At 40.2% G+C, this 70,848-nt stretch overlaps 1 protein-coding gene across 1 annotated transcript; it reads left to right on the top strand.

Moving 5' to 3' along the window:
* Positions 1-30,506: 30,506 nt before the first annotated feature.
* On the top strand, positions 30,507-58,658 carry FLVCR1 (FLVCR heme transporter 1). Its single transcript, XM_036757972.1, has 10 exons — positions 30,507-31,247; positions 38,166-38,310; positions 44,383-44,520; positions 46,229-46,296; positions 46,959-47,062; positions 48,816-48,926; positions 49,875-49,980; positions 50,331-50,442; positions 55,261-55,328; positions 55,496-58,658. Exons 1-10 carry the CDS (start codon positions 30,507-30,509, stop codon positions 55,520-55,522), a joined length of 1,620 nt encoding a protein of 539 aa, XP_036613867.1. The 3' UTR covers positions 55,523-58,658.
* Positions 58,659-70,848: the final 12,190 nt, after the last annotated feature.

Genomic DNA, 70,848 nt, shown 5'->3' on the forward strand with positions numbered 1-70,848 from the left:
TTTTTATGGTGTGGCCAATAGCTTGGGATGACTAGGAGGTAACAAAAGGGATCTAAATGAAATTAAGGAGAAGCGGTCTATGGTGGGGCCATTTTCAGACAACGAGGGTCACAACGAAAGGGAAGTTAAAAGGATTATTCCCTGATGCCTCAGGTGAACACCTGGGTTCTGAGTTCAGGGGCTGGGTTCCTGAAATTCATGGGAAAGTTCTGAGGGGGAGGGGTCCAAACCCCATACCCCATCAAATTCAGGTCTTTCTGACTCTAAGACCATGCTCTCCACATGAGCATACTGCCTTTCTTTGTTGCCATTCTCACTTTCAACCCTAGATACAGAACAAGGTAAAAGGAAAAGTGTTTGAATAGGTATATGCGCTTCTGAATGTGTGCCTTTAGCTACATTTTTTTCATTTTTAATATTACTTTCTTTCTATTATTGATTAATCATATGCATATTGTATTTAATTAAAGTCAGACAATCGGCTTATTGGTATCTTATCAAAAGCAAGACCATTGATTTTGGATTGGGGGCAGGGGCTAGGGAAAAGCATAACAGAAAACAGTAGGTAGTGTTTACAGAATGGGGTCTTTTTTTTTTAATTACATGGGCTTGTGGGCTGAAAAAAAGCCTAGAGGACTCAGAACTAGTTTACTGTGAGCAGACTGGATTTAAACTCTCTCTCCAGAAAGAAATTCAGCCTAGAAATGAGACTATGTGGGGAGAGCAGAGATCAGAGAGAGAGACAGATTTAGAACTAGAAAGTATCTTAGAGATCATCTCATCCAAGTCCTTCATTTCACCAATGAGAGCACAGAGTCTAAGCAATTTGTTCAAGATTACATCAGTTACTGAGGTCAGAATTCGAACCCAGGTGCTTTAACTCCAAATCCAATGCTTTTTCCACCATGTAATATTGAATGTAATGAAGAAAAAAAAAATCACACTGAATCAAAAAAACTTAGCAGTGAAAGGAGCACTAATGGACATCTAGTTCAACTGTCTTATTTTACATTTTATACGTCTAGTTGGTTTCCCTTCACCTCATCCCCAACCAAGGATACAATCATGTAAATTAAGGGGAAGATAATGAAGTGTTAAAACAAGTATGAAAGATGTGCCTGTTGCCATGTATCTGTTTTAACAAAGTGAAGTAACTTGATCAGGAATTGTTAAGGTCACAAAGCATGAAGTCACTTGTTTGAACTGGAAGAGTCAACTGCCATGGCTAGCTGATCATACCCATTGTGACCTGCAAAAAGTTTGTTTGCTAGCACTACAATCAGTCAGGTCAGGAACCAACAGCTTTAAGAAGCCCCCAGACCTTGAGAGGGTGAGTCCACTTTTTCCATGGATGCTGTTTTTGTGGAAGAGAATGCCACACGGGCAAGGATCAGTTTATGTCTAACACTATTAACTATATCATCTTAATAAAATGCCTTTGTTTCAAGTTCATTGTGTTTACTAGCTGGCTATTAAAGGTGAACTCAAAATTGAGAACTCGTGAGCTGTAGTTTTAGGAGTGTGGACCCACAGACTCCCATTCTTGAGCCTGAAGGTAGTAGCTGTAGGTTAGGGATGCAACCTGGAGGGGTGCCACATACATGATTGCTGCCTTTAATATTTATAGAGTTGTCTTAGAGTCTAAGAGACTCGGACCTTTCATTTAAACTCTGCCTCTGATGCTTGCTTACTACCTGTTGGAGGACATGGTCACTTCACCTTTTGGTGGCCTCAGTATCTTCATCTCTACAACTGAACAGGTTGGATGAAATCATCTCTGGATTAATTTCCAGCTCTATGCTCCTATGTCCCTAGGTGGTAGAATGAAGATTAAGTAGGTACTCAATAGAAGGAACCTAAAAAATTGGCCCCAAATGGAATGGATTGCCTAGGCAGGGAGTGAACTTCCTGCCATTGGAGTATCTCAAAGTGGAAACTGTACAATCATTTTTCAGAAGCATTATCAATGCCTCAGACAGAGACCAGAGGAAAATCTCTCATGTCCGTGCCAGTTTCACAATTCTACTATTCTGCAATAATTATCTACTGCCTTAGAAATTTTAAGATAGGGAAATGACACCATATTATTTAGTTTCCCAATCTAATGTCCATCTCCTTCATATTTTGATGTTCTCTCCATTTATATTTTGTTACCCAATTATCTCTGATATATATATGTATATATCTTTCAACTGTCTTTGAGAATCCAGTTCCAGTTACTTACTTCTCTCTGGGAAATGTCTCTTCTGAATGTGAACAGGGCGGGATAGATCTGCCCAGGAGCTCCTGCCAGTGTCAGAGTTAGCAGTCTGCTTGATTTCTTCAGTGGCCATGTGTTGAGTCTGTAAAAAATGTCTCTTCTGAGGTCTCAGCCAGGTCACATCATTCCTACCTTCCACCATGCACCACGTATCCCGTCGTTCATTCATCTCCAGGACACGCCGGTTCACTTTAGGTGCTTTAGACATTGTAGTTAATGTTGTGGGTTCTCCAAAGGCTCAACTGTGCTTTAAGTAAACCAATCTAGGTGTGACACCTGTGGAGAGAGAATGATATTCTTATGACAGGGCTATCCCAACCTTAGTTTTTTATTGAAACAATAGACAATATATTTTGATTTGCCGTTTGAGTGAGAGTTCTGTGGCTTCCTTTACTAAAGCATTTATGTAAATTTCTCTGCTTATAGGCAGGGCACACTGGGGGCCCACATTTTGGACTGTGCTATCTATGAGGTTACTATAAAATGTCCCTTTCATAGCAAACAATGGAAAGAAAAGCAAATCACAAGGAAGCAGGAGCTCCTGTTGCCACTCTTCCCTTTTAAAATACAAGCAGAAGCACATTTATAGAATCGAGATCCAGCAACTAGATGACACCATAGTGCCCCAGAATCAGGAAGACTCATCTTCCCGAGTTCAAATCTGGCCTCAGACACTTACTAGGTGTCCCAGAGCAAGTCACTTAGCCATATCTGCCTCAGTTTCCTCATCTGTAAAATGAGCTGGAGAAGGAAATGGCAAATTGCTCTAGTAGCTTTACCAAGAAAGCCCCAAATGGGGTCACTAAGATAGTATACTACTGAACAAAAACCACAGTGTCAGTCTCAATAGTTTTTTTTGGGGGGGGGGGTGAAGATGTTCTTCAAAAAGCTAGGACTTTGGGTGGGGGCACCCAGTTGAAGTCCTCTGGACATATTGTCCTCCCCTGGAGTCCCCCCAATTCTACTGCCATTGTTGGGGGCGGGAACGGGAGATGTTGGGGGCGGGAACGGGAGATGTTGGGGGCAGGAACACTTAGAGCTAGCTTGCTGTAATTGCCATATTAGGATATAAAGTAGGACTCAGCCTGTGATTGGACGATAGAGCTCGCATAGGGAGGGGTAAAGCTATAAGAGCACTCGCTTCGGGGAAGTGCGGCGTTCCGGGATGTAGTCGCAACGGAATAAAGAGCTCCCTGATTACCTCAGGTGTTCTGTCTGGTTCTTCCTCCACGAGGGTCATGGAGGCCGGTGGCGCCCCGAAGACTCATCATGCTGCAACTTGGTGAGTGAGAGGACGGGCTAGCAGTGGTGGGGACAGTAGTGCGAGTCCTGTAGATAGAGCACTCCGCAGGTGGCGCCCAACGTGGGGCCAGGCCTTCTGCTAGGGACCGTCTGAGTCCGCTGGTCGGACTCTCCAGACAGCTCCAACTTTGAAAGGTTGGAAAGATGGGAGAGAAGAGTAGTATTCCCGCATTTTTGCCTGAGGAGAAGGGAGTCGTGGCCGCGCAGTTATACAAGCTCTGCACTGACTCCGATAGCCAGGAGGAGGGGGCCGAACCACCCCCAGTGTATCCGTGGGAGGACCTTAGACGGGCAAGGCAATTTCAGGAGGGATCTGATGGGGAAGAGACCAGAGCCCGTACCACCTTGTCATTGAAGACAAAGACCAGGAAGGGAGGTGGCTATGGCGCAGTAGAAAACTCACGGGAGGAAGCGATAGGCCCTGCAGGGGGCGGGGGTCGAGACACCTCCGCAAACAGTACGGAAGAAGCCGGAACTGGGTGGTCGATAGAGGAAGTAAGAGAGGCAGGAAGGGAGGGGCGGAGTGTGGCCAGCCCCACGCCTCCACAAACTTGGCTGGCTTATCAGGAGCCGAGAGCAGAAAAACCCGTTTGTAGCCTGGCGGCTTTTCAAAGGGGTCCAAAGAAACCTTGCACATCTGGGTTACTTGCCGCCAGTGCATCCCATGCTATGGAAAAGGGAGAGGAGATTGATTGGGGCGAATGGGGGCTTTATCCCTTATTTACTGACCCCCTTACAGGTACCCAGCGATATGGCCCCATTCCCTTTAAAATGCTAAAAGAGTTGAAGGAAGCTATAGCTAAATATGGTCCGGCTTCCCCATATGTGAAAAGATTGATGCAAAACCTGTTTGTCACTCACCCCTGGACACCGGCGGATTTTGATGAAGTTGCGGCTGCTTGCCTTGACCCATCTACTTACATGGCATTCAAGGCTCAGGCCCGTAGAGAGGCTACGAAATTGGCCAAAGCTAGAGGGTACCACCCCCTGGATCAGGTAATTAACCTGTATGTGGCACAGGGGATCATGCAGATGTCACTATTCAAGCTCAATATGGACAACTAGAACTGGAGGCAGTGAAAGAAATTCATGTAAGTGCTTGGGATAAAGTAGGAGCTATGAAAGGGGGAAAGGTCACGCAGAAGCTAGTGGGGTTACGGCAGCGTGTTGACCAATCGCCGCTGTCCTTTATAAATGAGGTTAAAGAGACGGTCACACGTATTATGGGAGAGACCCCGGGTACGGATCTTTTAATGCGACAGCTAGTGAGGGAAGGGCTCCGCCCTCGAGCGGCTTCTGCTATCAGCAGCCTCCCCTCTGATGCCTCCATGGAAGAGATGGTTGACAAATTGATGGATTTACCCCGGGAGGACTCTGTCCAGGCACTGGTCACAGCCATGGAGGATAGGGAGGATAAACTCATAGCCGCCCTCCAGAGAATGCAGGTTTCCTCCAAAGGAAAATCAGTCTGCTTTAACTGCGGTAAGCCTGGCCACTTTAAAGCTCAGTGTAGAGTCGGAGCCAGTCCCTCAGTCCCCACGTGTTTTTGTTGTGGTAAACCCGGCCACGTAGCTAAATTTTGCAGGAGCAAAGCGAAGCAGGGAAAAGGGAAGGGGGGGAGCCCGGTCGCAGGACTCCCCCAAGGCCAGTGAGCGGCAAGGACCATTACCTGACAACCCCTGTAACAGCATGGGCAGTCAGCGAGGAAGCAGCTTTCAGAGTGGGTCCCTGGGAAACTATGGCCATTCCTTCCCACATAACTAACTTCCCTGCATTGATTACTGGCCCAGAAGGTTATACAGACTTTATAACTCATACCCAGGTGGTTGAGGATCCTGAAGAGGACCCAGCCTCCATCATAATAACTAACCCGCACCCCTATCCCATATCCATCAGGAAGAATCAGGAAATCGGGAAGGCCTTTTCTTTAAAAACTGTCTCCCCTACCCTCCCCGGGATATCCCACCATGTAAATTGGGTGAGCCCTGTGACCCTAGATAGCAATCACGGTCGAGGGCCACCCGATAGAAGGACACTGGCGCAGACTGCTCAGTTGTTAATAGGGCTCAATGGAAGCCCGACTGGCCTCTTTTAAAAGGGGAGCAGACGGTTATGGGGGTAGGAGGTAAGAAGGCCGCTCCTAAGGCCGCGAGGGCTTTTCGATGGGCTGCTATGGGAGAAGCAGGCCTTTTTACACCCTTGTGCCTTGCTGATCTCCCATACGCCCTTTGGGGGAGAGATGTCCTAAGTCAATTACATCTGTCCCTTGCAACACCTGACAGCCTGCGGGGAAATTTGTAGGGGCCACTCTGGAGATGAGCTATTCCCCCCAGATAACTTGGATGCATGATAAACCGATATGGGTGGAGCAGTGGCCCCTAACTAAAGAAAAGCTCATCGCTCTTACAGACATAGTGCATCCAGATGCTCCATAGAATCAGAGATCTTGACTAAGAACCCAACCCAGTTCTCCGGGAGGAGAAGTATTTCCTTTTGTTTTTCAGGAATTTTGATCATCGTGGGGATCGTCGGAGCTGCTCCAATCGAGCCAGGTCCCACTTGGGGAATACTACGGGTTGTCCCATCACCCCTCCCCGTTACCTTGGGGGCCTCGGCTTATCCTCGACTGTTGGTGACTAATGCTTCCTTAGGCCTCCCTTCAGCATTTGTGGACCCTGCAGAATCCCCGATCCAGGACTCGTTCCAATGGGACTTAAACAACACCCTCTGCTTTGTCCTGGGACGGGTGAACAAGACCTGGACATTCAATGCTACAGGGACAGATTAGGGGCTTGCTTGCCTGGCGACCCCTAGTCAATCAGACTGGGTGGGACCCTGACGTGCCCCGTTGGGCCCCCCTGTGTGACGCCCGAGTGGACATTGATGACACCATACCTTGGCGTGAGTGTCAAATGCCAGGAGGGTACCCCCTTAAGGGGGAGCAAGGACAATCCTTTCGATTCACAGGACTGGACTGGGGAAATGGCACGCGATGGGTCGAAGACCCTTACAAATATTGGTTATTGTGTGGGAGAGGGGGAAGCTGTATGGGTCTCAACGCCCTTGCCTTTTTGAGAGGGGGATTGGTCTCAGTGGCCCGGGTGAATTACATAGAGGGACGAGGGAGCAATCCAAAGCCATCTCCCCGGCCTCTGTGTAACGTCAGCCCCCTATTTGAGGCACACTCAGGCAGCCAATCTTTCTAGGGAACTTTCCATGTACCTTAATGGGACTTGGAGTTCCGAGTTTGACGATACACTGGCAAAATTAAGACTCTCGATAGGTCAGCTAAACACCACCCAAGTTAACTTAGAAATACAGAAAAGCGTGGTACAATGGTTTCAGAGGGTGAAGAATTGGTTTGCAACCTGGGGAGGCCTAGGGGCCTCTACGGCCCTTTTAATTCTGATCATAATCCTTTTAATAGTTTGCCTGTGCCGACTGACTCGGCGCCAGGACGGCTATATGCTCTTGACCCAAAAGGCTATTATGGCCATGGAAGCTGGGGGAGACCCACAGGTTTGGCTCGCCGCCATGGAAGACATGTAACACCTTGGGGTAAGACGAGGCGTGCCCAGAGACGGGCAACTTCCCCGTGCCCGGCCACCTAAGACAGGCCCCGAAGGTGTTGGGTGCCTAGGACGGGTAAGGCTTAGGGTATTAGGGGATGACCTAAGACAGGGCACCTCGCACCCGGCGATGCCTGGGTCTCATTTATCCTGCTAAAGCTATCTGCAAGGCTGTACCAGGTTGTTTCACCTTGTAAAAACAAAAAGGGGGAGATGTTGGGGGCGGGAACGGGAGATGTTGGGGGCGGGAACGGGAGATGTTGGGGGCGGGAACACTTAGAGCTAGCTTGCTGTAATTGCCATATTAGGATATAAAGTAGGACTCAGCCTGTGATTGGACGATAGAGCTTGCATAGGGAGGGGTAAAGCTATAAGAGCACTCGCTTGGGGAAGTGCGGGCGTTCCGGGATGTAGTCGCAACGGAATAAAGAGCTCCCTGATTACCTCAGGTGTTCTGTCTGGTTCTTCCTCCACGAGGCCGGTGGAGGCCGGTGGCGCCCCGAAGACTCATCATGCTGCGACTTGGTGAGTGAGAGGACGGGCTAGCAGTGGTGGGAGCACTCCGCATGCCATGGCCTTTTTCTCTATCCTGTGACTGGACTGAGGGGAAGTATTAAAAACCAAACCAAAGAATGGGGGCTTTGAGAATTTGCTACAACAGAATTTCTCTCTACAAAATCAGGAGGCAATGAAAAGGAAAAAAGAAGTCTAAAACACAACAGGCACCACAAAGGACTGAAAGCGTTGAGGCGCTTGATTATTTGACCTTCAACGTCATAACTACCAACATTTACACCTTCTTAGACTTTAACCTGGATCTTTCGAAAAGTAGGTTGCCTCAGCCATTCTCAGGATGAGTCACATAGACACTGAGAGTGTCTAAAGTTAAAAGAAAAATTTCAAGTTTATTTGTGATTCAACTTGTGAGTCATTTTTGCTGCATTTTCTCCTCCATAAATAAAGTCAATTCAACAGTTGATGAGGGTTTGGGGTGAGAGGTGCTCGACACCCCAAAGTACCGACACGCCGGGTCCTGCCGAAAGAATTCGACTCAAGCTTTCTCAGCCAAGGGAAAAGACAAAGTTTATTAAGAGTTAGTCAAATAAGCCTGCCCCTTGCAACGCCTGTGAGGAAAGAGGGCCAGATCAGTCTGAGCTAGATTGGATCTGACCACCTTCGTGGAGGCAAGATGGAGATTATATACACAAAGGTTGTGGGAGGGATTGAGGGGTGGTCTGGGGTGACCAGAAGAGGGGTCCAGGGAGGGACTTAAGGAGGAGTCTAAGGAGGAGCTTGAAGGGACTGGGATGAGGTCAGACTCCCGGGTGGGGGAAATAGCTGAAGGCTATATGGAAATGACAGACCATAAAGGGCTAGGGTAACAGAGCTAGGGTGTAGATATTTTGATCAGGATTAAGGGTGGGAAACAGCTGGACAATAGAGGACTGGGCAAGGTAGGCATTTGGGCTTAATGGTTATAGCCTCAGGCCAAGGCTAGATCAAGTGGGAAGATTCAAGGAGAGTTCAAGGGTTCAAGGGGTTCCCAGAGACTGTGCCCTCATCTCAGTTAACTTGTATAAATATTTTATTTGCCCTACTTTACCTTTAAAATTAACAGAACACTTTTTCCTGTGATTGTTAACAGTTTACAATTCTTTTGAAAATATGCATACAGCTATCCCTTCCACATCACAGGGTGATAAGAACTTGGTACCCCGAAATCTGGAAAATCCACATAAAATGTTTTAGCCCCTCCCTTCGTACCAGAGAAAAAGTCTGATTTTTTTTCTTTTTCTTTAATGGGGTGGTGTTTACAGTACCTTATTGTAAAATTTGGGTTAGGTGTTTAGGCCATAAGCTCTGTGTTGTTTATTGGCCTTCACATTGCTTCCACAAAACTCCCCCAAAATTCATATTTAATTTCTTATGCCAACCTGAGAAACATAGAAACTGCCATTGGGAAAGTCTTGATGTGGAAGGTATAACTGTGGTGGCATGGAGGAAAAGAAAAAGAAATTTACATGATCACTTTATTATATATTTTAAAAGGAATAGCAAGTTGGACATAATAGATTTACAGTTTCATGTGCAATCACCTTTTTTATTACATTGTGTTACGGAAATGCTTATTTTATTCTATAAACTAAAAATAAAATAAAAAAACTTTTTAAATTCTTCATGAAAATTCTTTGACCACATTCATTGGGAAGAATGGCTCCTTATTCATATGTGTTTGTATTAAATTCCTTATATATCTTTTATTGATTTCCCATATCAGAGATATTGGATGAAAAGATTTTTTCTTCAGTTTCCTTTCTTATCTATAGGCACTATTGATTTTATTCATGGAAAAGTTTTTCAATTTCACATAATCTTTTGTTATTTACTCTATCCATTGGTTAAAATTCTCCCAGCCTACTTATAAAATGATCTGATCCTTTATTTTTTAAGTCAAGTATCTACTTGGAACTCATTATGACATATGAGAAAGGGCTATTGTCTTTTGAATTTCTTTGGTTTATCTCAAAGCTTTTCCTACACTTATTTTCATATTTATTTATTTGGAGGTGCTTTAATCTGTATAATAGAAATTGAGGAGCTGGGTTCATTCACTTTCCTATCTTGATGGAACTCTATGTTCTACTGTTAGGGGAGTTGTTATAACATAAAAATAGTATTCCTGCATGGTTAGAAAGTACTAAGTGGTAGCATTTAGCCATTAGATAAGAGAGTACAGACCCATAAAGACCATAATTAGTGGAGGCCCTCGGTAGAGTAACTTTGTGATAAGGGTTAGCCCTAGGCAAAAATTGCTAAATAGATAAAGGTTGCCTTTGGCCTGGTAAACTACATTCTTCACTCTCACCTTTGTACTTTTCCTTAAGTCACTAATACCCTTATTTTTTTTCCTCTTAATCCATAGCATAAAGTACCGTGCCTTCTAGAGACATTTGCCTTTTGATAGGTCTTACAAAAAAAAAAAACGCTCTGATTGGATATAAGGCACTAACCAGATGCTGAAGTTAGCAAGGCCTTCCTAGAGCTCCAGAAATCACAACTTACAGTCAGTGAACTTTGCCTACATTTAAATCCAGTTTTGTTTCTTAAAGTTGGAATTATTTTTAATTAAAGAATTACTGTATTACAAAGATGCAGACACACCTTGGCCTATAGTCGTATATTAGTAGGATATAGGAATTCAGTTTTTGACATATTGAGTTTGAGATGTCTTTAGGACAGTCACTTTGGAGCACTCAATAAATAATTGAGGGTACAAGACTAAAGCTCAGTGGAGGGACTGTGACTAAATATTTACAATTTAATCAGATTCATCAGCATATAGATGATATATATAAAGAAGAGGACTTTGGGGAACACTGGGAGTTAGAGGGTATGATGTGGATGGATAAGGAATGGTCAGATAGGTAAGAGGAGAAGCTGGAGATAAATCATGAAAACTAAAAGAATAGAGAGAAAATCGGAGGAGAAGGTGGTCAGTGATATCAAATGCAATAGGCAGAAGATGTGGGCTAAAAAGACTATCAGATTGGGGGATTAAGAGATTGTTGGTAACTTTGAAGAGAGCAGATTTAGTTAAGTGATAAGGTTGGAAGCTAGATTGCAAAAGGTTTTAAGAAAAGGAGAACTTTGGGGACAATAACTCACTATTTGACAAAAACTGCTGGGAAAACTGGAAAACAATATGGCGGAAATTAGGTATAGACCAACATCTCATAGCAAGTATCTCTGATAAAGGCCTTGTTTCTCAAATATATAGAGAACTGAGTCAAATTTATAAAAATACAAGTTACTCCCCAAGTGATAAATGATTAAAGGATATGAACAAGAGAAGTTTTCAGATAAATAAATCAAAGCTATCTGTGTCGTATGAAAAAGTGCATATCACTATTGATTAGAGAAATGCAAATTAAAGCAACTCTGAGGTACCACCTCACACCTATTGGATTGGCTAATATGACAGAAAAGGAAAATTATAAATGTTAAGAGGGCATGTGGGACATTAATGTACTATTAGTCAAGTTGTGAACTGATCCAACTGTTCTGGAGAGAAATTTGGAACTATGCCCAAAGGGCTATAAAAGTATGCATATCCTTTGATCCATCAATACCATTTATCCATCAATCAAACAGATTTTTTTTAAAAGGGGGGGGGTAAGGGCTTATTTGTACTAAAATATTTATAGCAGCTCTTTTTGTGGTGGCAAAGAATTGGAAATTGAGAGGATGCCCATCAGTTGGGAAATGGCTGAACAAGTTGTGGTATGTAAATGTAGCAGAATATTATTGTGCTATAACAAATGTTGAGCAGGCGGATTTCAGAAAAACATGGAAAGGCTTACCTGAACTGATGCAAAGTGAAGTGAGAAGAACCATGAGTACACTGCACACAGTAACATCAATATTTTATGATGAACAACTAACTGTGAATGACTTCACTATTCTCAGCAATACAATTATCCAAGACAATCCCAAAGTCATGATGAAAAATGCTGTCCACCTCCAGAGGAAGAACTGATGGAACTGAATGCAGACTGAAGCATACTATTTTCACTTAATTTTTTTTTTGGGGGGGGGGGTGATAAGGATGTTCACTTTTCTTCCACAAAATGATATGGAAGTCATATGGAAAATAATGTGGACAATCAATATAGAAAATAATATGGAAATATGTTTTACATGATTACACACATATAACCTATATCAGATTACTTACCATCTCAGGAAGGGTGAAAAGGAGAGGAGGGAGAATTTGGAACTAGAAATTTTTTTAAATGAATGTTAAAAATTGTTTTTACATGCAACTGGGGAAAAATAAAATATTATTTTAAAAAAGAGGAAGTTTAAAGAACACATATATTCTTTTATTACAGTCTTCATGTTTCACCAAATATTTAAAATCCTGGTCATGATCACTTTGGCATCATTTTGTGTTTCTATTTTGTTTCCCCAATTGATATGTAAAAAGTCCCTAAAGGCAACGGACCTTACCATCTGTTTCTTTCTACTTTCAGATTCCCATAAGATACTTAGGTCATTACTGAACATGCAACAGGAAGTCAACACAAGCTGGTTGACTGACTTACACACAGTACATACTTATGCAATATCAATATTAAGTTCCCACTTCAATTTATTTTTCCCCAATAAAAGCAAAGACTACAAGATCCTAGTTTTGAACACTTGGTTCTTGAGGGAAGTAAGTGGAGAATGCCATCTACCATTAGAGAGAGAATCTCTTCAAAATCAGGTTTGGCAAGTTTCCTCTCAAGGGTAGAATTTAGAAGAAAATTCTGAGCAAATGAAACCTGGGAATCATTTTAAAGTTGCCAAGCAGCTGTAACTGCCTCATAAGCTATTTCCCAGTGTTTGAAGGGAACACAGATCTCTTTTGGGGAAAGTAGCATTTCATAAAAGAGTTCAGGGAAATCCTCATTTTTTGTTTGTTTTTTATATAATCCATAGAGTTTCCATGAAAAAAGAAAACTGCAATTCAAAACAAACACAACACCTTTTTCCTCCCTGATTTGGCCATACACAATGTGTTCATTAAGCTGATGTAGAAAACCAACAGAATCCATTGACAGGGATTATGTGCCCAAAATTTGTTTTTTAATTCTTCTAGAATCAATCACTAAATGTCAGGCTTTGTGGCAGATGCTAGGGATACAAACACAAACATGAGATGGGAGGTTACATTCTACTGAGGGCTTAGAACAAGTTCACACATAAGAAATTCAGCATATATACATATATGTACATGCATATACATGTGTGTACATATGTATATATGAAATATTTACAGAAAATAAACAGTGATTTTTAACTATCAACTAGTAATGCTAATACAGGAAATAAACAGTGATTTTTAACTATCAACTAGTAATGCTAACTGGAGACAGAAGGAGTATGGAATTTTTTGAAATCCCCAAGGAATTCAAGGCATCATGGTGTTGTAGAAAAATACTTAGATTTGGAGTTTAGGACTGGGGTTTAAAATCCTGCTCTATCTTTTAATACCCGTGTGAATTTAGGCAGGTTATGTACATTAAATTTCGTGTTTCCATTGTCTCAGCTGAAAAAATTAAGGGGGTGGAAGAAATAAGTTACATAAAGTCCATTCTTCTGCTCTAATTTTAACTTTTAATTTTTAAGTTAATTTCATTTATTTAGTTTAATTTAACTTTAACTTACTTTTATGAGATAAACTAAAAATTTTAGCCTAAAATTTTACTTTTATCTTTTTTTATTTCCAGTGCTCATTCTTCTTGGTGCAGGGACTAATGAGGGGTAAATGGGGGATTTTTTTTTTAATTTCTTACTTTTCCGGGTCCATGCCTGAATAAAAACTTTATTCCTGATATTTACAATGATTCAGATATATCCTCTTCCCAAAGTAGTTGGTTTAGGGTGAGTATTTTTCAGAAATTTTAGATTTTTTTTTTAAAAGCTGAGATAGGAGTGGTTTAGAAAACTCAGTTTGGAGTCAGGAAGGCCAGGGTTCAAGGCAAGCCTCTGAGACATCTGTGTAAGCCTGGGTAAATTTCACTCAACCTCTCAGTGTACCTGGCAAGCTCTCTAAGACTATGTGATACATGAGTACAGACAGTATTATTTGTGGAGGGAGTTTTCACGTTGAAGAAATCACAGATCTAGACCAAAAACAAAAGCATTTTTGGAAATATAAAATGGTACATTACCTAAACTTTGGATGCAGGAGGTGAGTCTTATGCTGAGGATTGTTGTGGCTCTTTTTGGGGGGGTGTAAATATGTAGGGAGGCTGAAGGAGATATGTATCCCTTGGGATAGAGAAATCAAAAAGGCCTGAGGTCTGAAGGGATGTGGCAGTTAAAGGGAAAAAATTATATTGCTGCCTAGCAACTGATGAGGTGTTGGACAGACTCACAATTGACCCTCTGATTTGGTCACGTTGTTTTCCTTGGCAGTTGCTATGCATAGAGAACATTTACTGTTAAACAATTCTCATGACTTAGGCTGTCTAGGGGACTGCCCTGTCCATGTAGTTTTCTTAGAATTTGTTTTTAATGAGTTATGTTTTTCTACCCAAGAGTAGAAACATAAATTTTCTTTATGTATTATAACATTCGACTGTCATATAGGTTTCCCAACTACAGCCATTCCCTAGGATGACGATTGACTGGATTAGAAATTGTTCTTTTCTCAGTGATTTTGGGGGCCCATGCCTCTTATTACTTCATTCTTACTTCCCACCACTTGTCCTCCCTTGCTATCTGTTCCAACTTTATTAGGACCACAAACTGCCACAAAGAAATTGATATCAGGAAATAGAACTAATGTCCAGGTCATTTAGTAGCTTCTCCTCTGAACCAATGTGCATTTTATACCTCTTTCATGTCACTTTCATACTTTATATTACATTTATTTGTGTCACGTTCTCTCTCCTACTAGACTGTAACTGACATGAAAGTAAGGACTGTGTTTTAATTTGCCTTTGTAAAATGGACTATATGACAGAACCTACTAAGTGCTGGGGACACAAAAAGGCAAAAGACAGTCCCTGCCTGAAAGAAGCTCATATTCTAATGGGGAGATAACAAGCAAACAAATAGAAACAAGCTACATACCAAGATAAACAGGAAATAATTAACAGAAGGAAGACACTAGAATTAGGAGGAGGTGGGAAAGACTTCCTATGGAAGATGGGATTTTAGTTGAGGCTTGAAGGAAGCCAGGGAAGCCAGAAGACCAAGATGAGAATGGACAGCATTCTGAGTTTAGCGACAGCCAGAGGAAATGCCTGAAGCCAGACAGTGTCTTATTTGTGAAATAAGGACTCCATTGTCATTGAATCAAAGACACAGATGTGGTAGACAGTAAGATATCAGAAGACTGGAAAGATGGGGAGGGACTAGGTTATGAATGGTTTTGAAGGTCAAACAGAATTTTACATTTGATCTGGGAGGTGATAGGGAGCCACTGGTGTTTGCTGAGTAGGAACATGACCTGTTTGGACCTGCACACTTTAGAAGAATCATGACCACATTGTAGGGGCTTAATTAATATTTGAGAAAACATAGGCTGTGTGATGCAAGGCTAACATAATATATTAAACATACTATGATTCAGAGAACATGATCTTACCTCTAACATTAACTTAATACAAAAGTTGTATTATCTTTCCTCTTTTCATTACAGAGGTTGGGGAGCTGAGGGTTTATGGCATATGTTGTTTGTTTGTTTGTTTTTTATTTAATAGTATTTTTTTTCCTAATTGAATATTAAGATAAGATAGTTTTCAACACTTATCTTTGTAAGATTTTGAGCTCCAAATTTTTTCTCACCTTCCCTTCCCTTTCCCCTCCCCAAGATGGCATGCAATCTGATACAGATTATACATGTACAATCATGTTAAATATATTTCCACATTAGTCATGTTGTGAAAGAAGACTAAAAACAAAAGGGAAAAATGACAAGAAAAAAAAAAGCAAAAAAAACCAAACAAACAAACAAAAAAGTGAAATTAGTGTGCTTCAATCTTCTTTCAGCTTCCATAGTTCTTTCTCCGGATGTGGATAGTATTTTTCACCACGAGTCCCTTGGAATTGACCTGGATCATTGTATTACTGAGAAGAGCTAAGTCTATCGTAATTCATCATCACATACTGTTGCTGTTACTATGTACGATGTTCTTGTTCTGCTTACTTCACTCAGTATCAGTTCACGAAAGTCTTTCGCGGTTTTTCTGAAATCAGTATGACTTATATTGTTAAGTGCAGTCAATTTGTTGGTTAGTTTTACTGAACTTTCTTTTTTAATCTTTGTTACATGAGTTAGCTTGCTTGGTTGGGGGGGGGCGGGGTGAAAGGAGGGTGGTGCTGTATTTGAAAATTAATGTGACCTAAAGACAAACTGCATTGATAAAAATAAGATAAATGTTTTAAAAGTTATCTTATAAAAAGGATTTCACTATATTCTTGTTATGTAGTGGAAAGAGCACTGGATTGGTAATCAAAGGAAATGAGTCAAATCCCTTTACTTCTGCTTATCCAAGTGAGACCTAAGGCAAGGTGCTTCTCCCTCCTCCACTCAGTTCCCTTGCCTATAAAACAAGGGGTACAGGATGTGGTGGTACACATGCATGCATGCAGACCCAGGACCACAGAAGCTGACTGACGTTGGTGGATCTCTTGAGTTCAGAAGTTCTGACTGCAGTGGATTACGCTGACTGGGTGTCCACATAAAGTTTAGCCCACTATTGAGTCCCTGGGAGGGGGGACGTGACACCAGGTTGCGTAGGAGGGGCAAACCAGCCCATGTTGGAAACAGAGGTCTTATTCTGAACAACAGTGAGATTGGGTCCATGAGTACACCCCTTCCATCCTGGGTGAGATAGACCCAATCTTTAAAAAAAAAAAAATGAGGGGGTTAGCATTTTCTAACTCTATGATCCTGTGATCTTTGATCTAAAAGTACTTTTCAGAATAATAGAACTTCAGAAGGGACCTCAGTGGCCATCTAGTCCTGAAAAAGAATTACTTCCATTTTGTCTGGCAGTCCATTCCAATTTTGGATAGCTCTAATTACAAGAACGTTTTCCATACTGCGAGCCTAAATCAGCCTCTTCAGTTTCTATCCATTGCAGCTGAACTTAGCTGCTTATCCCTGCATGGACTTCTTCATTGTATCTCATGACACAATCCTTCTGACTCAGAGTGATCTGGAAGACTATATGAAGGACAAACAAATCAATTAATAAATATTTCTAGAGCACTTGTGATGAGAGAAACGCTGCTTTGGGCACCGAGAGATACAGAGAAATTGAAGACATAGTCTCCAACGCAGTCTGATTGGGCTGGGCCCATTCTACCAGAGAAAAGGAAACACAGAAACACCTCAATGAGTCCCTTAAGAACAACACCCTAGCACTGAAAGAATGCTACCAAATCTTGTGTTAGTCTTTATATTACCTATTTTCGATGTATTCATGGATGCCTGGGGTTAGCCTATTATGGACTGGTTCGCTGGTAAAGAGGTGAAGCTCCCTTTGGAAACCTCAGTATAAAAGCTCGTAGATTCTGTCTTCCATCGATCATCCAAAATCAGCCTAATTAAATTTCTGGGAAGAGTTGGTTGCCTAGAACTGTCATCTGTGCTACTTTATTTTTTGCAGAATCAGAACTAATGTTGAGATCTGAGTGGCACTGACACCATCAGGTTTATGCATCTTCAACATCTTTTGTCTACTACACTGGTTTGGAAGTTATCAGTATGAGTCCATAGTCAGATCAGCCAAGTGAGAGGTTTTTTATTTTGTATTTTGAATTCCAGCACCAGACTGATATATTCTCTGCTCTCAATTTTTAGTTTGGGAGGCAAGCACACGTAAAAAGTTAATCGATATTCAATATACCGTATTTCCCCATGTATAAAGCGCACCCTTTTCTGAAAAATTTGGGGTCCAAAAACTGGGTGCGTCTTATACAGTGGTTGTAGATGTTTTTACTTGCATTTCCTGCTTTTTCACACTTCTTTTTGCGCTCATTGTTGTAGGTTTGTTTACTTGCATTTCCCACTTTTTCCCGCTTGTTGTCTTTGCGCTCATTGTTTCGCATTTGTTACGGTATGTTAGGTTACCTTTTGCCATGTTCTGCCCAGAAATGGCTCAGAAAAGTTTCTTGTACAGTGCTGAATTCAAGTTAAAAGTGATCCAGTTTGCAAAAGGGAATGGAAATCGTGCTGCTGAATGTAAGTTTGGTCCTCCTCCACCTGAGAAAACAATCTGAGACTGACTACAAGAAGAAGAAATCCTACTGAAAACGCCAGGGCAGAAGAAGGCCATGAGAGGCAAGCCAGCAAAATGGCCTGATTTAGAGAGGGAATTGAAGATGTGAATTGAAGAACAAAGGGCAATTGGAATTCCTGTGTCCACAAAGGTGGTTCAGCATGAGGCAAGAAGAATTGCTGATGAAAAAGAAGTTACTGATTTCAAAGGAGGGCACAATTGGTGCTTCAGGTTCATGAAACAGAATGGACTAAGCATGTGTACATGCACCAGACCTGCCCAAAAGATGCCTGAAAGCTATGAGCAGGTGGATAAAGCTTGGGTTCAATAACTTTATGTAATACATTCAGATTTCGGGCCCCCAAACTAAGGTGTGTCTTGTACATGGGGAAATACAGTATATAATATATGTATGAAATATATAATAAGTTTCAAATTAGTGGCACAGAAATCACTCTGGGTTGGAAAAATCATGGAAGGTTTCAAGAAGAAGATGAGACTTGTGCTATGCCTTAAAAGATGGGTAGGATTTTGATAAATAGAAGGAAGGATAGAGGAAGTTAGTAAAGGAGCAAAAAGTAGTAAATGTTGTAAGGTTGGAATGTACATAATGAAGGATTCGTGTTGGGAAATACCAAGCAATACCAATATGTAACAAGGCCAACGAGGCCCACATAGATTACATGGATTGTACCTGGACATAGAGAGAAGATTGCTTGTCTGTGTAATTTCCTACAAGGAACCACCATCGACAAGGGGCTGGTGCCAGTTGAAGACTCCAAAAGAGAATAAGAGATGGACAAAAAAGGATTTGGGGCCTTGGTTAGAGAAGATGAGAGAGCAGAAATTTAGGTTTGTTCAGAGCTGAAAAGAGACCTGCATGTCACACTATGAACACGGTCCCAAAAGGGAAGAAGAATTAGTATGACCAGTGTGGGAGGGGCAATATCTATCAGGGTTCCTGCCATGTAGGCTGGGCTGGTTTTTCCAAAGACCCTACTCCACTTCTGCTCTTCTCTCTTGCTTTTAAACCAGGGGCTGTTAGCTTAGAATCTATGGACTTGTTTCAAAAAATGTTTTTATAATTCTTATCTCAACATAATTTGTTTCCTTTGACATGGGAGTTGAGCAAATCACATTGACTCCATCTTGTGACAATACGGGATCTAGCTTAGTCCCCTTCCTATTTAATTATGGTTCTAGTCCAATTTCTGTCTTGTGGGAAAACTTTGTTCAATTATGAGAATTGTGAGAAAACTTTATTGCATTATTTGAACCTAGCCCTGTGTGGCTGGGAAACTGGACCACCTCTACCTGTTGCTTAGAGACCCTTAACCAAGGACTGAGGTTATACTGACCAGAAACCCAGTCAGATCCAAAGATTGGTACAAGTTTTCATACAATTATACATCTTGAGAAACTCACATGTCTTACCTGAAAACTGGCCCCATACTTTCAATGAGTTACTATTTCCTTGTTCCTTTGATTGAATACAGAAACTTGGGAAGTGGGAGTTGGACACTTCTTTTTCTGATTTCAGGGAATTGCACCTATTTGCTCTCCCCCTCCAAACTTGGCAAGTCCCAAATCTTTCCCCCAATTAGAAATCGGATTGCCTAATATGGCATCCTGTTAATTATTTTCTTTTAATGCACAAACATCTGTTTCCTCCTGTATTTGGGATCTAGTGCCAAGCTGAGGAGACCTGGTCCCAATTTGTTATGCAAGTGGGATGCATTGCCTAATAAATTGATATTCTTGGAAGTTTGAACCTTTGTTTCCTCAGTTGTTTTATTTAATCCACCTATCATGTTAGAATCCTTAATATTTTATTTTAGACATTTAAAAATATCATTCTGAGAAGGAGTCCACTGGCTCTAGCAACCTGCCAAAGGGGTCTATGACATAAAAAAAATTAAGCCCTAAATCTAAACGCTCTGAACTATGGCTTACAACCACATCGTTTGGCTGAACCTGCTCTCTCCAAAGTTACCAGTGACCTCTTAATTGCCAAATCTAATGGCCCTTTCTCAATTCCTATTTTTCTTGATTTCTTTGTAGCCTCTGTCTCTACTGACCTCCTACTTCTCCTGGATACTCTCTCCTATCTAGGTTTTTGTGACACTGCTATCTCCTTATTCGTCTCCTACATATCTGACTCCTTCTGGATTTTCATCTAGGTCAGGCACCAACTGTGGGTATCCACCAAGGCTCTTTCCTGGGTCCACTTATCTTCTCCCTTTACACTATCTTGCTTTTTGATCTTGTCAGCTCCTGTGGGCATAGTAATGATGGCTAACATTTCTATAACACGTTAAAGTTTACAAAGCTCTTTATAAATATTATGTAATTTAATGTTCATAGCAACCATGAGAGGTACTATTATTATCCCCATTTTAGAGAAGAGGAAACTGAGGCTGAGAGAGGTAATATGACTTGCCCAGGACCACACGGCTAGAGGCTGGATTCAAACTCAAGTTTTCCTGAGTCCAAGTCCAGTGCTCCAGCCACTGTGCCATCTAGCTAGGAGATGAGCCCCAGATCTATAAAGCCCTAATCTCTCTCCTGAGCCCCTACCACAGATCATCTCAAACTAGATATCCCATTGGCATCTCAAATTCAACATGTCCAAAGCAGGAGTCATTATGCTCCCCACAAACTGTTAACTTGTTTAAGGCACTCCAATCTTTCCAGGCACACAACCTCAGTGTCATCCTCAACTCTTCACTCACACTAACCCCATCTATTCAGTCTGTTGGAGTCTAAATCACATGTGGCTGCCCCCCCCCAAAGCTTCCATGTGGTTGCCTAGAACCAGGGATGGCAACTCTATGTTCTATAGGATGACACTCACTACAGCTTCTCATGGCAAAGCATGGTTGATAATGTGCTATAAGCTAGTTCAATCAACTATTGCAATTTTGATTCTTCAATGACTGTGTGGTGTTGCCCTCAGCCTTCTCTCCCCTCTGTCTGGAGGGCCAGAGCAGGGTATACCAAACTTCTCCCTGAATACTATACCATCAACAGTCTCTTGACCTTTGTCTTGCCAATGGCTGATGACTGGAGGAGAGAACACATCAGATTCTTCATATCGTTAGTCCTCTTCAAGAAGAACCACCATCACCACCAGCTACAACAGCAACAAGGGTTCTGCATAAGGTCTCTACACAAAGAGAAGGACTTCCAAAGCAGGTGAGGTGAGCTAAACCTTGGCACACATATTTCTTCCACCTGTGCTTCACTGCTATTATGGTCTAAGTTTAAGGCTACTCCTCTCATAGCTTCTCCTCCTCCTCCTCCTCCTCCTGACAATAACAATGACTGCAGTGTTCCAACAGGCCATAGAAGTCTGACTCTGATGCTTATTGTGGCAAGATTTGTCATTTCCACCTTCACAACACTTTTCTTTTTATTCTTGGAGTTGCCATCATGGTGCAGATTCTCATCACCCGGCTTGCCTGGGCTATTGTAATAGCTTTATGGTTGTTCTTCCTGCATCTAATCTCTCTCCGCTCCATTCTCTTCTCAACTGCCAAAGTGATTTTCCAAAATTTCGGGTCTGACATGTCACATACTCTCCCTTCCCCACCCCCTTCACTTAATAAACTCCAGTAGCTCCTTGTTATCTGTAATATCAAATATAAAATCCTCTGTTTGGCATTTAAGGCTCATCACAATTTGGCCTCTTCCTATATTTTACTCCATTCCATGCATTCTATGATCTCATGATGGTGGACTACTTGCATTTCCTCACACATGACATTTATCTCTCAAATCTAATACCTTTTCATTGACTTTCCCTTGCCTGAAATGTTCTACCCCTGCTCCACTACCTCCTGACTTCCTTCAAGACTCAAATCAAATCCCACCTTCCGCAGGAAGCTGCTCTTTCCCCTCACCCAGCCAGTTCATATTCCATTTGTCTTATAGCTAAGTAGTTAGTTTCATGTTATCTTCCCCATTAGGATGTAAAGTCCTTGAGGGCATGGATCATGTTTTTGCTTGTGTTCATATCCCCAGTGCTTAGCACAATGCCTGGCAAATAGTAAATGTTTAATAAATGCTTGTTGACTTCCTGACTGACCGAGTACAAACTACGCTAATTTTTCTTTAAAAGGCATTGAAACTACCTTTAAGACTTAATTGACCCAGAAAACCATGTCTTGTGCTACTGTTCAGGAACAACAAGTATCCCTAGTTTGGTTGTGTGGTAGAGTGCATGAAGGAGAATAATGTGGAACAAGTCTAGAAAAAAGTAGTGTGAATCCAGGCTGTAAAGGGTTTAAAATATCAAGCTGAGGAGGCTATTTTCTATCCTAGAGGCAACAGAGAACTGTGGAAGCTTTTGAGTAGGGGTATGATTTACTTATTTTGGCAGCTATTTGGGGACTAGATTAGAGAGAGGAAACACTGGAAACTGGGAAACCAATTAGGAGGCTAGGTTAGAGGTGATGAGAGTGTGAATTATCACAGAGGTTGTGTGAATGAATTAAGAGTACAGATTGACAGATGCTACATGGATAGAATTGAAAGACTTGGCACATAGTTGCCAATGTAAAGTAAGTGAGAATAAAGAGTTCAACATGACTTTGATGCTGCACACCTGGGTGACTAGGCAGCAGTGCTGCCCTCCACAGAAATAGGCCAGTTTGCAGAAGGGCAGGTTTAGGGGAAAAGGTAATGAGTTCTATTTTTTTTTTCAAATTCTTACTTTATATTTTATTTTTCCCAATTACGTGTTAAAACAATTTAACCTTGTTTTTTTCTTCAAATTTTGAGTTTCAAATTCTCTCCCTCCCTCTTTGCTGCCCCTCATTGAGAAGGCGAGCAATCTGACACAGGTCATACCATGTGTAGTCATGCAAAACACATTTCCATGTAAGTCATTCTGTGAAATAAAACACAGAAAAAATCCAAGAAAAATAAAGTGAAAAAAAAGTATCTTTGATCTGCATTCAGGCTCTACCAGTTCTTTGTCTGGAGATGGACAGCACCTTTCATCATGAGTCCTTTGGAATTGTCTTGGATCACTGTTTTGCTGAGAATACCTAAGTCATTGATAGTTTTTCATCATACAACATATATTTGTTGTGTTTTAATTAGATTTTTTATTTTTAGTTTACAGCACTCAGTTCCACAAGTTTTTGAGTTCCAAATTTTGTTCCCCTCCCTCTCCTCCTCTCTCCCCCCAAGACAGTATCACCATACAATATTGCTGTTACTGTGTACAATGTTTTCCTGGTTCTGTTCATTTCACTTTATAATAGTTCATGCAAGTCTTTCCATGCGTTTCTAAGAGCATCCTCCTCATTTCTTAAAGTCCAATAGTATTTCACCACAATCATATACAACAACTTGTTCAGCCATTCCCCAATCGATGGACATTCCCTCCATTTCCAATTCTTTGCCACCACTAAAGGAGCGAAGTATTTTTGTACACACAGGTCATTTTCCTTTTTGTTTTGTATCTCTTTGGGATAAAACCCTAGTAATGATCTTGCTTGGTCAAAAGGTATGCATGACTTTATAGCCCTTTGGGCCTAGTTCCTAATTGTTGTCTAGAGTGGCTGAATCAGTACACAACTTCACCAACAGTACATTAGTGTTTTCATTTTCCCACATCCCCTCCACCATCTGTCATTTTCCTTTTCTGTTATATTAGCGAATCTGGTAAATGTGAGGTAGTAGTTTCATAGTTGTTTTAATTTGCATTTCTCTCAATAGTGATTTGGAGCATTTTTTCATATGACTACAGATAGGTTTGATTACTTTGCCTGAAAACTGCCTGTTCGTACCACCTGTGGGCTGAGAGCTCCAGAAGCAGCTGCTGCCACTGCTGATTCAATGGCTCCCAAGGCTTGCTCTTGGTTTGCTGGGGACTGGGCCTGTGCTGGACTGTGCTCCACTCTCACCCAGGTACAACAGACCTTTCCTGCTGACCTTCTAAGCTGTCCTTGGCTGGAAAATTATTTCACCCTATCCTTTTGTGGGTTCTGCTGCTCCAGGAATTGTTTTATGGCATTATTTAAAGGTGTTCAGAGGGGTTTTGGGGAGAGCTCAAGTGAGTTGCTACCTTTTTTCTTCCCTCTTGGCTACACACACACACACACACACACACACACACACACACACACACCCCTTTGAATCTTGATATTGAAAATAAAATTTTTGTTCAGCTCTGGTCTTCTTATGAAAGCTTAAAAGTCTTCTGAATTTCATTGAAAGGCCATTTTTTCCTTTGAAGAATTATGCTCGGTTTCTCTGGGCAGACGATTCTTGGTTGTAATCCTAGTTCCTTTGCCTTCTGGAATATCATGTTCCATGACCTCTGATTCTTTAATGTTGCAGCTGCTATATCTTGTGTAATTTTGATTGTGGCTCCCCAATATTTGAATTGTTTCTTTCTGGCTGCTCGCAATATTTTTTCCTTGAGCTGGGAGTTCTGGAATTTAGCTATAGTGTTCTTGGGAGGTTTCATTTTGGCATCTCTTTCTGGATGTGATTGGTGGATCCTTCAATGTCTATTTTACCCTATAGTTCTAGGATATCAGGGCAGTTTTGTTAATTTCTTGAAGTATATTGGTGACTTTCAGGTAGTCCAATTATTCTGATGTTACGTCTCCTAGATCTATAGTCCAGGTTAGTTGTTTTTCTAATGAGGTATTTTACATTTTCTTCTATTTTTGAATTCTTTTGCCTTTGATTGATCCTTGATGTCTCATCGAGTCATTAGCTTCCATTTGCCAAATTCTAATTTTTAAAGAATTACTTTCTTCAGTTACCTTTTGTACTTCCTCTTCCATTTGGCCAATTCTACTTTTTAAGGAATTGTTTTCTTTTTCTAAGTTGTTGATGCTTTTTTCCTGATTCTCTTGCATCACTCTCATTTCTTTTCCCAATTTTTTTTCTTTTTTTCTTTTTTTTTTAGAATTTCTCACTTTTATTTCATATTTTAGTTTTCAACACTGATTTCCACAAGATTTTGAGTTACAAATTTTCTCCCCATTTCTACCTTCCTCCCATTACAAGATGGCATATGTTGTCTCATTCCCCAGTCAGCCCTCCCTTCTGTCACTCCCCCCCCATGCCCTTTCCCCTTACTTTCTTATAGGGCAGGATAGATTTCTATGCCCCGTTCCCTATATATCTTTTTTTCCCAGCTGCATGCAAAAACAATTTTTTTTGAGCACCTGCTTTTAAAAATTTGAGTTCCAAATTCTCTCCCCTCTTCCCTTCCTACCCACCTTCCCTAGGAAGGCAAGCAATTCAACATAGGTCACACATGTATCATTACGTAAAACACTTCCACAATACTCATGTTGTGAAAGGCTAACTATGTTTCCTTCCATCCTATCCCATCTCCCTTTATTCAATTTTCTCCCTTGACCCTGTCCCTTTTCAAAAGTGTTTGTTGTTGATTACCTCCCCCAATCTGCCCTCCCTTCTATCATCCCCCCTTTTTTATCTCCTTCCTCCTTCTTTCCTGTGGAGTAAGATACCTAATTGAGTGTGTATGGTATTCCCTCCTCAAGTCAAATCTGATGAGAGCAAGATTCACTCATTCCCCCTCACCTGCCCCCTTTTCCCTTCCTACAGAACTGCTTTTTCTTGCCACTTTTATGTGAGATAATTTACCCCATTCTATCTCTCCCTTTCTCCCTCTCTCAATATATTCCTCTCTTACCCCTTAATCTGATTTTATTTTTTAAGATATCATCCCTTCAAATTCAACTCACCCTGTGCCCTCTGTCTATATATATGTATATTCCCTTCAAATACCCTGATACTGAGAAAGGTCTCATGAATTACACACATCATCTTTCCATGTAGGAATGTAAACAAAACAGTTCAATTTTAGTAAGTCCCTTATGAATTCCCTTTCTTGTTTGCCTTTTCATGTTTCTCTTGATTCTTGTATTTGAAAGTCAAATTTTCTATTCAGCCCTGGTCTTTTCATTGAGAAAATTCGAAAGTCCTCTATTTTAGTGAAAATCCATATTTTGCCTTGGAGCGTGACACTCAATTTTGTTGGGTACATAATTCTTGGTTTTAATCCTAGCTCCTTTGACCTCTGGAATATCATATTCCAACCCTTTGATCCCTTAATGTAGAAGCTGCTAGATCTTGTGTTTCCTGATTGTGTTTCCACAATATTCAAATTGTTTCTTTCTGGCTGCTTGCAGTATTTTCTCCTTGACCTGGAAACTCTCGAATTTGGCCACAATATTCCTAGCAGTTTTCTTTTGGGGATCTTTTTCGAGAGGCGATTGGTGGATTCTTTCAATTTCTGTTTTACCCTCTGGTTATGGAATATCAGGACAGTTTTCCTTGATAGTTTCTGGAAAGATGATGTCTAGGCTCTTTTTTTTTAATCATGGCTTTCAGGTACTCCAATAATTTTTAAATTACCTCTCCTGCATCTATTTTCCAGGTCTATAGTTTTTCCAATGAGATATTTCACATTGTCTTCCATTTTTTCATTCCTTTGGTTCTGTTTTATAATTTCTTGATTTCTCATCGAATCACTAGCTTCCCTTGATCCAATCTAATTTTTAAGGTAATATTTTCTTCAGTGGTCTTTTGGACCTCCTTTTCCATTTAGCTAATTCTGCCTTTCAAGGCATTCTTCTCCTCACTGGCTTTTTGGAGCTCTTTTGACATTTGGGTTAGTATGTTCTTTAAGGTGTTATTTTCTTCAGTATTTTTTGGGGCCTCCTTTAGCAAATCATTGACTAGTTTTTCATGATTTTCTTGTATCACTCTCATTTCTCTTCCCAATTTTTCCTCTACTTCTCTTATTTGCTTTTCCAAATCCTTTTTGAGCTCTTCTGTGGCCTGAGACCAATTAATATTTTTCTTGGAGGCTTTTGATGTAGGCTCTTTGACTTTGTTGACTTCTTTTGGCTATGTATTTTGATCTTCTTTGTCACCAAAAAAGGACTCTATAGTTTGAGTTTGAGTCTGAGTTCGTTTTCACTGCCTGTTCATGTTCCCAGCCAATTACTTGACCCTTGAACTTTTTGTCTGGATATGACTGCTAGTAGAGTAGAGAGTACTTTGTCCCAAGCTTTAGGGTCCAAGTGCTGCTGTTTTCAGAGCTACTTCTACTCCACCATCACTCATGGAAGACCTCAAAAAAGAGTTTAAGAATGAAAAAAGACAGGCTGTGTCACAGCAGCACTCTTCCTCCCCCAAGAACCGCCAATCAGGACCGCAATACAGATCCAAGCACGGCACAGTAAGAGAAACTGCCTCTGTGCCCACAAAGTGCTCCTTGCACTCCTGCTCTGATCTGCTGCTAGATTCTTCCCACCATGTGAGCCAGGGATTCCAAAAGCAGCTGATGCTGGAGCCCTGGAAGCAGCCTCAGGAACTTCCTGCTGCTGCTGCCACCAGAGCTACACCACCTCTGCCACCCCCAGGATGGGGCTGGACTACTCTAAACTCCATCCTGCAGTTTCCCACTAACCTGCTCTTTGGCGTTTGGGGGTTGAGAAGTCTGGTAAGTGCCACAGCTCAATGATTCATGGCCCTAAGGCCTGTTCCAGCTGGCTAACTCCAGGTCTGGTCTGTCCTGGTGGGGCCCACGTTGGGCTGTGCTCCACTCCCAGCACCATGTGATAGACCCTTCCCAGCAACCATCCAGGCTTTCCTGGGCTGGAGACCTGTTTCCCTCTGGTATTTCATGGGTTCTGCAGCTCTAGAATTTGTTCAGAGCCATTTTTTACAGGTGTTTGGAGGGTTTTGGGGGAGAGTTTAAGCAAGTCCCTGCTTCCCAGATGCCATCTTGGCTTCTCCCCCTCCAAATTTTTCTTCTACCCCTCTTATTTGATTCTTAAATTCTTTTTTGAGGTATTCCATGAGTTCTTTCTGGGCTTAAGACCAATTCCCATTTTTCTTTGGTGGCTTTGTCCTTAGGCATTTTGATATTGTTATCTTCTTCTGAGTTTGTATCTTGATCTTCCCTGTTACTAGAATAACTTTCTATGGTCAAATTATTTTGTGGAGGGGTGTTGCTCATCTTTTCCAGCCTTTCCCCTTACTTTCAAATTTGAGCTTTGCCCCTGAGGTAGAAGGGGCACTGTCCCAAGCTTCTTGTACCAGCAGCTGCAGGCTTTGGCTATTTGCCTAGTACTCCACTGGTGCTGCTCTGAGGCCCACAGGATACCCTTGTGCCTGTTGCTACACTGAGTGAGTGGGACAGAGTGGGGGATGGGGGGTGGCCGACACTGCTCAATGCCATCGAGATTTGTCAGCTTGCTTAGTGCTGCACTGAGGCACATGGCAGGGGTGGGGAGGTCCCAGAGCTGACGTCTGACCCTGTGCTGAAGCCTGTGGTAGGGTATCAGGTACTGGTATCTGCCCATTCCCCCTGGGACTAAACTGAGGCATGGGGGGGTGGGGTTTGCCAGTGTTGGCATTTACCCGCTCATTGCTAAGACAGGGTCTGCTGCTGGCTTGCTGGGATGCTTTCAGTCCTGGTCTATACTGCCCTTTTACCTGAGAGATACAGACCTTTCGTGCTGACCTTCCAATTTTCTTGGGGTAGTAGATTCTTTCAGCCCATCTTTTCTCTGGTTCTGCTATTCCAGAATTAGTTTGGGGGCACTATTTTATAGTGGTTTGGAAGTGAATATGGGAGCGCTCGTGATTTCTTGCTTACTCCTCCATCTTGGCTCCCTGAAGACTGATGGTGAGGTCTTTTAGATGTTTGTCTTTGTAGATGACAATGTGCCTTTGGACATTCTCCTAGAAGAGATCTGTAATCATCCAAAGGCATTTGGCAAGGTTATCTGCACAGGAAAGACCAAATGGATAAAGAACAGCTATTGCCCAGTTTTCAGCCTGCACTTAGATCTGTTAGTATTCCCACAGTATGTATATCTGGGACATATCTAGGCCCAGATTTCAAAAGGAGGTGCGTAGGCTAAATTACTTTTGGAAAGCTGCTTTATTGACCCAAAACTCCCCCATGAAAGTAACATTTTCAATTCTAATATTTACTGGTGTTGTGACACGGCAGCCAGACGTGAAATAGCACCAGCTCCAAAGAACTAAAGGTGAGTATTGTGTAAAGGGCTCCGGAGAGGTACGTGGTGGGTATGAACAGGCTGGCCATCCCACACAAGTTGAATGCCGTCTCTCTTCGTCTCCACCTCAGAATCCTTCTCTTCTTTTAAGAGGCAGTTCAAATGCCATCATCTGCCTGTTAACTTTTCTGATTCCCCCAACCGCCCTTCCTTCCAAATTACCTTGTATTTAACTACTCTGTAAATATTAATATTTATTCATTTCATATTATGCTGTATATATTGATATACATCCTCGTCGTCTCCCCCCAATAGGCTGTAAGCTTATTGTGAGTAGGGATTGGTTCGTTCTTTGTACTGGTATCCCCAACCTCTAGCACAGTACCTGGCATATAGTAGGTGCTTAAGAAATACTTTTTCGATTGATTGATTTGCTTGACCTAAGCGCTGGAAAGAGTTTCTACAGCAGAGTTCTCATGTGCCTTCAGTAATCACTTGAAGGGATCCTGTATAAGGAAGAGATCACCAGAGATTTTGTTCTGAAAGAACAGATTTTCTACCTGGTCTGTGGGACATACAAATGCAGCCAGAGGTTGTTCAGTGAATAGCAACCCAAAACGCTAACTGTTCTTGAGAATACACGTTTGACGCAAGGCTGGGGAGGATGACAAAGAGGAGGGAGTCTTCATGCGCAAAGTAGGCAGGACTCCTTCTTGGTTCTCTTCCCTGTTCTTCTGTTTAATGTTTTCAAGAATGAATTACTAGCCCATCAGAGATAGAGACAGAGACAAAGAGACAGACAGAGACAGAGGGACAGAAACGGAAAGAAGGAAGGAAGGAAGAAGGAAAGGGAGAGGAAGGGAAGAAGGAAGAACGAAAGAAACAAAGAAACAACAAAAACCGGAACTAGAGAAAACTTTGCTACTTCTGTCCTAAAAGGTCATGTTTCATGGCTAAAGGCTAGATTAAGCCTCGCTGTGTCCCCCTCTGCAGGCTTCATAAATAGTATTATCTGGCGGCCAGAACACTGTCTCCCTTCTCCCTCTCCCCCGTCCTCCGGGCTTTGTGTATCTTTGTCTCTCTCTGTCCCTTTCTCTTTTCCCACCCCCGCTTCCTCCACCTCCTCTCCCTAGAGCCCATACTCCAGATTCCCGGTCTTGCTCTCTTCCCTCCCCACCGCGCCCGGCAAAGCCTTCCCTTGGGCTATTCATTCTCTCCACGGGGCACGCGAGCAGCGAGCCAGGCTCTACCCCACTCTTCCCACACTCCTAATCCACTCCTGTCGTACCCCTCCTTCAGCGGCTCGGATTGGCCCAGCGCGAGGACGAGAAGCGCGCTGATTGGCCGGGGCCCCCTTTCAAGCCCGGTTTTCCCCGAGCGCTCAGTGGGTGGAGGCCATCACCCGCCGTGGCGGAGTCTGCCACTGTGGCTGTCGTCCGTCTACCTTCGCCGCGGCTCGTCTAGGTTCCGAGGGCAGGGGCAGGGGCGGGGTGGGGGTGGGGGAGGGGGCTGGGGCGGCCCGGGGCCGCGTGGTGCCCGACCGGGCGCCCCGAGGGACATGACCGAAGCGGAGGCTGCAGCGGCGGAGCAGGAGGAGAGCCTGGCCGAGGGCCGGGTTCCCGGCTCCAACAGCCACCTAATCGACGAGGGGGAGCCGGAGGACAAGCGGCCGAATGGAACCTTCCAGGCCGCGGCGAACGGGGACCCGCTGCTCGGCAAGGCCGCCGCCCCCGCCCTGGGGAGCTTTGACAAGTCCCAGCTGGGGGAGGAGGAGGAGCCCCAGGCCCGGCTGGTGCCGCTGCTTCTCCGCGGCGGCGGCGAGGCCGAGGCCGGGCCTCAGCAGGGGCCCCGCGCCGTGCGCACCGCGCTGTCCCCGCGGCGCTTCGCGGTGCTGCTCATCTTCAGCCTGAACTCGCTGGTCAACGCCTTCCAGTGGATCCAGTACAGCATCATCAGCAACGTCTTCGAGCACTTCTACGGCGTGCCCCTGACGGACATCGACTGGCTGTCCATGGTCTACATGCTGGTCTACGTGCCGCTCATCTTCCCCGCCGCCTGGCTGCTGGACCGGTGCGGCCTGCGCCCCACCGCCCTGCTGGGCTCGGGCTTCAACGCCCTGGGCGCCTGGGTCAAGTGCGGCAGCGTGGGCCCCAACCTCTATTGGGTCACCGTGCTGGGCCAGCTGCTGTGCTCCGTGGCGCAGGTGTTCATCTTGGGCTTGCCCTCCCACGTAGCCTCCGTGTGGTTCGGGCCCCGGGAAGTGTCCACGGCCTGTGCCACGGCAGTGCTGGGGAACCAGGTAAGGAAGGGCAGGGCGAGGGCCCGGCCCGGCCAGAGGGGCGGGGAGGGGACCAACGAAGGAAGGGACGGGCTGAGGCTCCGCGTCAGGTTCGGATTCGGTTCTGGGGGTAGCCCTGCCGTCGAGCGCCCAGGGTGACCCATGGGCAGGGCACTGACCTTTCCGAGCCACAATTCTCTCATTCATAAAATAAGGGAGCTCCTTCAACTCCCTGTGTGACCTCTGGGCATTGTCACTGATCTCTCTGAGTTGAAATTTTCCCATTCATCAGATGAGAGGGGGACTCTAACTCACTGTGTGATCTACGGGCATGTCACTAACTTTTTTTTTTTTTAACATTTTTATTTAAAGTTTTGAGTACCAAAATCTTTCCCCTCCCTCCTCCCCTCCCTGAGAGGGTAAGCAATCGAATACAGATGTAAAATGTTTCTATATTAGTCATTTGGTACAAGAAGAACCGAATAAAAGATGAAAAATGAAAGAAAGTGACACATAACATTCTTCAGTCTGTATTCAGTCAATATCAGCTCTTTCTCTGGAGGTAGACAGTATGCCTCATCATTAGTCCTTTGGGATGGTCTTGGATAATTGCATTGCTGAGAATGGTTAAGTCATTCACCTTTCTTCCTAGAGCAGTATTGCTGTTACATTCATGTAAGTGTTTACAGGTTTTTCTGAAGTCATCCTGTTTGTCGTCTCTTACAGCACAATAATATTCCATTATAATCATAAACCACAGCTTATTTTTTTTTTGAGCTGAAATCTCATCCATAAAATGAGGGGTTCTCCTTCCCCTCACTGTATGACCTGTGGGCATGACAGTAACCTTTTTGAGGCACAGTTCTCTACTCCACAAAATAAGGGGTGCTCCTTAAACTCACCGTGTGACCTGTGGGCATGTCACTAACTTTTTTGAGGTGAAGTTTTCTCATCCATGAAGGGGGAAAGTTTTTTTTTTTGTGGTGGTGGTTGTTCAGTGGTGTCCCAACTCAAAACAAACTTCCAGACGTGTGGGGTTTTCTTGGCCAAGATACTGGAGTGGTTTGCCATTTCCTTCTCCAGCTCATTTTACAGATGAGGAAATTGAAGCAAACAGGGTTAAGTTATTTGCTATGATTACTAGCTTGTCCAGCTAGTAAGTATCTGAAGCTGGACTTAAACTCAGGTCTTCCTGACTCCAGGCCTAATACTCTATCTGTTGCACAACCTAGCTACCCTTTTTTTATGGATTACCTAAAAAAAAAAGGTCAAAAATTATTTTTTTTAATTTAATTTTATTTTTTTTAAATTTATTTAACATATTTAGTTTTCAGCATTGATTTTCACAAGAGTTTGAATTACAAATTTTCTCCCCATTTCTACCCTCCCACCCACTCCAAGATGGCGTATATTCTGGTTGCCCTGTTCCCCAGTCAGCACTCCCCTCTGTCACCCCACTCCCCTTCCATCCCCTTTTCCCTTCCTTTCTCGTAGGGCAAGGTAAATTTCTACACCCCATTGTCTGTGTATCTTATTTTCTAGTTGCATGCAAAAAACATTTTTGTTTGTTTTTGAACATCTGTTTTTAAAACTTTGAGTTCCAAATTCTCTCCCCTCTTCCCTTCCCACCCACCCTCCCTAAGAAGTCAAGCAATTCAACCTAGGCCACATGTGTATCATTATGTATAACCCTTCCACAATACTCATGTTGTGAAAGACTAACTATATTTTGCTCCTTCCCAACCCATCCCCCTTTATTGAATTTTCTCCCTTGACCCTGTCCCCTTTCGATAGTGTTTGTTTTTGACGACCTCCACACCCATCAGCCCTCCCCTCCATCATCCCCCCCATTTTTTTTTCTTCTTCCCTCTTCTGTCCTGTGGGGTGAGATTCCCAATTGGGTATATATGGTATTCCCTCCTTAGGCCAAATCTGATGAGAGCAAAGTTCACTCATTCCCCCCTCATTGGCCCTCTCCCCTCCTCCCACAGAACTGCTTCCTCTTGCCACCCTTATGCGAGATAATCCACCCCATTCTATCTCTCCTTATCTCCCTCTCTCAGTATGTTCCTCTCTCATCCCTTAATTTGATTTTATTTCTTTCAGATATCTTCCCTTCATCTTCAACTCACCCTGTGTCCTCTCTCTCTCTCTCTCTCTCTCTCTCTCTTCATGTGTATATATATATATATATATATATATATATATATATATATACACACACACACACACATAGATATATACATACATACACATTCACCCATATAAATACATAAACATATATGTATGCATATTCCCTTCAGCTGCCCTAATACTGAGGTCTCATGAATCATACACATCATCTTTCCTTGTAGGAATGTAAACAAAACAGTTCAACTTTAGTAAGTCCCTTGCAATTTCTTTTTCTTGTTCTTTTTCTTGATTACCTTTTCATGCTTCTCTTGATTCTTGTGTTTGAAAGTCAAATTTTCTATTCAGCTCTGGTCTTTTCAATGAGAAAGCTTCAAAACCCTCTATTTTTCTTGAAAGTCCATATTTTGCCTTGGGGCATGATACTCAGTTTTGCTGGGTAGGTGATTCTTGGTTTTAATCCTAGCTCCATTGACCTCCGGAATATCGTATTCCAAGCCCTTCGATCTCTTAATGTAGAGGCTGCCAGATCTTGGGTTATTCTGATTGGGTTTCCACAATACTGAAATTGTTTCTTTCTGGCTGCTTGCAGTACAAAAATTATTTTTTTTAACATTCTTTTTATTATTTTGAGTTCCAGATTCTCTCCCTCCTACCCCTTTCTACACCCATCCAACGAGAAGGCAAGCAATCTGATAGCAATTATACATGTGAAATCATGCAAAACATATTTCCATAGTAGCCATATCTACCTCGGTATGTACTCAGAGGTCATCAATTCTCTACCTGGAGGTGGATGGCATTTTTTCATCATAAGTCCTTTGGAATTGTCTCGGATCATTCTATTGATCCAGAGCAGCTAAGTCTTTCACAGTTGATCATCATTACAATATTGCTTTTATTGTATACAATGATCTCCTGGTTCTGCTCACTTTGCTTTACATCAGTTCTTATAGGTCTTCTCATGTTTTTCTGAAACCATCCCTGCTCATTATTTCTTATAGCACAACAGTACTCCATCACAATAATACACCCCATCTTTTTCAGCCATTCCCCAGTTGATGAACATCTCCTTAATTTTCAATTTTTTGCCACCACAAAAAGAAATGCTATAGATATTTTTGTGCATATAGGTCTTTTCTTTTTCCTTTGGGTTACAGACCTAGTAGTGGTATTGCTGGGTCAAAAGGTATGCACACTTTTAAATAGCCCTTTGGGCATAGTTCCAAACTGTTCTCCAGAGTGATTGGACCAGTTCACTCACTGCTCCACGAAACAGTTCGTTAATGTACCTATTTTGCCTCATCCCCTCCTGAATTTGTCTCTTAGCCAATCCGATAAGTGTGAAGTGGTACCTCTGAGTTATTTAATTTGCATTTCTCTAATCGTTAGTGAAATTTGCCATAAAATTTTTTTATGTCACTTCATTGTCTATGAAACTTTTAGCCAAAGATAGTTTTCTCTCAGCTAGGTGGCACGGTGAGTAGAGCACCAACCCTGGGCTCAAGAGGACATGAGTTCAAATCTGGTCTCAGACACTTGACACACTAGCTGTGTGACCTTGGGCAAGTCACTTAACTCCAATTGCCCTGCCTTCCCCCCTCCAAAAAAAAAAAAAAGATAGTTTCTCTGATTATCTCTTTTAATTAGGTCTCTTTTGGCTTTTGCTTTGTCTGAGATCATGATTGCTACCCTTGCCTTTTTTTTAACTTCAGCTCTAGCAAACAGATTCTGTTCCACCCTTCTTTTAACTTTGTGTGAGTGTCTTTGTTTCATATATGTCTCTTTTAAAAACATGTTGTTGAATTCTAGTTTCTGATCCATTCTGCTGTCTTCTGTTTTGCCAGTGAGTTCATCTCATTCACCGTTATGATTACTGTGTTTTCCTCCATCCTATTTTCTTCTGTTTATCCTTTTCTCTCTTTATCCTGTCCTCCTCGAAAGTCTGTTTTGCTTCTGACCGTTACCTCTCTTAATCTGCCCTCCTTTTCATTATTCCCTTCCTCTCTCTCCTGCCCCCCCTTCTCTTATTCCCTTCCCCTCCTATTTCCCTTTCGGGTAAGATATATTTCTCTACCCCACTGAGTGTTTGTGTGTGTATGTGTGTTATTTTCTTCAGTATATTTTGTGCCTCTTTTACCAAGCAGTTAATTCTCCTTTCATTATTTTCATTCATCCCTGTCATTTATTTTCCCAATTTTTCTTGTTGGGCATGGGTCTAATTAGCATTTTTCTTTGAGGCTTTTTCCACCCCTCCCACCCCCCCATAGCTATTTTCACCTTGTTATCTTCTGAGTTTTTGTGTTGGTCTTCCCTGCCACCATAGTAGCTTTTTTATGGTCAAGTTTTTTTGTTGTTGTTTGTTCATTTTTCTAGCCTATTTATTGACTTTTAACTTTTGGTTAAAGTAGGGCTCTGTTCATCAGTCCCAAGCTTCAAGCTTTTTCATGCTGCTGTTTTCAGAGCTAGTTCTGAGGGTCTGCAAGTTTTTGGTGCTTCCAGCGTGGTGTGATCTGGGGAGGGGTATACTGCTCTCCTTGTATGCTCTCTGGTCTTTACCCAGGAAGAGTCCTTGCTCTCCTGAAGCCACAAGCACAAGTACTCCTCTTTGCTGTGACACTGTGACCAGGGCCCCTGCTCTCCTGCAGCCACAGGCACTCTGCTCCACTCTGGAACTGTGACCAACCACAAGTGCTCCTCTTTACCCTGGAAATAAAACGAAGAACTATGTATGAGCAATAGAGTTATCAATCTGTGCCAGCAGAAGGCGCGCCCCCCCCCCCCCCCCCCCCCCCCCCCCCGCCCCAATCTTATTCTGACAAGTTGTCTGACTTCTTCCATTTCTGGGCTGAGAGCTCCCAGAGCTGCTGGTCTCCTCTAAGACCTGCCAGTGGTGCTGCTTCTGTCTGCATTCTGGGCCAGCCCCAATCCTGTCACCTCTCTTGCTGCCCCCCCAAGTCCTCTTAAGCTAGGAAAATGTCTCACCCCAACCTTTTGTTGGCTCTGCCACTCCAGAATTTGACTTGAGCCGCTCTTTTTGTTTTATTTTATTGTTTGGAGGGGAATGTTGATAGAATTTGGCTGGGTTGCTGCCTCTTGGCCATCTTGGCTCCACCTGAGGGAGTCCTTTGAACTACCTGTGTGACCTTTGGGCATCTCACTAACCATCTTGAGCCTCAGTTTCCTCATCCATAAAGTGAGGGGCCCTTAAACATACTGTGTGACCTTTGGGCACGTCACTGAAAAATGGAGAAGGCTCTTAAACTCATTGTGTGTGACCTTTGGGCATGCCACTAACCTTTTTGAGCAGAAGTTTTCTCATCCATAAAATTAGGGGACCTTATGTATATGAGATTGAAAATCAATTCACATAGATTACCCAACTAAAATACACCTTCTACAGAAAGCCTTCCTCAATAATTCCTCAGATAATTGTTTCCTGTCTATCCTGTACTTAGCTTGCTTTATGTGCAGCTTAGCTTGTCTCCACTTTAGAGTATTAGCTCCCTAAGGGCATGGATTGTCTTTTGCCTCCTTTTGTTTCCCTAGCACTTAGCACAGTGCCTGGCACATAGTAGGTACTTAATAATTGATTACGATAACGCAGTGAGGGGATGTATGACAGGTATTACCCCTATTTTACATGTGACTAAACCGAGGAGCATAGAGGTACCTTACCCACAATTGTATAACTGGTAAAAGTGGTATTTGAACTCAAGTCCTTCTGATTCCAAGAGCAGCATTCTTTCCACTGTGCCATGATGATTCTTTAAAATGACTGATGAAATTTCTTCCAGCTCTAAAATTCAAAACTATTTAAAAGTGCCTATTAATCTTATACTAAGAATTCACCTACCTCATAAACTAAATCATTGTATTTGGTTTTTATCTGCCTAATTATCTATCCAAGGACAACCCTTCTACTGTCACACATCCAGGAATGTGGATGCAGTCATCTTCATGTACTCTGCCCTGGTGAGACCACATCCGTAATATCGTGTTCAATTCTGGCCTCCACAGTTTAGGAAGAACATGGATAAGTGGGAGAGTGTCTCATCAAGGCTATCTAGGATACTGGAGGACCTTAAGGTTGTTCCACAAGAGGACTGGTTGAAGTTAGCAGAGAAAAGAATACTTTGAGGGAAAGGGAGAGTATGATCATTGTCCTCAAATAATTGCAGGGCAGTCATGCAGAGGAGGCATTAAATTTGTTTTGCTTAGGGCCAGAGGGTTGACCTTGAAGCAAAAGATAGAAGTTGGAGGGGAAAGCAAATGTTGGCTCCATACCAGAAAAAAACTTCTTAAGAGAGCTATGAAAAAACCAGAACAGGCCGAAGTAATGGGCTCCTCTTCTTTGGAGGGTTCCAATCAAAGTATAAATGACTGGTTTTGAGTATATTGTGTTCTAGAGGGAATTATTTTTCATGTATGGATTAGACTGGATACCTTTCAACTCTAAAATTCTGAGATTCAGTGAAAACTGAGGATTCAAACTGGCAGCACTTTCAAGTAGAAAATAAAACTGGCTTTTGGGTGTCTAAAATCAAGTAATTGAAGTAAAAGTTACTGGATTTGTTCCATAGAGTTTACTAAAGTACATTTTAAAAAAGAATATTTTCCTGTTTTAAGTTGGTTTTAGGATAATTATCTTTTATTAAGAAAAACATCATAGAAAGAAAGCAGATGTGAGTTGTCAGTAACTCCTCTTTAACACTGATACTCTGTTAAATTTCAGTACATTTGCAGGGTTGGGAAGAAATCTGTGATGAATAGTTTTTACAGTTGTTTATTTTGCTATTTATTTTATAGCTTGGTGTTGCAGTTGGTTTTTTATTACCACCAGTTTTGGTGCCCAACACAAAGAACGACACTGCTCTTATGGCACACAATATCAGCATCATGTTCTATGGAACAGCATCAGTTGCCACATTTTTATTCATACTAACGTTAATAGGTAAGCAAACTTGTTTTTCCTAAAATTTAAATAAAGTGAATATAGTAGAAGAATGTAAAGAAATGATCATCTATTGAAGTTTCTTATTCATAATATCTCAGATGTCATTCACTTGCTTTTAGCTCATACCATACATATACCTTATTTTTGGAATGCTATGACAGTAACCCCAGCCATACCTTTTACTCAGTTAAATCTTTTTAATAATGCACTGAATCCTAGTCTCATTAATCTTGTATCTCTCTACTAATTTTTCAGTTCATCCTGCTAACTTGTTGGTTTTAAAGGCATTTCTTCTTTTCCTCTAATATTTTTTTCTTATGCTAACCTGTTCAGGGTCAGACTTGTGCTTTTTCTGGACCTTTCCCTTCCTTTAATGATAATCCTTCCCAGGGAACCTCTTGTCTCTCCCTGCCCTTCCCTCTCAATCCCTCCCCTTAACATTAACTGAGTCTGAGAATGTTGGGCAAATCTTGGGCAGCAGCAGGTTGTCGGTCAGAGTTTCCAACTGTGGCAAATATCTGCTTGTTAGGCCACTCGGGCTGCTGCAGACATTCCTCACTGAGTGCCCTCGATCTCATCTGGTCCTGCACTGAAGCAGTCAGTCAAAATCAGCGGCAAACTGCCACCATCAGTTGGGAAGAAGCTCTGGGAAGGTCGGCTTTTAAAATTTTTGGTTTTTTAAGGGGAAACAATTATTCTGTGACTTCAGGGGGAAGAATTTGTGAAACTTGTTAAATTGATATTCACTTCTATCAATGAAATTCAAAGAGAAAATCACAGCACAAGGCCTGTAACTCAGAAGCATAAATTAGTGCTGAAAGAGACCTTCAGTGCTATGTAATCCAATCTCCTCATTTTACTGATGAGAAAACTGAGTTAAGTGACTTTCTCGTGGTCACACAGGTATTAAGTGGAAGGGCCGTAATTTGAACCCAGGTCTTTTGACCCCAAATCCAATACTTTTCCTACTATACCATTCTGAGGAACTTAATAAATATTTGCTGATTGAAGAAAGAAGTATCAATAAAAATGGTTCTATATTGTAAAATACCTGTCATTTTAATGTGAATGTGATTTTTATGTCTGTCCATAATTTTCTTACTGTGAATGTAACACTAATGAAAGACTACTTTTATGGAAAATACTCACAAACATGTTTGGCTGGAGATTATATAGAGTGCTTCATCATAGACTGTTTCCGTAAATGAAAATTGAGGGTCTAGGAGGTACAGTCCACGTCCTTAATTTCCCATAAGACCGATTAAAAACTGTTGATAGTCATGGCAGTTAAGTATGCAGAATCATCAATTTGCCTTGGGTTTCCCATCAGTTTATGTACTGAATCGTTATATCAATTTGAGATTGCAACTTTCTAGCATATGAGCATTTTAAAAAGGAATGAAATAGAATCTATAATTATCTGTGACTATTCTTGCTACCTTAGAAAATTATATTTTTATTTGGAAAAGATATAATTTAGAAATCTGCTTTCGTGGTAGCCATTTTTAAACTTGCTTACTTACATATGGCCTTCCAATTAGATTAGGATATTTTCCCATGCCTTTAAAAATATTATTTTTTTTGTACTTTTTCTTGTTAATATGAAAACTCTAATCTTTCATCCTTCCTACTTCCAAATGCTTGTCTTCTCTGGATAATGTGAGAAAGTAGAAGCTCATATGTTTACATAATTTGTAATTTTAATGTTACATGTTTATAAATTTTGTTGTTAGGTATAAGATATATTTTTGTAGTAGAAATGGAAAAAAGAATTGGCAGAACACTGTAATTATTGAAAATACTTGCTGCCCAAATGGGCTGTATACTACATTGGGCCCTATCAAAAGAACAGGCTTCTCATGGCATGTAAGACTTACAGTGAAAGAGTTACAGTGGAAGAGTGGGTAGAAAACATGTCCTGAAGGGGAAATAAAAAATCCATCAGCCTAGATAGATTTACAGATGAATTCTATCAGATATTCAAATGATGATTAACTCCTATATTACATAAATTTGCTAAAAGAGAGAGAAAAGGTGCCTTACCAAACTCTGTCGGTGAGTCAGATACGGTCCTGAAATCTAAAAGGGGGATGAAGTAGAGAGGGAAGAGAAAGAAAACCCTACAGCAGTTATATTCAAGAGAGTATTCACTATGGCCAAGTTGTGTACCAGGAACACAGGGATGGTTTGTCATTAGGAAAGCTACATAAATATGAGAGATAATATTAATAATAAAACAATAAAAGTCACATGGTTATAGAAATACAGAAAAAATACTTTTGATAAAATACAGTATTAATTTGTCCTTTTAAAAAAACACTCAAAATTATAGGAATAAAAAAACTTTGATAAACAATAGATACCAAAAGCTATCATCATTTGTAATAGAGAAGTGCTAGAAGCCTTTCTAATAAGATTGGGAATAAGGAAAGGATACTGTTGTCACCATTATTTTTTTTTAAAGGAGGGGGAAGGCAGGGCAATTGGGGTTAAGTGACTTGCCCAAGGTCACACAGCTAGTAAGTGTGTCAAGTGTCTGAGGTTGCGTTGGAACTCAGGTCTTCCTGACTCCAGGGCCGGTGCTCTACCCCCAGCACAACCTAGCTGCCCCGTCACCATTATTATTTGATATAGTTCTAGAACTACTAGTCATGCAATAAAAAGAGAATAAGAAATTGAAGTTGTCGAGGCAAAATAATATCTAATTGCAGATAACTTAATAGTTTAGAACAGAGATATCAAACATGCAGCTTCCAACACTCCTGAGTACAGGCTGAATCAGATTAAAATGTAATTGGGAAGTATACAGTAAAACGTAGGTGATATTAATATGTTGTTTTCTAAGTTACTCTGCCTTATATGTAGTTTAGTGGGCCCTGGCTCTATTTAAGGAAGTGAAATAATATTGGGATAAGATTTGTCCAGCATTTCCAGCAAGTAAATTCCTTTAGCAAAGATGCAGAACCAATTCACTTTTGACCATTAAAAAAATTTAACAAGTTTCTTGAGCATCAGCAGTACTCAAAGCACTGTGCCAGGCAGTGAGGCAGATAAAGTAGCACGTGACCCTTACCCTCATGGAGCTTGTGGACTAGAAGGGGAGATAAGAAAAGAAGGAAGATTTCAAGACTGGACCTTGAGGGACTTGTTTTGAACTCCTTCCACTGTAAAACAGTTGGTGGTATTGTGAAGTGTCAGTTTAATCTGTGCTGCCTTCTTGTTCTAATTTAAAGTCTATAGATAACATGTTTTGTAAGTGATGATGCAAATGCACTCAGGGCTGATTCTGCACAGTCAGTAGTAAGCTGCATTTACCAGACTTGATCATGGCAGTTACAAGTCTCTAGTGTGCAAACCTCTTTAAGTATTACATAGTAATATTTGGAATAGTTGAAAGATATAAGCAGTCATACCTAATCAAAAACAGCAATGCGCTTAAGCACATTCTTATTCAAAGAACCCGCAAACTTTTATTATGTGCCCAACATGCTCCAGCCACTGTTTTGCTCGCAACTTCTATATAGGTCATAGAGTTAGAGCTCTTCGTTTTTACCTTGTCCTTTACCCCGTAGTCACAGGTAGCACACCTCGGCAGAAGCTGGTGTTGTTTGAGGGAGGAAAAGAGAAAGGGAGGAGATTGGAGTCAGTAGTAGAACTGTCCCTATTTCAACCTAGTGGAACCATCCTCTCCATTTTGCAGATGAACAAACTGAGGTCCAGAGAAATTAAATGACTTGCCCAAAGTCACATGTGTAAATAAACGACACAAATGGGATGTGCAAACCAAGATCCTTCAACTCTCACTCTAGTGCTTTTTCTGTTGTATCATATTGACAGAGATACAACAGTGAAACAGTCCTGCCCCCAAGGAGTTTATGTTCATAATTGATACATGCTTGCCCCTTTTAAGCCTTATTAAGGCATACATGTAAAATGATAATAAACTTTTAATGGTAACTATAAAATTTTATTGGATCCAAAGGTAGTTCAGGTATCCTGTTATTTTGAATAATAATTGCATAAGTATTAGGGAATATTTATCTTGAAAACAGTATTTAATACTTGTTTTAGTCACACACAGGCAAATAAATAAAACAGTAACATATTCAAACCTTGCCCAGGGAAGCAGAACTTGGGTCTGTTCAGCTTGGGAGGAGAAGAACTAATAGTGCATTAAGAGTTTTTGGTTTCCTTATGTGTACTGATGCAAGACGTGCGAGAATTGTGGTTCTTTACCCCTTAGTCACAGGCAGCACACCTTAGCTGGAGCTGGTGTTGATTGAGGGAGGAAAAGAGAAAAGGTGAGGATTGGAGGCAGTAGTAGAACTATCCCTATTCAGCCCAGTGGACTTTACAAAGCTGTATTTTCCTTTCCCCCTAGTAATAGAACTGGATGCCATTGCCCAGGGTTTCTTTTCTCTCTCTGGTTTTATACTTAGGTAAAGTAAAGAATATGGACGGCAGAGGCTAGGGGAGTTGGTTCCCCTCTTTGGCCAGGAGTGTAGTCCACTACCAGTGGTTATGAGTTGGTATCCATGAGCTCTAGTCAATAAATTCAGTGAGATTAATATTTTAGAGTAAAAGGCTCTTTTTGAGATAGAAGATAGAGGACCATCCAGACCTTCGTTTTGCTGTAATTAACTCAAAAAGCTTATTGTCAAAGTTTCATTGTTGACTCGTAAGTGTGCAGTTTTCTAATTCCAAAAGTCTGTAGTTGTGAATTTTATGTTATCAGTGACAATAAGATGGGACACTTCCCATCTAACAAGAATCTAATGAGAGACTTGCAAGGAATGACAGCAGACTTCTCCATTACTGAAAGAACCAGATATAGTGAAAGGAAAAAGAGCAGTACCCGTTTAAACATTTAATTTTCTCTAACATAAGGACAATGAAGATTAAATATCGTTAAGTTGTTTACTACATAATTTTACATAAGACCTGTCAGGAATAGACATCTAGGTTAGACAACTTTGGTTTTGGTGAACCAATCTTTTGAGCAACAAAGGACCTTAATAATTATGATCCTTTGTTTTCAAATAGGAATTTTGAGGAATTCTAGGGTTAGAAAAAAAACATTTGAAACATTATCTAGCCTATTTGCCTGCCTCTCAAGCAGCTATATACATAGGCCATTTTGGAAAGAGCTATTATTTCTTAATAATCCCCTCCCCCGCCAAAAAAAAATCTGGTGGTAATTTTTTTCCTTTTCTTTTCCCTTTTTCACATTATTGAATTTATTTTTATTCTAACAATATTGAATTTTTCCCACCCAAATTTTTACCTGCTCAGCTTGTCCCCTAACATATATTCTCTTTTCTCATCTAAAGAAATCTTATCCAACCACCTTTTACAGAAAGTTGGGTGAGAAGTGTAATAATATTCATACTTTTCATTAGCCATATTGGGGCTAAGAAGGTAGAAGATAATCTCAAATATAGATTGAGAATGTCATATTATCTATTGCGATCCCATCAACATGATCTAGTAGACTAGTATTGTAAGTACCTGGCACCAGATGTATCATATTTTTTAACACCCTCAGCCCAGCCCCTGGCATTTCTATTAATAACAGAGTAGGTTAGCAAGATCCAGGGCTTCCCTTATACATGGCTTAGAATAAGACTTTTGAGTTGCAGGGATAGAATTGTCGGATGATGAATTTGAATATCAAGCTTTTATAGTTTACTAGCTCACAACATTTAACAAAAGTGTGGGTGTATAGGCTTGTTTAAATAAATAAATTGAGTCTAGAAATGGAATTTCTTGAAAAAATGAAAAATTTTTCGTTTCATATATACTGAATAGCATAGCTATTCAACAGAACCATGGCGTGGCTTTGGTGTTTTCTCAACCCACTTGGGTAAAATGGCCAGTTGTCTTGTCCCTGGAGGAACGAATATGCATAAACTCAGGCAAAAGAGTTAAAATTATTCTATCTCATAAATAAATGATTAGGTAAAAATGAGTTTTACTAAAAGGGTTTCTTTAGATCATTAAGTTAAAAATGGATCTGAGACCTTTAATCATACATCAGTATGGTAACTATTGACTTTTTTCTTTTTCTAGCATTCAAAGAAAAGCCTCCATTTCCACCAAGTGAATCTCAAGCAGTTCTCCAACATAGTCCCCCAGAGTATTCCTATAAACAATCAATAATGAATTTATTTAAAAATATTCCCTTTGTGCTTTTGCTAATTAGTTATGGTAAGTAAAGTGTTTTATATTCTTTGACATAGTATGTTTATAGAGTTTGCAACACTATGGTTATTTTTATTTGGTTGAATTAAACTGTGATTAATGAGCCAAGTTTATTAATCTCATAGAACTGACAGGAGGATTCTGAACTTCTATGCATAGATGTGAGAAAGTGCCTCATTACAGTTTGTTAAATTAAGGCAAAATGGGCCTCTAGCAGAGAGTCCTCCCTCCCCACCCCACATTCTTTTATGGATCTCCCCCCTTACAATGTAGCTGCTGCTTAGATTTTATTTTTTATTATGGTGGTACTTGAGGGCAAAGGCTACATCGCTAGTTCTCCCTTTCTTTATAATCATATCCTTTTGACCCCTGGCAGTCTGACTTCTATTTCAACTATACAACTAAAGCCAGTCATAATTAGCATACTTTTTTTCTGATCTCTTTACTTTGAATCTCTTCATTTCTTTCATTATGACCGAAACCCTTTTTTCCTTGCCATTTCTAGTCTTTCCTTCTCTCCCCATTCCTGTTTTCTTAAGGTTCCTGCATCGGCATTTTTATGCCCTCAGAACTTGATTTTTTTGTTATATCTTCCAAGGATTTTTTTTGGTTGGCAAACTAATCACTTGATCTGTTTCCTTGAGCAGCTTTTAATTATACGCAGATTTTTATGGTAATTGTCTCATGTACATTGTCTCACTAACAAAGACTTGAGGACAAGGACTTTGTCTTAGGCTTCTTTTATATTGCTCATATTGTTGGAGCTATATGGTAGATACTCAATAGTTGTATTTTTGTTTGAGAGAGATGGTTTATTATGTTTCAAGGACTTGATTTGAATTTGATATACTAAACAAGAATAATAATGACTTGTGTTTTGACAGAATTCTACCTTAGTTATATCTAGTAAATTAAGGTGGGTAGATTTTATTAGGTCACATTAATTTTTTAAAAAATATTTTCCCCCCAATTACATGTTAAAACAAATTTTTTTGAGGAGGGAAGGCAGGGCAATTGGGGTTAAGTGATTTGCCCAAGGTCACACAGCTAGTAAGTGTGTCATGTGTCTGAGGCCGAATTAAGTTTTGAATTCTAAATTCTATCTCTTTTTCTCTCCCTACTTCTAAGATGTTAATTAGTCTGATATAGGTTATACGTGTGTAGTCATGTAAAACATTTCCTTATTAGCCATTTTGTACAAGAAAATTCAAAAAAGAAAGGAAGGAAAGAGGAAAATAGTATGCTTCAGTCTGCAATCAGATAACATCAGTTCTTTCTCTGGAGGTGAATAGCATTTTTCATCATGAGTCCTTTGGGGTTGTCTTGAATCACTGTATTGCTGAGAAGAGATAAGTCATTCACAGTTGTTCATTGTACAATATTGCTGTTACTATATACAATATTCTCCTCATTCTGCGCACTTCATTTTGCATCAGTTCATGTAAGTGTTTCCAGGTTTTTCTGAAATCATCTGCTTGTCATTTCTTGTAGCACAATAATATGCCATCAGAATCAAATACCACAGCTTATTCAGCCATTCCTCAGTTGATGGGCATTCCTTCGATTTCCATAGCTCAAGTTCTTAAAGGAGTTGAAAACAGCTCTTCCCTTTATTAGCCCTCTTAACAATGAATTTTCAGTTTGCATTTAAAATTTTTTTGCTACTACCATATGTTATGGACTAGTGCATTTAATGTTTTCTTTTGTTACGTAGGTATTATGACTGGGTCATTTTATTCAGTCTCAACACTATTAAACCAAATGATCTTGACATATCATGAGGTAAGATTTTGCCTAGAATTTTTATTTAGCATCATAGTGAACCCCTGTAAGGAATATCTTAGAATTAAGTATTCTGTTCTTAATTCATTAATTTTTGCATGATTAAATTTTTTTATTTGTATTAAAAAGAGATTGAGGTTAATTCTTAAATATTTAAACATGCAAAGCATTTTTAGTAGTTGTCATTGACAGAATTTAATCAACTAATATTTATGCAGATTTTGATTAGTGATGATGGAGATGGAGAAAAAGGAAGCATGTTGGAATATGAAAAGGAAAAACAAAAATAAAATAATAAAATAAGCAAATGTCTCTAACTTTGGTCCAGTGTATCTTTGCTTCCAGTGGAAGAAAATAATTTTTAGATTATTGTAAATACCTTAAAAATCACTGTACTTGGGGCTACATAGAATTAAATAAACTTTTTCTTTGCATCTTTTTGGATTATTTTCATAGATTAAAAGAGTTTTTTGGTTGAATATAGTTCTCTTATCACCTTCATTCTACCTAGACTTATACTTGTTACAGAGACTAAACCTTCTTATTTTGCATGTTAGTTTTGTTTGATTACTTGAAATTTTGCTAAGAAAGCCCAGGAATATAAAGAACTCATTTGATTTGAAGGGAATATCAAAGTAATGCTATATGGAATCTGTTGTAAGGGAGAAGAAGTCAGTGCGGGACTGATTGGACTTACTTTAGTTGTAGCAGGAATGGTGGGCTCCATTCTTTGTGGCTTGTGGCTGGATTACACCAAATCATACAAGTAAGTGAAAATGGTAAATATGCTGTAACTTGGTTCTCTGAAGTAGTAAATGTGCCAACCAGCATGATTTTATTAAAAAGAGAGTTTTGATCCTGGGTGGAATGTGAGATAAGACCAACGAGATTTTCTTTTCCTCCTGGGTTGTGTTAAATGAAAGTTGTAGGCTTCTAAATAGGGTTTTTAGCATAGTAATGAGAGCCCCCTGGCTCCATATCTACCATGTGCTCCAGTCCACTATTTAAACACATCGCTAAGCTCGTGGTCTCACATAAGGGATATCGTTGCACAATGGAAGTACCTAATCTTCAAAATTTCCTTGTTTCCGCAGAAATTAATTGTGTTGTGCTATCCTTATAGTAGCAATGTGTACTGACTCTGTATTGGACTGCCGACTTTACTTTCGAACTTTTGACCATCTTTTGACCTTTTACAGCTGATATCCCTGATCAGAGTAGCAGTAGAGTCCTAAATCCAAGGAATCGATTCTTCCCTCCTTCCTTTTCTTTGACTTACGAGAGAGCCTCTCCGTGGTTTTTAGTGCCCCCTCCCCCAATCCCATTCAGAAAGTGATGAATCTAGCCTCACTAGTAGGCTCAAAGGGACTCAGTAGATATTTGTTGAATTTAAAGTTCTGACTACAATCGATACTGTGATTATCCCATTCAGAAAGGAGCTTTAAAAAGTTCAATGAGATGTGACCGAAGAGCCATGAACGGTTGATAAACGGTGTTTCCCCTCAAAAGCTTTTTTCTTCTAATAATGAGTCTTTTTGTTGTTGATATTCCAATGTACGTTATCCCCACTAGGATTCAACTAGACCAAAAACAAAGAATGTGATTGGTGGGAGGGAGAAGGAGGTAAGCTCAAAATGATGAAATAGATACGGATTTTAACTTTCATCTTCTAAAATTATAGAGTGACAACAGTCCTAATCTCTCAAAGACCAAAGAAGAGATGAATATCAAGGGAATTTTCTCTGAGGTTCAGAGTAAATTTCTAAAACCTCATATATTTATAGGCATGAAAAACCTTCAGAATTCCATGGGAAAATACATTTTTAGTTCAGAAATAATTATTGGAGCTTATTTTTACATTGGATAATGGTTTGGATGTATTGGCCTTTAAGGTCCCTTTCAGTTCTAAGATTGTTTGTGCTCCTGAATCTCTGCCTACCCTTGATGTCATTCACTCATTCATTCCGCAAATACTTATTGGACTCCTAGTACTATCTTAGGTATTGTAGATGATATAACTATAATGTAGGCCTTACAATATAGTGTGGGAGATAAGATAAATGTAGATGAGAAGTTAATAACAAAACACGCATTGTTGCAGGAAATAAACTCGTGCCAGTGTCACCAACAGTGGGTGTTGTGGGAATTCTGGATAGGGAGAAAATATGAGACCAAAGTAGTCAGAGAACGTTTTGAAGAGAATGTAGGATTTGAGCCAGGCCTTGAAGGATGAGAAAGGATGCTGTCTCATTCACAAGTACAAATAGCCATGTTTCTCTTCGTTCCAAGGGACCCTGGCCTATGCAAGCATGAATTCTGACTTTGTGAGGGACTAAAACTTCTTCTTTTTGTGACTAAGTCTGACCTCCCTGTTGACAATATAATAGTTTTGAATCTTAGCTACTAGAAAGTATTGTTACTGCATGGGCATGGCAATAGCCAGCTGTAGTTTTATTTTGTGATCAGGATATTCAGACTCTAATAACAATAATAATTATTATTATTTGTATTTTTTTTAGACGGACCACTCTAATAATTTACATATTGTCTTTTATTGGAATGGTTATATTTACTTTTACCTTGAATGTTGGACGCCTTATCATTGTGTTTATTACTGGAGGAGCACTTGGGTAAGAATCTTGGGTTAGAGTCATAGACTTTTGGAATTAGAAAGGAAAGGGATAAAGGTAAAATACTACTCAGTATTGAGAGCTTTATTGCAGCAACTTAAAAGAAGACCTTCCATGTCATCAAATGCTGCTTTATTTAAACTTTGCAAAATCTATTGGTATCTGAATGGGAAACTAGTTCAATTTGTTTTTTGCTATGCACTTATTACATAGGAAGAGAATAGAAAAGACTTAACTGCTTAATTAATTCAATTTTACTTTAGTGTAAAGACAAATTTGATTAAAGACAGTATGGCCTAAGAAATTAAATATAACTTAGAACAAAGTTAACCTTCATAATATAGAAATAAACTTGGTTAAGCTTAAGTGGATTCAGGACGAATTGATCAGTCAACAGCATTTATTTAACTCATACAGTAGCAGTTTAGGTATTTTAAACTATTGCCACTATTCACCATTTTTATAAATTTTGCACCTTACTATGTGGAAAATACCTATTCTCCAAAGATGTTGTGCCCAGTATATTTCATGTTGCCAGTATGGGGCAGGGGTGGGGATTAAATTTATGTCATAAAAGCTACAATTCCTTTACTTGTGAAAAAGATATATGTATGTCTTCCAGAATGGTTTACTTTTCCTCAAGTAGTAAGTATATTTGTGTAGGGAAAAGAGAATCAAGCCATTGGCCTTCTATAATAGGGAGAATAACAAGCTAGAGGAGGAAAGCAGGTTTGTGTTTAGAATAACCAGAACAAAAATGAAATTAGGCATGAAAGGGTTTTTACTATAGTGAAAGGACCTGTAGCAGGGGCTTCTCTAGCTCCGTGAGCTTTGTATCCAGCATGTTAGTAGAGGAGAAAATGTGTCTCGGTGAAGCAGATCAACCGAACCAGTGTATCATAGAATCTTTATGATGAATGTTTACATAATGCGCATGTGTTTTTCTAGCTTCTTCATGACTGGTTATCTCCCCTTGGGTTTTGAATTTGCTGTTGAAATCACATACCCTGAATCTGAAGGCACTTCATCAGGTCTTCTGAATGCTTCTGCACAGGTAAGTTTCTATTATTCTTGAATTTGAGCATATTCTGGCCAGAGATTCTTTGCTAGAAATTTAAGGGATGTCCACTAATACTTTTTCCCTAATAGACAATGCTTTGTGTCCAGAGTTGTGCCTTATAGTAGATTTCTAGAGCACAAATTGGAAAAATAAAAATTGTTAGGAAAAGTCCTCTCTAAAATTAAGTCTAATCCATTCAATCAATAAGCCTTATCATGTATCTTTAATTACTATGTGCTAGGTTCTTGAGATACAAATACAAAAGTGACCCAGTTGCTGCTGCCCTCTAAGAGTTTATATTTCTTTGCATTCCCATAAAAATTCCTTATCTTATTTTATTTCAGTTATTTGGAATTTTTTTTACATTGGCTCAAGGAAAGCTTATTTCAGACCATGGCCCTTATGCTGGGAATCTTTTCCTTTGTGCATGGATATTTTTAGGAATCATTTTAACAGGTAAGTTAATAATGTTTGTTCCTTAAAAGTATTTAATTCTTCATGTAACATGAATGACAAGTGCTCTACAGACAGACCAGGTTCAGTCTTGGAGAATTCTCAAGGGTAGAGCTCATATGGTACATTCTTGTCCTCCCTACCCAAAGAGTCTCTCTTTCTCTTCCTTGTAAGATCTCAATTTAGCTTATTTCTAGAGTATTTGAATCAGCTCACTTGTTGGGAACCAATAAGCATTTTGATCATAAGCATATTTACTACAAAACAGAAACAGACATAAATGGTACTCCAAAGCCAAGTCTCATAGAAAGGAACAAACAGTATTTAAAAAAATATCCCAAGAACCTGCGTGTACTGTGATCACCGGTCCTGGGGTCAAGTCTTGGTTCTGCGTCCCTGTCAGCCTTCTCCACCAGTAGGTTGCTACTGTATCTCATAGCTTCTATCCATCACTGCTGTTGTAGCCGTTGCAGCCTACAGTTCTAAAGTTCCATGATCCTACCCTTAGTGAGGCTCCTTCATTCTCAAACTAGTGACATAACTAGGAAAAAGGAGAATGCTTTTCTCTTTTCTCTCTCTTGGTTTGTCTGCCCCCTTCTTTCCAGCATTCACACTCCAATCAGTCCGTGTTCCCTCTTGCTCCAAATTGGAGGGAGAAATAGCGTATAGAAATCTGCTTTGCTTCAAAAGATCTGATTTCAGTGGTGTATTTCTCTCCACTTACACACCTCAACCCCTCTACGTTTTATTATACAGTCTTTGTAAGTTGCTGTGGCAAAAAAAAAAAAAAAAAAATTCAACCCCCTGGTGGTCAGTCATCTGTATGCTAACCTTAGCTAGGCTGGCCCTCAGCTACCAGACCTGTGCTTGTCATTTATCTTCTTAATATTGACATATGTTTAGTACTTCTCAAAGGAGTTAGCAGAGTAGGAAAAAAAAGAATTAGAAATATGAATTATTTAAAAGGGATAAATGTATTTTTCATTGTTCAGATTTTTCTAATTTGAAATTTTTATACAGAAAATGAGAATATAGTAAGCTGTATAGCAAAACTTGTCAAATTGTGGAAAGTTTCACCTTCTTTTTTGGATATAGTTTTTGTGGAATGGCCATGAAGGAGAATAATGCCCACTTTATACAGAAACAACTTCTCCGTGAATGGAGCAGATTCTCTTGTTTTGCCCCAGTGTGTGGATAGTAGTACCATTCATACTTTGACTTCTGTATAGTCCCCCTTTCTCATCTTTCTACCTCTCCTCAAGCCACAGAAGGATATTATATAATTGACAGATATAGAGACTAGCTGGCTCCAGAGAGCATGTATTTTCTTGATCTTGGGAATAAAAATGATTCAGACAGAATCTGGAATAAGAAAAGGAGAATTTCTTTCTTCCATACCAAGAGGACATGAATCAAAACCAAATGCATTTTGTTTTGTGTTTGTAGAATGCCTAGCTTTTTTTACTCTTTAAAAAATTATAATGATTAAAACGCAGAATGTGATCATATCAGTTTAAAATGTGATATCTTAGATGTACATTAACTATTTGGGAATACCAGCCTATTATTTGGTCTGTTAGAAGAGAATTACTTTAGCTTTCTGAAGGGTTTATGAGAATATTCCAGGCTATCAGGTATTTTGGTTTTTTTTTCTATGGTTAATGTATTTTTATTATTTAATATTTTTAGTTTTCAACATTGATTTCCACAAGATTTTGAGTTACAAATTTTCTTCCCATTTCTCCCCTCCCCCCCACCACTCCAAGATGGCATATATTCTGATTGCCCCTTTCTCCAGTCTACTTCCCTTCTGTCACCCCACTCCCCCACTTACTTTCTTGTAGGGCTAGATAGATTTCTATACCCTATTGCCTGTATATCTTATTTCCTAGTTGCATGTAAAAACAATTTTTTTTGAGCATTTGTTTATAGAACTTTGAGTTCCAAATTCTCTCCCTTCTTCCGTCTCCACCCACCCTCCTTGAGAAGACAAGCAATTCAACATAGGCCACACATGTATTATTATGCAAAACACTTCCATAATAGTCATGTTGTGAAAGGCTAACTATATTTCCCTCCATCTATCTTGTTCCCCTTTATTCAGTTTTTTCCCTTAACCCTGTCCCTTTTCAAAAGTGTTTGCTTCTGCTTACCTCCTCCCCCAATCTGCCCTCCCTTCTATCATCCCCCCTGTCTTATCCCCTTCCCCCCTACTTTCCTGTAGGGTAAGATACCCAATTGAATGAGTATGTTATTTCCTCCTTAAGTCAAGTCTGATGAGAGCAAGATTCATTCATTCTCTTTCACCTGCCTCTTCTTCCCTTTCAACAGAACTGCTTTTCCTTGCCACTTTTATGTGAGATAATTTACCCCATTTTATCTCTCCCTTTCTCTTTCTCCCAATATAGTCCTCTCGCATCCCTTAATTTAATTTTATTTTTAGATATCCCTTCATATTCAACTCACCCTGTGCCCTATACATACACACACACATATATGTACATATATGTATATTCCCTATACTGAGAAAGGACTGGTGAGTTACAAATATCATCTTTCCATGTAGGAATGTAAACAAAAAGGTTCAACTTTAGTAAGTCCCTTATGATTTCTCTTTCCTGTTTACCTTTTCATGCTTCTCTTGATTGTTGTATTTGAAAGTCAAATTTTCTATTCAGCTCTGGTCTTTTCATCGAGAAATCTTAAAGTCCTCTATTTTATTGAAAATCCATATTTTACCTTGGAGTATTATACTCAGTTTTGCTGGGTAGGTGATTCTTGGTTTTAATCCTAGCTCCTTTGACCTCCAGAATATTATATTCCAACCCTTTGATCCCTTAATGTAGAAGCTGCTAGATCTTGCGTTATTCTGATTGTGTTTCCACAATACTCAAATTGTTTCTTTCTGGCTGCTTGCAATATTTTCTCCTTGACCTGAGAACTCTGGAATTTAGCTACAGTATTCCTAGGAGTTTTCTTTTTGGAATCTTTTTCAAGAGGTTATTGGTGGATTCTTTCAATTTCTATTTTACCCTCTGGTTCTAGAATATCAGGGCAGTTTTCCTTGATAATTTCTTGAAAGATGATGTCTAGGCTCTTTTTGTGATCATGGCTTTCAGGTAGTCCAGTAATTTTTCCAATGAGATATTTCACATTGTCTTCCATTTTTTCATTTTTTTGGTTCTGTTTTATAATTTCTTGATTTCTCATAAACTCAGTAGCTTCCACTTGCTCCATTGTAATTTTTAAGGTAGTATTTTCTTCAGTGGTCTTTTGGACCTCCTTTTTCATTTGGCTAATTCTGCCTTTTAAGGCATTCTTCTCCTCATTGGCTTTCTGAAGCTCTTTTGCCATTTGGGTTAGTCTGTTTTTTAAGGTGTTATTTTCTTCAGTATTTTTTGGGTCTCCTTTAGCAAGTCATTGACTTGTTTTTCATGATTTTCTTGCATCACTCTCATTCCTCTTCCCAGTTTTTCCTCTACTTCTCTTACTTGCTTTTCCAAATCCTTTTTGAGGTCTTCCATGGCCTGAAACCAATTCATATTTTTCTTGGAGGCTTTTGATGTAGATTCTGTGACTTTGTTGACCTCTTCTGGCTGTATGTTTTGATCTTCTTTGTCACCAAAAAAAGATTCCAATGTCTGAGTCTGAATCTGAGACCATTTTCGCTGCCTGTTCATGTTCCCAGCCAACTACTTGACCCTTGAGCTTTTTGTCAGGGTATGACTGCCTTTAGAGTGGAGAGTACTTTGTCCCAAGCTTTAGGGGCCTTGTGCTGTTGTTTTCAGAGCTACTTCTGTTCCACAGTCACTGCAAGCTCTGCCACACCAGTGTTCCTCCTTCCCCCAAGAACCGCCAACCAGGACCATGACCCAGATCCAAGCAGGGCAAAGCAAGAGAACCCTGCCTGTGTGCCAGCAAAGCGCTCCCTGCACTCTCGCTCTGATCCACCACTTGGTTCCTCCCACCGGGTGGGCCTGGGGCTGGAAGCAGCCACCGCTAGAGCTCTGCAAGCAGCCGCAGGAGCTTCCTGCTGGTGCTACTGCACCACCTCTGCTGCCCAGGGGCTGGGACTGGACAGCTCACTTCTCTCACCCAGATCCAACAGTTTTCCCACTAATCTGCTTCTTTGTCTTTGGTGTTTGTGGGTTGAGAAGTTTTGTAACTGCCACACCTCAGTGATTCAGGGCCCTAAGGTCTGCTCCGCCCGACTCCCAGTCTGGTCAGTCCTGGCGCAGCCCATGCTCCCAGCACCATGGGATAGACCCTTCCCAGCAACCATCTAGGCCATCTTGTGCTGGAGACTTATTTCCCTTTGTTATTTTTTGCTATTTTTGCTATTTTTTACAGGTGTTTGGAGGGATTTGGGGGAAAGCTTAAGCTAGTCCTTGTTTTTCAGCTGCCATCTTGGCTCCACCCTGCTATCAGGTTTTTAAAAAAATGTCTCTTATCGCATGTAAAACATCCACTAATCTTAATTTTTCTTAAAGGGAATAATCTCAAGGGAAATTAAAAACTAAAAGTGAACAGTAGTAGTCCTCATCTGAATTATAAAACATACTACGAAAAATATTATTGTTAAAAGTTACCTTATATTTACAGATTTAAGTGATTTTGAAATGACTTTAAAGGACATTTGCATGTAGCCTATTCTAATGATCTGGATTACTGAAACAGCATCAATAATAGGGTAATAAGGAGACACCGTTTTCTGATGATGGATCATAGCTAAAGTATTCTCTGCTGATTTTAGAAAAGTGTACTTCATATGATTGCTCATTTATGAAATATTATAGTAACATGTATTCTTTTCTATTTCAGCACTAATCAAATCTGATCTGAAAAGACACAGTGTAAATTTAGGAACTCGGAACACAGATATTAAAGCTGTAGGTGATTTTTTCATTATTTTATGTAACACTAAGAAACTGTACATTAAATGCAAAATCATTCTTTGTAATTTGATGGCTTTTCAACCTGTTAGAAGTTAGGAATATTTTCACATTGTATGCATTATAATAATAATAAGTATTTTATGTTCTGATTCTTTGTACAGGTGCCTGTCAACAGTCCTGAAGAGTGAAAATCAAAAAATGTTATGTTGGTCAAACAATCAAAATCAAAAATTTGAGATGAATGGAAAAGTTCAGTACAGAATAATGTGCAAATTTTGTGTAATACTAAGCAGGATCAATTGTAATAATCAGATCTGTGTATGAGCAGTCAGAATTGATCTACAAGTTATGGGAGATGGAACTTTACTTGAAAATAATTATGTGAATTATAAATGCACAACTACTTTTGCCTAAAAGATGTTACATTTTAGCACTATTTGTTATTTATCAAATGGTTTTACATTTTTTAAAATAGCACATCTCTGAAAATATGGGCATTTCTGCATTTACTTTTCGAAAATGGAATATTTTTCTATTTTTTTTTAAACTGTGAGAGTAGCAGTAGAGGGTATATTCTCATTTAATAGATTTAGGATACCCTTTCAACTTCTTTTCTAAGACCTCAGTAGAATAATGGTATTAAATTCTCCTTTAGCAATGGAAAAACAAAATGCTCTTAGTATTTTCTTATGTGTGTAGATGAAAATCAGGTAGCCTGGTGTCAGTGAAGAAAGAATTAACCTTGGATTTAGGAAGACCTAGGCTCAAATCCTGCTTCCCATATAATCCAGGCTGTGTGGTCTCAAGGCCTCAGTCAACTCTTTAAGACTATAAGTTGCAAAACAATTGCTGAATTGAATTGATAAAAGAAGTTTCCTCACCAGAAACTCTCTATATTAATGAAATGGTGGATCCAGACCCTCCTCCTCCAAATAGATAAATGTGACAGACTAAAAATCCACAAACTGAATGTGTGCTTTCTTACCTGCTTATTCATGATGTCTGTCAGTCTTTCATGTATGCTTACAGTATACAGACAAGAAGCCACTGACCCAATAAGGGGAATGTGCTTGGAGTTCCCTAGTGCCCAAGAGGAGGCCTGCATTTCATGTTGAGTGTAAAACAAATTCTGTTAAAATCCCATCCAGTGTTTTATTATGAGAGGAATATGATAGCACTAAATCACTTCTGTCTGGTTGTGGTATGACCACCTTGTGTTTTTGCCTTGGAGGGTGCTAAGATAGGGGAACCTGTGTTTCCTTTATACTGTCATAGATGTTCTCAGTGAAGCCTGCTGTGAGTGGAGCTGCTTCTCGGCACAATCATTGCAACTCTACAGTTGCAGCTCTTTGGGTCCTATTTTCTTCACAACTACCATGTACCCTTTAAACATTATGTTCTCAGGTAACACAGAGTATGGCACTGATGCCAAGTAGTACTGCATGAGTATGTCAGAGAAGAGCAGTGTTCTTCTCTTTCCCCCATAAAAAGGCATACACAATCATCTTACATCTTCTTAAGACAGTCTGTTCCTCATGTGTACAAGGAAAAATTGGCTGAGTGTTTTTCCACGTTGCCTACTACAGTGTTTGTTCTGGATGCTCTGGGCACGTAAACGTTGCTGACTGAAAAGCTATGCTGTACAGTACAACTGTACTAAAAGGCCATAAGCCCTAAATTTCTTCCAAGTTTTGGATTCTACATGAAAACCTTTTAAGGAGAGGTCATAATGGTATCTAGAGTCTTGAAGAACTGCATTACTTGTGTCATGTTCACGCATAAATTAACCTAAACATGAAAACCCAGTGAAAAGTACCCCTTTTGTAGTTGGAATAACAATCCTGATTCGGGCAAGATCCATGGATAGATTTATATTTTAATTATAATCAATTCTGTACAGCTAAGACAATACATGTTATTAAATATAGACTGTAGCATGACAATGAAAAGACTACCAGATTAAAAACCAAGAGCCCTCAGCTCTCATCGTAGAGCTACCAAATGACTATCTAAATAACTGTTAATAAGTCATTTAACCTCACAAGGTCTTTTTACTCATCTGTTAAAATAGAATTGGACTCAGTGGTCCATAAGCTCTCTTCCATTTCTAAAATATTTTACTAAGCTAAGTACTTTACCGTAGGTTGAGTTGGGTGGAACTAGATAATTGGCACCCAGTGCATGCCTTAACCTGTGCACTTGGATGAGACTGTATGATTCATCTACATCATGGATACAGATTATCCTTGCGTCCTTCTTAATGGCCTGTTTGGATGATGATAGTTCAATTAAAAGTGCTCAGCAAAACCTCCTTGGATATTCAGAGCATAATATGTATTAATAGGAATATATTTAAAGAAAATGTTAATGTAATTATTAAAAGTTTTATTTTTTGAGATTCTTAAAAGAGTAATAATAGGCACTTGCTTTTAAGGCCCCTGAGATTTTTGTACAAGTTACAATTAAAACTGAAATTATTGTCTTTTGAAAATTATGTATGTGTTATGTTTGTATGTTTTCCCCTAGGTGATTAGGAAACTAGGTGTTTTTTACCTGAGTTAACAACAAAAAAATGAACGGAGAATTTCCCACATGGGAACTAAAGCTATAGCTTGAAACTCAATGGAGAAGGGCTGTGTGTTACTCTCTCTCATACCTTGGATTGGATTGCCGTCAGTGGGGAAAAACTTAAATTATCTCAGTGGTGTATTTATCAAGTGACACAAAGATGATTAGGGTTGTTTGTTTTTTTTCCTATAAATATTCCATTTCATGTGGATACATTGTTGTTTGAAGTGATGAGAGTTCTGTTTCACCAAATACTAAAATTGATTTCATGGGCTTGAATCATTCATCACCACTCTTGGTATTTGCTTTCATTTGAAACAAGTCATTTGGATTACTTATCAACAACAGTAATCCTTTATGCCATTATGGAGATTATTGTGCCTTCTCCCCGGACCTCCTGGCTCTTTGGTCACCCTCCACCATCTTTCCTGGGAAGGGGTGCCAGTGCTAAGCTTCTTGGAGGCTAACTGAATGTCCCTGATTCTGCTGCATTGGGAGAGCATATTGCCAGCTTTCATAAAGATGCCTTTCTAAATGTTGCAAAGATAACTTGTTTCTTCAGTATGTTGGAGAAATCTCCTATAAGATGTATTTGTTTAAACTCAGAGTAACTGCAGAAAAAATGTTTTTCAGTCTTATTTTCTTAAGAGTGTGAAATATCACTGACATTTTTTATGTTCCTTTGTTTGTCTGAATCGAAGGTCTGTTTGTCCCCTAGTATTCTCAGTTGAAATGAATTGATTTTTTACAAAACCATGACTTGTTATTGGCTACTTTCATTGGTGGGGGTTGGGAAGTGGGGTGAGGGATAAAATATGAAGGAAAACTGCCTAAGCTCTGAAACAAAAGAGGAAGAGTCATGCTCACTCCTTGGCTTCCATGACCACTCGGATGCTAAAAAGGGAGACTGAACCTCTGAGGCCAGAGTGAGAAAAGGGCATCATTGAGCTGTACAGAAGGAGCCCCACGCTTCTGTGTTTTCACTTATTTTGTTTAACATGGCTCAGGCCACGCTGGCCATTGGCCACATGTTGACACTCCGCAGCCTCTCACTGAATCTCACCTTCGTAGATTCAGCTCAGTGCTCTCACCTGTCAAGATCCTTTTGGGGTCTGTCACCTACTGGGTTAACTGTCGCTCCAGCTTTGTATTAATTGCCAATTTGATTCCATACCACCTATAGCTTTATCTCAGTCACTGATAAGAAATGTTAAACCAATAAGGCCTGAGCACAACCCCCTCAGTGCCTCAACTGGAGATGACCTACCTACCACCTTGACATTGAACCATCAACTTGCTGTTCTCTGAGCTCAGCCATCCAACCGGCTCCAAATCCACTTAGAATAATTGAGCATTTATATGACACTTGAAGATTTGCAAAGCACTTTTCAAACATCTTATCTTCCCAACAGCCCTGGGTGGTGGTTGCAATTATCCCCATTTTGCAAATGAGGAAACTGAGGCAGAAGTTAAGTGGCTAGCCTCGGGTTACATGTGTTTGGGGCTAGATTTGAACTCAGATTATCTTAAATCCAGGTCTACACTCAATCTGTCACCTAGCTGCCTCATGTTTAAGTAAATGACAATCATAGCATTCCATTGATCTACCAGGTTAGTAATCCTCTTCGAAAAAGGAAAAGAGGTTAGTCTGACAATGGTTTTGGATGAAGCCAGGCTTGCTCTGTCATTGCCGCTTTTCTTTCTAGGTGTTCACCAACCATCTCTAATGATCCATCTCAGAATTTTCCCGTGAATTGAAGTCAAGGTTATTGGTCCATAGTTTGCAAAGTCTGTTTTACTTTTTTTTTCCTCCTTTTTAAATTGGGGCATTTGCCCTCCTCCAGTCTTGAGTACAAGGTATCTTTTCTGTTTTCCATGATCTTTCAGATAGCACTGATAATGACTCAGCAGTCACATCTGCCAGCTCTTTCAGTACTTGAGAATTTAGTTTCTGTTCTGTGGATTGATCCTTGAAACGAAGTCTCGGAGTTGGAAGGAACCTTGGAGGTTATTTAGTCAAGCCCTCACCAAACACATGAATCCCATGTATAGTGCCCCTGACCAGAGGCATCTGGCCTCTACTTAAAGACTTCTAGTGATAAGGAAACCCACTGCTGAAATAGCATGGTCCACCTTTGGACATCTCATATCTAGGGAGCTTTTCTTTATACTAAACTGAAGTCTGCTTGCCTGTGCTTTACTAATTTTTGTTGTTCGGTCATTTCAGTCATGTCTGACTCTTCATGACCCCAACAGGTGAGTAAAAAAACCTCGTGAGGTTAAATGACTTATTAACAGTTATTTAGATAGTCATTTGGTAGCTCCAGGATGAGAACTGAGGGCTCTTAGTTTAACCAGATTCTCTAGCTCATTTTACAGATAAGGAAACTGAGGTAAACAGGGTCAAGTGAGTTGCCCTGGGTCACACAGCCAGTAAGTGTTTGAGGCCAATTTTGAACTCAGGTTCCTGGATAACGCCCAGGCTCTATCCACTACACCACCTTGTTGCCCTGCTTTCCTAGTTACCACTCAATTCTTCCCTCCAATATCAAGCAGAACAGATCTGTTTCCTCTTCCACTAGGTAACCCTTAAAAGTATTTGAAAAGAGTTATCACACACCTTCCAAGTCTTCCGCAAGCTAAATATTCTCTCATTCTTTGCTGTCTGCAATTCACCCTGCAGGAGTCGTGAAAAAAAATTGGCGGATGGGATTGCTGAACCATTATCAGTGATCTCTGAAAGATCATGAAACAGGCTCCCCAGTGCTCACACTTACTGGCTCATCACCCCCATCTTAGCTTCCAGAGGAAAGCTGCAAATTAAAGTTACATTAAGTGGACCAGGTTGTGGGCTTGTGTGCCCCACAACAAAGGGGCTGCCACCCACTAAAGAATCACATCACGTTATGATTACTATTAGCACACATTGTTGGGAGGTTAATCTTCAAGCCTCACTGGGACAAGCACTTTTTGCAGGGCTGCTAATTATCCATTTTGCATCTTGCCTCCACTAAGCATGCTCTAATCAAATGCCAAGCAGGATCTCCTCTCTGGTGGCCCCCTTCTGATGCAGGCTCTTCCCTCACTCTCATGGGTGCTGCAATCACAACTTCTCTAAAGGCCACTGTTGGTACTACCTTACTTATGGGAGATACCTCTGCTGAGACAAAGTCTCTAGACCTTTGTAGTAATCACAAGGCCATGTTCCAAAGGAAAGAAGTTAGGAAAGGAGGCAGTAACATCTCAGGCACAAACTTGCCTAGGCAGGACATGTTTTCAGGCTGGGTAGAGAAAAGAGTGCCCCAGCCCCTTCAGAAAGCTCATTCTTTTTTTTTTAATTTTAAGTTTATTAACATTCATTAAATAAGTTTTTTGAGTTCTAACTTCCCTCCCCCACATACTGAGAAGGCAGGCAATATACCAATTATACATGTAAAGTCATGGAAAGCATATTTCCATATTAGCCATGAAAACAATAAAAAAAGCAAGAAACTGAAAAAATACGCTTCAATCTTTACTCAGTTTATCAGTTCTTTATCTGGAGGTAGATAGCAATTTTCATAATGAGTCCTTTAAAATTGTCTTGGATCACTGTCTTGATCAGAGTAGCTAAGTCTTTCACAGTTGATCATCATTACAATTTTGCTGTTAGTGTGTCCAGTTACCTGGTTCTGCTCACTCTGCATCAGTCCATATAGGTCTTCCTAAGTTTTTCTGAAACCATCCCACTCATCATTTCTTACAGCAACTTGTTCAGCCATTCCCCAATTGATGGGTATCCCCTCAATTTCAAATTCTGTTTCACCACAGAAAGTAGCTTAGTCATTCTTACACTTTGAAGACAGATGGAAGAGCCACCTGCTGAAGACTTGGGTCACCTCTTTAGTAGGTCTGTGGAATTCTGGCTCAATAGCTAATCAAAAGGACTCAAACCAGCAATGAGTCATCCACCCTGCAGACCAGTTCCCATCTCATACGTTTCTATATGACCACCAAGAATGGCGACTACCTCAAATAGGCTCCAAGAGATGGGAGGTCACTTAAAGGATTTTTGCTATAGTATAAATGCAGGAAATCTTTGAACATATGGTGAATTAAATGCTTCCTGGAAGTGCCTTTCACAGCGCAAAGATTGGGGGAGGGGACTGGATTGGTCAATTTTATGATCCAGTAGTTGGCAATATGGTGCAAAAGTATTGCAAACAATAAAATCACCACAAAGCCCAATTTATGGCAACTTGTCCCTATATATAATCATGTATAATAATTTTGGTCATCATCAAATAGCTAGATTTGGGTTCATTAAATGGGAATTTTTTTTGAGTGAACCCTTCCTTTTCAAAGCTGTTCTTATAAAATGAAGTGGACTCAGAATACCCCAGAGAGGTCAAGGTCATAGATTTAAATCTCACAGGGGTTCGTTGCTCTCATTCTGTTCCTTGGTCGTGGACTGTACCCCTATCCTTATCTAGTCATATGTGAATATGTGCCCCACTTCAGAGGGAAGACTGATAATTAAAAAGTTCTGGAAGAGGTCTGGAGTAAAAGCAATAAATACATCCAACCTCTCAGGAGTCGGCCGGCAGGGAAGCAGGAGTACAACAGTTGGCTTCTACCAGGGATTTGCCAACCCTTTACAGCTGGCTACAACCACTTTCTAAACCTGTTCAAGGTTAGGAGGCAAAAACAAACAGACTGGAGAGGGTGATTTTTAATCAGAGAGGGGGTGCAATGGATGGAGCACTTGGATCTGGAGTCAGTAAGATCTGAGTTCAAATATGGCCTCAGACTTAGCTGGCTGACCCTGGTTAAATCACTTAATCATTGGTTGCCTCAGTTTCCTAACCTGTAAAATGGAGGTGATAATAGCACCTACCACCTAGGGTTGTTGTGAAGATCAAATGAGGTAATATTGTAAGGTGCCAAGCAACCTTTAAAGGCAGCTGCTACTACTACTACTACAACTGCTGCTGCTGCTGCTACTACAGTCTTTTTCTGAATTCCCTTAGACCTAGAATATCTTAAGAGGAGAGGCAAAGAGAAGAGGAGGCTGAGCTTGGGTTCCCCTGTTCCTGTTTCTCCAAGCAATTCTACAAATACAAGACAATTTGGGGATAGCAGAGTCGGGGAGGGCAGGGGGAGCACACCATAGACTAGCACTTGACCTGAATTTTGAAAGGATGAGTCAGATTAATGCATAGGTGTATTCCTTTGCATTTTTACCTAATAGAGCTAAATGCCTTTGACTGAGCTTGTTAACTTGTTCACCCTTACCCAGTTTTGCCCTCCTTAACCTCTTAGATGCAAATCAGTGATTTCTTGATAAGTTAATGAAAAACAGGTGGTGTAAACCAGTAGAAACTTGATTTCTCACCTGGCCCTCTCATTTTGGGTAAACAAACACTTGTTGTGGTCTACCCATGAACCCATTTCATTCCTTTGGGGCTGGAATTACCCCCAGGGGAGTATGAGATATTAATTTTTTATTAAATCTTCATAATTCCTGACAGGGAATATTCATGGCTTCAGGTTAGGAATAACAAGAGTATTCAATGAAAAGGTGAATTACCTTCCCACATCTTGGCCCCAGATCAAGATTCCAGTCAGCTCTGGATGAGTCAAGACCAGAACTAGTTTTTAAAAGTAGAGAGAGCAATGTTTTTAATCTCCCCTAAATTTCTCCCCAGGGCAGCTAGGTAGTACAGTGTTTAGAGCTTGGGTCTGGAGTCAGGAAGACCTGAGTTCAAAACTGCCCTCAAACACTTACTAGCTAAGTCACCCTGGGAAACTCAACTCTGTTTGCCTCAGTTTTCTCATCCATAAAATGAGTTAGTTGGAGAAGGAAATAGCAAACCACTCCAGTATCTTTGCCAAAAACATACAAACAAACAAACCTAAATGAGGTCATGAAGAGTTGGATGCGACTAAACAAGAACAAAGTTCCTTCCTAGTGTTTGAATGATGATGACAATTCTGATGTTGATTTTATGTAGTATTTCTATAGTGTTTTACATAATAGATCTCATTTTGTCCTTGCAACAACCTCGGTGGTAAATGCTATTATTATCTACATTTTACGCATGAGGAAACTGAGGCAGACAGGAGTTAAGTGGTGTACCCAGGGTCACACAGGTACTGTCTGAGGCTTGATTTGAATTCCATTTTAATCGCACTATATACCAGTGAAAGAGCAGATTTGCAATGCAAATAGCCCTAGAAGTAACACATTAAACAGTTCTATTCAACCTGAGGGGTAAATGAAAACTATTAGCTCTTTTCTTGGGAACAGACTTTGCTAAAAAAAAAAAAAAAAAAAAAGGAAGTCTGCCGTGGGATGCAAGTGAGGGTCATTGAAGAGAGAGAGTGGGAGAGGACCTACTTTCCAATTTCCACTGAGATCATCCCTGTTAGGGACTCGTTGGATTGTTACCTGACTTTTTGTTCAATTCTTTTAGAGATAACATTCCCTTCACAGGGGGAGTGAAGTGAAGAACAAGATAACAACACACCATCTAGTGCTATGACTTATAACTGGGTCTAGCTAAAGAGAAAACAGGAGAAAATGAATAGTTATGTTTAGCTTTGGGGTTTTTTTAAAATGGATTTCATCCACCTGGGCTTTACTCCCTCTCCCCAAATTCTGAATTGATAGAGAATGAGAGTTTGTCTATACTACCAAATGTCTGACTATCTTCAATTCATAAGGGACCTTACTGAAATAAACACTAGACTTGCAATCAAGAGACCTGGGTTCAAGTCTTGCGCTCTATGCTTAACCAATTTATGACCATGAGCAAGTAGCTTAACCCCTCTTGCTTCAGTTTCCTTATTTACGATGTGGGAGTGAAAATCTCACCTCTCGGGGTTATTGAGAAGATCAAATGAGGTATTGTTTGAATGTTTTTAAGGCACTGTGTAAATATCAGTTGTAATGGTCTAGCCTAGTGATTAGTGAAACCTCCTGGGGGGCATTATAGTTATTAAAAGTGTCCCCAAACTAACATGCACATCTTTCAATCAGTAAACATTAACCACTATGTGCCAAGCACTATGCTAAAACCCAGAGATATTTTTTTAAATCATTCCCTACCCTCAAGGATGCTTGATTCTTATGAATGATAATACATAACTCACTATATATGTTTCATAAAATATTATTTAAATGCATCAATATATTTTTCTATACCACCTTCATTTCCAAATAGATTTCTTCCTCTTCCCCTAAGAACCATACTTTCCTACAAAGAACAAAAAAGAAAGCAAAAAAGTCACTCAGCTAAACCTAATGAAATGAACCAACTCTCACAGCAGAGGCGATGTCCCAGACTCATAGTCCCTCAAACCCTGCAAAGAAAGGAGGAAAGTGCCTTTTTTTGTTACTTCTCCAGAGTCATACAAGGAATTCAGTTTCATTTTGTTGTTGTCCATTCCACTTATCTTGTTTTAGTCTCTGTAGTTATTTTCCTGGTTCTACTTACTTCATGTGGTATGAGTTCATATAAGTTTTGCCATGCCTCACGGAATATTTCACATTCATTGTTTTTTAAGACACCTTCTTCTTGTTGCTCTTCATCCTTCATTTTTGAAGTGGACCAGTGACATAAGAATGATGCCTTGACTTGCTCATGAATTGGGTTTAAGTGAGAGAGAATTGCAAAAAGTCATCAGCCTTACTCTGTCTTCCAGAGTTGTGAAAGTCCATTTTATTACATTTATGGACCACAATTTTTTTCTTTTTTCAGCATCTGACTGATGATCAACCATGAGCCTTTACTTTGTCTCCAGTTCTTTGCTACCACTAGAAATACTTCTAGAAATGTTTGTGGGGGGCAGGGAGAGGACAGCGACTTTACCCAAAGAAAAACTAAGAGGCTTCTCAAGGTAGAAAGTAGAAAGGAATTTTATTACGATCCCGTGGGAAAGGGTGACTCACACCAAGAGTTCTCTCAGTGTCAGAGCACACTTCACACAGATGATACAGATTTTTTTACAGGACCTAATGCAAATTTCCCACTCCCTAACCCCTTCCTCTTGGCTCAAAATCACAAGCTTTGAGGGTACTATCTGGAATGCAATAAATCTACCCCAATGACAGAATAAAGAACAAGCAGATGTGGTTATCTTTGACAAACAGATGACAAACCTAACCTTCCCACCATTCTTACATCTGTGACAGATGACAAATCTAACCTTCCCACCATTCTTACATCTAGCTAGTCTTTTCCCGAACATTTCTCACATCTATTCTTTCTTTCGGGCCCCTCGCCCTTAGGTAAATGTGTGGATATAAGCATTCTGTGTCCCTATTTTCATTCCCAAAGGATCCCACTGTCACTAACTTGTCTTCCCACGGTCACTGACTTGTCTTACAGAAAAGCTGAGATTTAGATTTTATGAGAGGTCTTCACTACCCCACTCATGTGTATGAGGCCATTCTTTTTGTCCTTTATATGCCTAACAATGGGATCTCTGCATCCAAGGGTATGGATTCTTTAGTCTCCTAACATAATTCCAAATTGCTTTCTACAATGGTTGAAATAATTCACAGTTCCACCAATAATATCTAAATGAATCAAAGGCATTTTAATTTTGATTTAGCTCCAACAATATATGTAGTATGACAGCATAATAAGTAAGCAGGAAGTTTGGAGACTTATATGATATATATGTTTGTGTGTATATATATACATATATGTATATATACTCATATAATATCTCATACACTATGTGCATACCATATGAGAGTATATGGAACAAACATATATAGTAATACATGTATATGTATGTATTATTCTTTTTCAAAGGTATGTAGGTGCTGTTACAACTCATGAAACAGATTTATTTAAAAGCTGAATTTATTTTTTTAAGTTTTTTAAAACATTTTTATTTAAAGTTTTGAGTTCCAAATTCTATCCCTCCTTTTCTCCCTCAACTCACCCTCCCCCCCTCCCTGAGATGGTAAGCAATCAGATATGTTATACACGTACAATTATGTAAAACATTTCCATATTAGTTATTTTATACAAGAAGACTCAAATAAAAGAAAAAATGAAAGTGAAAAAGAGCATGCTTCAGTATGTATTCAATCAATATCAGTTCTTTCTCTGGAGGTGAATAGTATGTTTCACCATTAGTCCTTTGAGATTGTCTCAGATCATTGTATTACTGAGAATTAAAAGCTGAATTTATGATAACTTTTTGTTATTAAGCCATTAAACATTTATTAAGCATTTATTATGCACTGTGCTAAGCACTGGGGATATAAAGAAAGGCAAAAAGCAGTCCCTGCCCTCAAGGAGCTTACACTCTAATAAGGAAGACAACTATGTACAAGCAAGGTATAGACAGGATAAATCAACAGTTGGAGACACTACACAGAGGGAAGGCACTAGCATTAAGGGGGACCAGATTTTCTTGAAGATCAGATTTTAGCTGACATTTGAAGGAATACAGGGAAGCCAGAAGGTGGAGAGGAAGAGGGAGAGAATTCTAGACATGGGCAATAGCCGGTTGACTGCTATGCATTGTAATTCATTAAAATTATAAGATCTTTCTTATAAGATAAGAGGAAGGAGATTTATAAGAGGAAGGAGATCATATAAGATCTTATAAGAGCTTTCTTATAAGAAAGATCTAAGATCTTTCAGGGCAGAGAATGATTCTGATTTTTTTTTAAATGCCCAGTTGTTGTTTTTGTTGTTTTCATAAATTCACGGTAAGTATTGGAAGATGGGGGGGGGCACGGGGTACAGTATCACTGGATCACAGAGCATATGGGGTGGGGGGTTGTTGTTCAGTCTTTTCAGTCACGTCCAACTCTTCTTGATCCCATTTGGGATTTTCTTGGCAGAGATACTAGAATGGTTTGCCATTTCCTTCTCCAGCTCATTTTATAGATAAGGAACAGAGGCAAACAGGATTAAGTGACTTGACCAAGGTCACACAGCTAGTATTGAAGAGCGGACTTGAACTTAGATCTTCCCGACTGCAGGCCTGGCACTCTATTCACCATGCTACCTAGCTGCCCCTATAAAAAGAGGAATGAAGGATTAAAAAGACTGGAAAGGTAGAAGATTATGGAGTAACTTTAAAAGTCAAAGAGGACTTTATCTATAATCCTGGAAGCAATACAGAGCCAGTATATGTGTGTGTGTTTGGGGTGGGGGTGGGGGACAAATAAAACGAAACAAAGAACATGCTATAACGATTCAAAAAGTCTCTCATTTCTGTTTAATCGGCCTCAGAAGTCTAAGGGAGGCAGCCAAAATCATGCCATCTCCTTCGAGGCACTAGGTTCTAAGTCTTTATGGTACCATTTAACGGATGAATAAAAAATTAGTACTCCCTGCTCTTGGAAACAAGTCTGTTGGAAACAAATTGATTAATTGTATAAATCCCAGAATTTCTGTTGAGGTGGGGGTGAGGGTGGGGAGAGAGAGAGAGAGAGAGAGAGAGAGAGAGAGAGAGAGAGAGAGAGAGAAAGAGAGAGAGAATTTTTCTCCTTGTTGAAAAGCTAACTCATGTCATTTTCTGCTTACAATTTATAGGGCTGAAGAGACAGAGAAAAATTTTTCCAGTCAAGATTAAACATAGGTACAAAATTTAGCTAATAATTTTTGACTCTACAAATAGAAATATAGTCACTTAACTTCGTGCATGCAGGAGACTCATTTTCACAAATTTTAATTTATTTATTTTTAGTTTGCAGCATTCACTTCCATAAGTTTTAAATTTTCTCCACCTCCTTCCCCTCCCCCCTCCCCAAGACAGTGTGCAATCTGATATAGGCTAGACAGATACATTCTTAAGAGATTCATTTTCAAGGGTAGAAGAAGAGGTACTTCTCTTAATTGGATTATTTGAAAGGTCCTGTGACCTTGCCTAATTACCACTATAATCTATCTTCAGAGATTTCATGGTGCATATCTGAACTTGGACTTAATTTCCCTTTAGAAACTGCTAGGTCTTTGATAAGGGAATTTCAGACTACGGATATTGTTACATTCTATTTTCACAAATTTTAATTTATTTTTTTTAGGTTGCAACATTCTATCTTAATATAACATGGGCAGAGGGACAGCTAGGTGGCACAGTGAGTAGAGCACTGGCCCTAGAGTCAGGAGGACCTGAGTTCAAATCCGACCTCAGATGCTTGACACACTTACTAACCCCGATTGCCCTGCCTTCCACCCTCCAAAAAATATGTAATATAGGCAGCTAGGTGGCACAATGGATACAGAGCTGGCCCTGGAACAAGGAAGACTTGAGTTCAAATTTGACCAGACACATATTTAAGTTGGGTGACCCTGTGTAATTCACTTAACCTCTATCTACCTCAATAGATTACCTACTGTAAAATGAGCATAATATTACTACCTACCACCAAAGGTTGTGCAGATCAAAGGAGATGTTATTTGTAAAGTGCTTAGCACAGTGCCTCATACACAGTAGGCACTTTAGTAAGCATTTGTTTCCTTCCTAAGCTTCTACAGGCTCAATAATTATTCTATGCAGAGGACTTCCAGATGTACACGTCTAACTCTGGTTTCTCTCCTTTACTCCAGATCTATATCACAAAATGCCTTTAGGAATTTCCAACTGGAGGTCCCGTAAGCATCTCACACTCAACCTGTCCAAAACCAATGTTCATTCATTATCTTTCCCTCAAAGCGCTTCACCCCCCCCCACTTTGTAACCTATTTCTGTTGAAGGTTCCACTCTATCCTTCTGACGGGGTGGTTGGGTGCTTGTGCTTGGACCCTGATTCTTTTTTTTTTAATTTAAATTTATTTATTTAACATATTTAGTTTTCAGCATTGATTTTCACAATAGTTTGAATTACAAATTTTCTCCCCATTTCTACCCTCCCCGCTCCCCACTCCAAGATGGCATATATTCTGGTTGCCCTGTTCCCCAGTCAGCCCTCCCCTCTACCACCCCTCTCCCCTCTCATCCCCTTTTCCCTTCCTTTCTTGTAGGGCAAGATAAATTTCTACACCCCATTGCCTGTGTATCTTATTTTCTAGTTGCATGCAAAAACTTTTTTTTTTTGTTTTTGAACATCTGTTTTTAAAACTTTGAGTTCCAAATTATCTCCCCTCTTCCCTTCCCACCCACCCTAAGAAGTCAAGCAATTCAACCTAGGCCACATGTGTATCATTATGTATAACCCTTCCACAATACTCATGTTGTGAAAGACTAACTATATTTTGCTCCTTCCCAACCCATCCCGCTTTATTGAATTTTCTCCCTTGACCCTGTCCCCTTTCCAAAGTGTTTGTTTTTGATTACCTCCACCCCCATCTGCCCTCCCCTCCATCATCCCCCCCCTTTTATTTTTTTTTATCTTCCTCCCTCTTCTTTCCTGTGGGGTAAGATACCCAATTGAGTATGCATGGTATTCCCTCCTCAGGCCAAATCTGATGAGAGCAAGGTTCACTCATTCCCCCCTCACCTGTCCTCTCCCCTCCTCCCACAGAACTGCTTCCTCTTGCCACCTCTATGTGAGATAATCCACCCCATTCTATCTCTCCCTATCTCCCTCTCTCAGTATGTTGCTCTCTCATCCCTTAATTTGATTTTATTTCTTTTAGATATCTTCCCTTCATCTTCAACTCACCCTGTGTCTGCTCTCTCTCTTTTATATATATATGTATGTATGTATACACACACATACATATATACATACATATACATTCACTTATATATATATATACATAAACATATATATATATATATATATATATGCATATTCCCTTCAGCTACCCTAATACTGACGTCTCATGAATCATACACGTCATCTTTCCATGTAGGAATGTAAACAAAACAGTTCAACTTTAGTAAGTCCCTTGCAATTTCTGTTTCTTGATTACCTTTTCATGCTTCTCTTGATTCTTGTGTTTGAAAGTCAAATTTTCTATTCAGTTCTGGTCTTTTCATTGAGAAA

The sequence above is a fragment of the Trichosurus vulpecula genome, chromosome 4, assembly GCF_011100635.1.
Source record: "Trichosurus vulpecula isolate mTriVul1 chromosome 4, mTriVul1.pri, whole genome shotgun sequence".
NCBI classification, from domain to species: domain Eukaryota; kingdom Metazoa; phylum Chordata; class Mammalia; order Diprotodontia; family Phalangeridae; genus Trichosurus; species Trichosurus vulpecula.

Bases quoted from the DNA above. Each gene is read 5' to 3' on its own strand.
- FLVCR1 (XM_036757972.1), top strand. From the start codon at position 30,507: ATGACCGAAGCGGAGGCTGCAGCGGCGGAGCAGGAGGAGAGCCTGGCC. The intron at 38,311-44,382 runs GTAAGCAAACTT...TTCTTTTTCTAG, and splicing joins ATTCATACTAACGTTAATAG to CATTCAAAGAAAAGCCTCCA. The intron at 50,443-55,260 runs GTAAGTTAATAA...TTTCTATTTCAG, and splicing joins TTTAGGAATCATTTTAACAG to CACTAATCAAATCTGATCTG.